The 72089-nt window shown below is 46.4% G+C and overlaps 1 protein-coding gene across 1 annotated transcript; it reads right to left on the bottom strand.

Moving 5' to 3' along the window:
- Positions 1 to 16543: 16543 nt before the first annotated feature.
- On the bottom strand, positions 16544 to 51288 carry DISP3 (dispatched RND transporter family member 3). The gene is made up of 21 exons (XM_042477972.1): positions 51109 to 51288; positions 34232 to 35180; positions 33760 to 33979; positions 31450 to 31586; positions 30880 to 31014; positions 29256 to 29416; positions 28932 to 29071; positions 28042 to 28184; positions 26587 to 26748; positions 25827 to 25988; positions 25343 to 25471; positions 24777 to 24913; positions 23645 to 23826; positions 23046 to 23176; positions 21832 to 22007; positions 21121 to 21247; positions 20328 to 20473; positions 19940 to 20099; positions 19489 to 19602; positions 18707 to 18873; positions 16544 to 18169 (listed from the first exon to the last, which is right to left on the bottom strand). Exons 2-21 carry the CDS (start codon positions 35169 to 35171, stop codon positions 17807 to 17809), a joined length of 4032 nt encoding a protein of 1343 aa, XP_042333906.1. The 5' UTR covers positions 35172 to 35180; positions 51109 to 51288; the 3' UTR covers positions 16544 to 17806.
- Between the last annotated feature and the right edge of the window lie 20801 nt (positions 51289 to 72089).

The raw sequence follows: 72089 nt of genomic DNA, 5'->3' as shown, positions 1-72089 counted from the left end.
AAGGCTGGCTAGGAATAAGAAATCTGATGGTGTTCATGCCAATCGCGGTGCCCAAAAGATTCGTTCAGTCAATCCATCACCCCTCGGCCTCGAACTCCGCCTCCGCTTTGTTCCCAACCCTTGCCCCTTCTGGGGACATGGATGTGAAGAATGGAGACAATAATTGAGGACCAAGGACTGCTCCGCAAGAGACTCCTGCTATTCTCGCTCTTTTGCAGAGAGCCAGAGAGAAACTCTCTCGTTTTAACGGGGAAAAAGCCGAGCGATAACTCAGCCGAGAAAATAGGAGCAATTTGATATCGCCAGGCTGGGCTGAGACAGAACAGAAAATCGATGCCAGGCGTTGGATTTGTGTCAGAGAGGCGGAGAAGAGGAGAAGGAATAAAATTTAACCCGGTGGCACTGGGTTGTTCAAGCTTTTTCCTTTCTTTTTGGCCTGCTCAAGCTATGCATGCAACCCTGGTTTTCCAAGTGTTCTTGGACTGCAACATCCATCATCCCTACCCAGCATTGTCAATAGGGAAAAATAGTCTCGTCCAGGCTGTTTGAAGCACCATATTTCCCAGCCTTGCTTTCCTCCTTTCTCTTTCTCTTTCCTTCCTTCCTTTCTCCCCCTTTTCTTTCTTTCTTTCTTTCTTTCTTTCTTTCTTTCTTTCTCTTTTCCTTCCCTCCCTCCCTCCGTAATTATTCCTCTTCCGTTCTTTCTTGCTGTCCTTCTTTCCTCCCTCCCTCCATCTTTCTTCTTTCTTCTCCTGCTGTACCTCCGGCTATCCGAGTCCAGCATGACGGCTTTCCTCAAGTCCCTCACCCTTTCTTTCGTGGGGTGTTGCATCGTCCCTACCTCACGCCACTCTTCCTGGCGCTTGATGTTCTGTTTCTGCCCATCCTTCTTCGTGCTTGCTTGCTCTTTTCACTACCTCCAAGCCAGACAGCCCATCCCTCCCTCCAGCTTTCTTTCTTCTTTTTCTACTTGCTTCCCTCCTGTCTTTCTCACTCCGTCCTTCCTCCCTTCCCTCACTTTCTGTCTTCTTCTTTTTCTTTTATCTTTTACCACTCCCTCACCGTCTTTCTTTCTTCTTATACTTGCTAACTCTTTATGCGCTCGTCCCTTAAAGACTAAAGTAACTCAACCTTTCTTTCTGTCTGATTGACCTTTTAACGACTCCAGAACTACAGAGGTCTGGATTGCGTTAGTCGTTAGTGATGGAGTTTTGATTGTCCAGGACGTCAAAGATCGTTCTAGAGAATGACTTAATGCTGTAATGAAATTCACTCCCCATTTTCTTTCTTTCTTTCTTTCTTGCTTTCTTTTCTTCTTTCTTTCTTGTTCCTCCTTCTTCCTCCTTTCTTCCTTTCCCTCCTCCTCCCTTCCCTCCCTCCTCCTCCCCTCTTCCTTTCTTTCTTGCTGTCCTTTTCCCCCTCCCCCCTCCTCCCCCCTTCCTCCCCTTTCTTTCTTCCTTTCTTTCTTGCTGTCCTTTCCCTCCCTCCCTCCCTCCCTCTTTCTTCTTCTTTCTCTCCCTGAACTGTGAACCAGCCAAGAGTCTTGGCTGCTTCCCAGCTAGAAACCAGAGGCAGGGTCTGAATCTTAAGAGCCCTTCTTCCTGCGCTGCTCTCTCATTCGGCTCATCTGACCGGCTTTGGCCTCTGGTGGCCTGGCTGCTGGAACAAAACGGCTGCCCCTTCCTTCTTCCTTCCTTCCTTCTTCCATCATCCATTCTTGCTGCCAGCAAAGACTCTCAGATGGAGATCGAAGCAGGCCATTCGAAAGCCCAGAGGGGCCCAGCATCACTGCAGAGAGCAATGGGTGAAAATGGAAAGGAGCTGATTGCTTGTAAAGCACAGGCCTTGGCAGAAAATTGAATTGGAGCCATTCTGGAGCAATTGAGGAGCAGAGAATGGATGGAGCATTGGGCCAAAAGAGGGCATGTCGTCTCCAAAGGGCAATTAGAGCCAGAGGATGATGAACCCAGGAGGGGAATAAAGAAACCCAAAGCGAAAAGCATAATCTGCCGGGAAAATGCATCTAAAAGTACATCTGACTGTGAAATAATATTCTTACTGTTGTTGCTATTATTAATGCCATCGCTATTATTTATATACCCTGCTCTTTTCAGGAATAAAACAGCTTGCATTAAAAACATAGGCTGGAATTCACAACCGCAGTCATTAATCTGTGGCCTAGAGTTATGCATCCATGTGCTTTCAGGTCGTTTCCATCTTATCTCATTATAGATGGAAAGAGGATAACAAGGTGTAGTGGTTTGAGCACTGGCCTATGACTTTGGAGACCAGGGTTCAAATCTTGGCCCTGGAAACCCACTGCATGACCGTGAGCAAGCCATACTCTCTCAGCCTCAGAGGAAGGCAATCGAAAGACCCCTTGGACCAAACCTTGCCAAGAAGACCCCTTGAGAGGAACGCCTAGTCTCACCATAAGCTGGAAATGACTTGAAGGCACACAACGACGACGACAACCACAACCAAATGAATGAATCAAAGCCTGAATTTGCAAGACCTGAGCAGGACTGTTGACAACGAAGGTTCTTGGAGATCTCTCATGCAATGGGTCACCATAAGTCAAAGCCAACTTGTAAGTCAAAGCTACCTTGAGTAATTTCTATTTTCCAGGTCCAAGGGATGTGGAAGAGAGCAAGGGATGCTCCGGATTTGGTGAAGGACTGGGCCTGGCTGGGAGGGAAGGAGACGGCTTCTCATTTGCGACCTGTCAGGATCCGTGCGACAAATTACCGAAGGGAAGCGCCGAAGGCAGAATAATGAGTTGCTCATCTGAAAATGTAAAATAAATAGGTAAATCTCTCTCCCGGTGACCAGGGAGGATAAATGGCGCTCGGTTCGACAGCAAGTGATTAAATTGAACAGTAATGAACTCGTGAGGGATGAGGCTGCCAGGCTGGATTGGGAGAAGCATCGCTCTGTCAGCGTGTCGGACTGTGTGCGTGTCGGGTTATTGCTGGCGCACACCGCCACACAGACCCACGCACTTGTGGGCGCATGGAATGATCTCGGCCCGTTACAACAGCTATGTTTACCCTTTGCTGTCCAGGGGATTCTGAGAGTCGTAGTCCAAAACAGCCAAACCCTCCTCCAAAGGGAGGGGAGGACATGCCACATCTTCCTTGATGGTGGCAATGGAAGCCATTCAACCCATGGGGTCTTCACCACCATTAATGTTGTCAACCTCTTCCATGAGTCTTTCCTTGAAGCCAAGAATATGCCCCTGAACCATAGCATTTTGTATCAAGACCTCTTCTCTACCCATCGACCCTCCATTCCCTTCCACTCCGGGGTTTTCAATAATAACGGGTATTATCCTGGATTTATTAGAGGATTATGCTATTAAGCTCCCAGGATAATGGCAACAACGGCTGTCCTTGCAATCTGCAGGCTGGAGCTCATTCTCGCCTTTATCAACTGGAGGCAAATCCAGCACAGACCACCATCTGCTCCAATGAGATTAGGTCCATTGCTGTCCTGAGATACCCTCTTTGCCAACAGAAGGACCCCATTGAGAAAAGAGGTCTAAAAGTCACTTTATCTTCTGTCTCACTTTGCCATCAACTCATTGCAAAAGATGCCTTTTTAAAATGGCCTCTGATTTTGTTGCCATTTTTTTGCATAATGGAAAACCCCGTTATTACAAAAATGCTGGGAGAAAAGCAGGACGCGCTTCGTCGATGCTCCAAAGTGCGAACGGCGAACCCACCTCCGTGCTTCTGAAGCATTTGGGCCACGATTCCAGCGTGGTCAGGGCCTCGTGTGATAAGGCCCATAGTCTAACCGACAACCTTTTCTATCAGGTCCTTCAAAGTGCAAAGAATCCCTAAGTGGGGAACTGTCCTGTTCAATGGGGTTCACTGGATGTCCTTAAACCCCATCCGTCCTCCGCACCCCTGCCTTCGCTGTCGTTGCGGAAAACACTGCGGCAGCAGAAAACCCTCACCATTACTAAATAAACAGTAAATCAAACTGAGCCACCAGCAACCTTTCTGACGCGGTCGGTAATAGGGAAGAAAAAACCCATGCCAGCTCAGCACAAAATTGTACCGACGGAGGAGGTTGCCATTATTCAAATGTATGCACATCGGTCTATTTGATCCTCCCTGGCCTGACTTGAGATGGCCACGATCCACACCAAAGGGAGACCTTTTGCTGACAGGAGGAAACTCGCAAGGGAACCCATTAAGGAGGGTTAGTGCCAAAGGAAGTGAGATCAGGACATTGCCCTTAGAGAGGAAGAAAAGATAAATAGAGATAGCATGCGCATATATATATATATATATATAGGCTAGAGAGAGTTATTTATAACGTCTCTTCCCAACCCTCCTGACTCATTAGGTGGCTGAAAAACAGAATTAAAATGCAATAAATCATCTTAAAAAGCCACCCGCATTAAAATTCAAGGGAGGAAGGAGACCTAGGAAGGAGAAGAGGAGAGACTCCAATTAGAAGAGGAGGCTGGGGGATAATAAATCCAGATCAAGGGAAGCATTAGTGTCACCGGATTCTGCTTTGGTCAGACCTCACCTGGAATTATATCGCGTCTAGTTTTGGGCACCGCAATTCGAAAAGGGATGTCGAGAAGCTGGAAGGCATCCAGAGAAGGGTGGCCAAGATGGTATGGAAACTGAGGGCGCATTCCCACTATGATTTAAAGCGAATCGCCGATCGGTTTAGATGACTTATGTCACCGATGACGCACAGATTGATATGCATTTTGAAGCGGCGCAAACTAGTGCAATGCAACTGAGAAGTCGCACCTGACCTTCGGAAGACCGCTTTGTGGGATGTGCAGTCCTCCATCTCCAGCTGCCTCCTTGCCATGACAGCTAAACCCACAGCATTACGCACCGCTTGCTTACAGCAATATTTATCTTTAATTCCTTTTTTTTAAAGTGACCATCGACTCCATAAAACAACAATTAGCCGCGCTCCCTAATTTCCGAGCTTCGTTGCCAGCGCTGTTAAAGGCCTGTCATTCGGATGGGACCATTTGTACAAGGGTAATTGTTCGTGCCGCCATAAATAAGTTGGCACAGCGGTTGCCTCTGGCTCTCTTTCGACGCTTTTTCGGAGATGGAAATGTGGGGAAGAGAAGGCTAGATTCTGTCTTGCAGGGAACAAATCCTTGTCAAAAGGGAGAAGGCGGAAACATGGGTCAACAAGACCCAAATGGTGGTTTGAGCTACGATGCACATCACCAGTTTACTGTTTGCACCAAATAGAGTTGAATCAATTGGATTTACCTAAAGAGAATCATAAGGTTGGAAGAGTCCCCAAGGGCCATCCAGTCCAATCGCTTGCCATGCAGGAACTCACAATCAACGCATCCCCAACAGATTTAGCAATCCAACCTCCGTTTAAAATCCCCCAAAGAAGGAGACTCCGCCACTTTTCAATGCAACATGTTCCACTGTCGAACAGCTCTGACTGTCAGGATGTTCTTCATAAGGTTTAGGACAGTGATGGTGAACCTTTTACAGACCGAGTGCCCAAACTGCAACCCAGACCCCACTTATTTATTGCAAAGTGCCACGTCCCTCTGGCTTTCTAGTAAGAAACTCTGGCAAACTCTGTGCTAGGGCAACAGCATGTGTGCCCACAGAGAGGGCTCTGAGTGCCACCTCTGGCACGCGTGCCATAGGTTTGCCATCACTGGTTTAGGAGGAACCTCTTTCCCCGTTTGGTGAAGTCAGTCTGTGCCATTGCGTTCCGGAGCAAAGCAACTTCGGAGACGGAGGTGTCCAGGCGCAAATGCTGAATTACAATGCGGCAACTCATTGTGATTCGCCTACAGCCCCAAGTGAGATAAAACTAAAAGGCGTCCGTTGTTATTTTATTATCACACGACGTGGGCTAATTAGCTTGGCAGGTTTTAGGACGTGTGCCTTAGATCACCAACAACGTTTGGGTGAACGGATGCTGTTAATCACCCAATTGCTGCTGCATTTTATTTCCATCTGAACTCTTGGTTGGGTCCCTTTTCCCTTACTATGTGGGCTCTATAAATAAAGCTTAACAACAACAACAACAACCACAACCACAACCACAACCACAACAATAATAATATGTTATCTCTGAATCTCTAGGTAGTTCTCAATCTTTGGTCCTCTACGTTTTTGAGACTTCAACTCCCAGAGTTCCTGAACAATGAGCACACTGACTGGGAATTCTGGGAATTGAAGTCCAAAACATGGGGAAGCCCAAAGGCTGAGAACCGCTGCAGTCTAGGTCCTCCAGCACAACTCTGCCATAGGTTGAGCACAGAGTTGTGATGGAGAACCTGCGCATTCCTAGAGACAACACTTCTGTAGCAATTTGTAGGTACTCCAACATGATTCTATGATTAACCTCTGGCAAATGTTGACCATAGAATTGCATTGGAGGACCTGGAGATTCCTAGAGAGGTGTTCTCTTAGGTAAAAAGTATTGTGGTTTTTTACTTGTAGTAAAAATGGGGGTCCTTCACCCCAAACCACAGCGAATGTGGAGGGACCACTGTAGTAGCAGCAGGACCAATGACAGTATCCCAGACCAATGGATCCATCCCTCTCCAAAGACCTTCAATGAAACTGTAAGACCAAAGGACCATCCCATCCCTCCTACGCCTTCATTCCCAATGATTTTGCTGACGTTTTTCTATATGGGCTTATCGTTCAAGGACTTGAGTTTCCTCCTCCTGGCCTTTCTTTCCTCGCTCTTTCCATCTCTTGCAACCCAAAAGACATGAATCGTCTGATACGGCCGCTCTACTTTAATGGAGCACCGTATCCGTCGGCCCCTCCAGGCTGAGACGAATAAACTTTTAATGGGGCTATAAATTGCAAGGTTATTTAACAATACCAAATCAATTCTAACACATTAAAGGGCATTTATCGGGAGTTAACAGAAAACTGGGGAGGAGGGCAGAGAAGAGGAAAAGGATGTTATTTAAGAAGAATAAAATGCTGATCCTTGCATTATTAAAAAGCATTTTCTTCCTTTCTCGACGTTTTGCTCCGTGCTGTTCCCCTCCCCTCCCCTCCTCTTTATTAAATATACATCAATATAAATTGGATGCGATCGACGAATAAGTCCAACGGTGGCTTTGGTTGCAAAAGAAAATGGCCCCATGAAAGCGCACCTTTTTGTCGAAAGGACACCTCCTTTCCATCTTCCCCGTTTCGGAAATGACAGCCGGGAGGTGTGGAGAATCATTAATCCACTAATTTGAAATCAATTTAAAGTGCATTTGCTTAATGGCATGAGCCTTGCAAATTATCCAGACATTGTTAATTTAAAAAGAAGGGGGGAAAAACCCTCACCAGATTTCCCTTTCCATGGCTGTTGTTTGTGTCTTCTCCCCCTTTTTTTATTAATCAGCTTTTTCCAGATGTGTGTCGTCGTGTCGTCGGGAAACTTCATTAGCACGCTCCCGCCATCGATGAAAAAGCTCTTTCTTTCTCTCTGTAATGAGTTGTTTTGTTAGCCAAGAATAAAAGGAAGGGAGGGAAAGCGGAGGGAGATTAGGCATAAAGGGATGAGATGCACGTTCTTGGATTAGACATTGCTAGATTCATAATGGACAGAGTCATGGTATACTAGGACATTTCATGGCTGCAATCTATTGCCATATTTGTTCAACTTGTATGCATGAAACCTCACATAAAGAACAAGTTTAGATTCGGAGAAAAAGAGCAATAAAGCTAAGATGGAGGAATATCAACAATTTACTCTATGCAGATGACATTGTACTACTATCAGACAACATCAAGGAAGCGGAACAATTATAGTCGGCTCTCCATAGCCACGGATTTCTTTTATCCACGGATTTAAGTACCCATGGCTTGAAAATACTTTGATAAATATATAAATTCCAATAAAAGCAAGCTTGTATTTTCCCATTTAATATAAGGGACACCGTTTTATTACCCACTGTATTTAACGGGACTTGAACATCCATGGATTTTGGCCTCCGCAGAGGGTCCTGGAAACAAACCTACTAAGGAAGGTCAAAGACAAAAGTGCAAAGGCATGTTTACTGGAAGGAAACAAAAATAATGACTATGGAGGATCTGTATAAATTCAACCCAGACAATGAAGGAATCAAGATAGTTAAAGAGTCCCCATACAGTACCTTGGATCAGACATGGATTGGGATGGAGACTGCGGCCCAGAAACCAGAAGATGAAGAAAAGGATGGGCGGCTATGAAGGACCTAGATTAGAAATGGAGAAGAAGAGGAGGAACGCTATCCACAATCGCCAGCTGAGCTTGCTCCAGTTTTAGAAACAGTCTTAGAAATTCTACTATGAATGTGGTTCAGCTGCCGAAGAAAGTAGGACAGACTTTAGGGGACGGGAAGAAAAACGTAGATCTGGGATTGTTTAGCATGAATGTGATTGTGAGGAATTATGGTCCGCTCCAGAAGGAAAGAGCCAGTGTGGTGTAATGGTTTGAACACTGGACTATCCATAATAGCCACAGAGACACTCAGTTCAGGAAAATCCCATAGCTAAGGATTTGCATCCCTTTCCTTCATCAGTTCTCCCTGAACTTTGGAGACAAGGTCCATTCTCCAGTTAGTGACATTTGGAGGTAAGTTGTGCAAAGTTAAGCCTGTGGATCAGTAGTGCTTTTAATTACAGAGTAGCATGTAAACGCATGATGCCTCTATGCATTTGCACACTGACATATATATATATATATATATATATATATAGCCAGGAACTGATTATTGCATGTCCTATTGAACAGCCAAGTGCCTCAAGTTAGCTCTGACAAAAAGAGACACTTTAAAGTTGTCTAGTGACAAAAAGCAGGTGAAAATATGGGATGACGGAGGATACTGTCCAGGCCAAATGGGGACACTTTGGGGTATTCCAGCCATCAATATTGACCGCTGATCCACATCCATTGCACCACATTGGTATTCAGCAAAGGAGCTGTGCAATGCAACTACACCCACGTATATTTACACAAGGCCGAAGTGATGGAGAAGCTAGACCTCTGCGTAGTTGTTTAGCGTGGAGCAAAACACTCACTGTATCTTCCAAGGAGACGTTTCTGTCGTTAACTTTTTGCTAATCTCACTTGTTCCAGGGTTGAGAGCTGGCAGCAAACACTGATGCGTTGGGCGTCTTGCGGCATAAATTAAAACTCTGCGGTCCTGTCTCCCCATCCGAATGTTGACCGAGTCCAGCTTTCCCCAGTCAGCTGGATCATAACAAATGAGGACTCCGACTCGGATGTTATTTTAAGGTGAGGATGTAATACATCTTGTTACGATCCAGTGAAGCCCAGTGATGGATGGGGACAGGAGTAGCAAAGAAAAGCAGAAACAAATACAGACAGACTGAGCTGTTCCTGGAGACAGAAGGAATAGCCACACAAAGCATTGCAAGGTACCTTTGATAGGCATTTGCTCATGCTGCGCCGCCACATGCACGAGCCCCATTCACTTGAATGGGACTTGAGAGCATGCGCGGTATTTGGGTTATGCTGGACCCAAATACGGGCGTACTGTAATCAAATCTGCAAACATCAAAGCTGCAAATATGGAGGGATGAGTGTAATAATAATAATAGATTCATTCTTTATTCCCAGATTAGATTCATGTTCCAATTCACACACAGAGAAAAGCTCTCTTCTTTCTCATCTGCTTGCAAAATGCACAAGCAGCAGAGAACAAACGCAAGAAAGGACCGCTGACCAAACCTGCAACGGATTTAGAGGACTGGCATGATGGATGATATTGCTCCACGCGCCATCCCTTCCATAAAGAAACAGGGGTTGTTTCTGGGTTTTCTTTCGCTTTTCTGTTGCCGGAACAACGGGGAGAAAAATTGCATTGTTTGCTTGCATTTCCCTCTCTGTAACGCTGGAACCATAATTGAGAGAAAGGGCAGCTGCATGTGCGTTCCTCCTCCCCTGCCATCCTTTACAAAAGGATAAATCATCTTTATAGGAAGCATATGGATCCCTAAGAGGAGACATCGGTCTTGGAAATGGGAAGCGATTTCTTTTTTTTAACGGCTTCCTTTTCTGTCTTCCTGCATCATGGAGATGCTGGAAAGTAAATAATAATGAGGAGGAATATACAAGCTTAAAAAAGGCCGCAGCAGTTTGCTTTTGCCTGAGTCAACTGGGAAGGGCAAGATTATGCCCCTTGGTCTCATATTCCCAAACTGAGTGCAAACTGCTTCTCTATGTTGAACTCAATTTGCAGCAATGGAAGTGATAATCTGAGGACCTTTTGCAGGTCGGAGGTCTTTAAAGTGAAGTTGGATGGGTGCATTCCCACTTACCGGTTAATTTGATTTCCAAATGGAATATACGAACCGGTTCGGCTCTGAGCATAGTTCACACTATGTTTGATCCGAGGGCCGGGGAAGCTGGGGACAAGGCCGGGGAAACCGAGAATGGCAAGGGAGCTGGGAAGGAGGCTGCAGGGAAGCCGGGAAGGGAAGGAGGCAAGTGATGGAAGAAGGCAAGGGGCAGAGAATCCGGTGACGGAGAGGCCAGGGACGGAGAATCCAGGGATGGAGAGGCTGGTGACAGGCGAAGGCCAAGGCCATTGCAGCTGTCCCTCGTCAGGGGGAGTGGATTCGAATCCACATGGTTCCCACTTGGGCTGAATCGATTTATTTCAAAATAAATAGATTCAGCCCAAAAAGAACCAGAAGAAAAACATGGCCCTGGCTTTCTCCTGTCACCAGCCTCTCCATCCCTAGCCTCTCCATCCCTTGCCTCTCCATCCCTTGCCTCTCCATCACCAGCTTCTCTGTTCCTTGCCTTCTTCCATCACTTCTTCTTTTTGACGCGGGTTCAATGTGGCCTCCCTTTTGGAATTGCTTCAATGATTCAGATTAAGTGGGAACCAGGGTCATTTAAACCATTTCGGATCGAATCGCAATTAAAACATAATGAGAATGAGGCCCGGGAGTGTTTTAGCTGTACATTCTTGCATGGAAGGGATTGGATTCGATGACCTTTGAGGCCCCTTCCAACTCTAGGATTGTGTGATTCTTTGTATTTTTCTTAGACACCACAGGTGTAGGACCTTGGCATCGGAGGGTAAAATCACACCGACACCATATTGCAAATATAAAATATAATGACTCAACCCTTTCCCAAAAAATAGCTCTTTTGTGTGCCGTCGATGACACATCGGGGGCACCCAAACAGATTGGGAACAACAACACCTTCCCACACACAAACGCAAAGTGAGAGAACATGACACCAAACAGAGAAAAAAGGAAGGGGGGAAGGAATTTGGAAGGACAGACTTGACAAACCCATAGCAAGGCCCTCTTCCTTAGAGTCCAGAAGAAACAGGTATCAGGAGTATAAGAAATGACTAACCTAGGTTCCATCCGCACTGCAGAATTAATGCAGTTTGACACCGCTTTAGCTGCTGTAGCTCCATGCTGGGATTTGTATTTTGGTGAGATCTTTAGTCTTTTCCATCTTAGAGCTCTGGTGCTACAGCAAACAAATCCCAAGGTCCCATGGAGCCATGGTAGTTAAAGCGGTGTCAAAGTGGATCATCTCTGCAGTGCGGATGCAACCCAGGTGGGAAGGGGCTGGGCATGTCGACCCGCAGCACCCTGCTTTCCAGTCTCCAGACTGGCTTTCAAGGTGGGTTTCTTTCAGGATCATTTGTGGCCATCATTGCAAATGAGAATACAAAGCAATTGTAATATCTTAAATCTCACTCGCAACGTTGTAAGTTAGGCTGCCCAGATCCCATTGGATCTTGGGAGCTGAGCAGAACCAGGCCTGGTTAACACATGGATGGGGTTCTAGCCTACATATTTCAGAGGCAGGATCTTGCAAAACTACCTCTGAGGATTCCCGGCTTAAGAAAACCCAGTGAAATGCATGGAGTCCCCATAAGTCAACAGGTGGCTCAAAGGCATATATACAGTATATACACACACTGCAAAATGAATGCACTTTGACACTGCCTTAAGTGCCATGGCTCCATCCGCCCGGATCCTAGAATTTGTGAGTTGTTGCGGCATTGAATGTTGTAGTATTTCGTAGCATGGGGCCACGGCAGTTAAAGTGGTGTCAAACTGCATTAATTCTGCCATGTAGATAGATGCAGCTCGATTCACCGGATGCCAGGCTTAGGATATTGCAGAACTTTACAAGTACATTCAGAGTCAATGGTCTTTCCTGAGGTTTGGAAACATGGGGATCATTTCACCTTACATTTCCTTCTGCAAGAACCGCGCAGGGCTGCAAAAAGAGTTATTTAAGAGAGACCAAACCTTGCGCCTCTGTAAATAAACAGTTATGTAAAGGTTTTATTCTCATCAAATATATTTGTCCTTGTTTATTTGCAACTCTCTGATCTGAGACATGGAACGGCTGATGTTTTCACTCCTGTTTTGCACCACTGCTTCTGCACAAAGCCATGTGTGAAGATAGGATATTTATGATTTTTATCACACTAATGAGAAGATCATGCGGCTTTCCAAGATTAGCACAGAGTTTTGGATGCATGGGCTCCAAATCCTTGCTTGACCATGAAGCTGACCACAAGTTATCATCTCTCGCATGCCCCCCCTCTCCGAATCGTATCAGCAATTTGGTTCAAGTGGGAACCAGGGCCATTTAAAGCGCTTCAAACCAATTTGTGATCTGGTTTAAAAGGTAGTGGGAATGAGGCCCTTGCCAAGAAAACAGCATGATAGCTTTGCCTTAGGGTTGCCATAACTCAGAAACAACTTGAAGGCACACAACGCACACAATGCAAGAGGTTAGAGAAGCTGCGCAACTGGCGATGATGAACAAAACTGCTCTCCGATTCTCTGCTGAAACTGCCTTCCGAACTCTTGCGTACGGCTTGAAACTTCCAAGTGGGCATTTCAAGGTGAAGTGGTTGCAAGTGTATTGTGTGTGTGTGTGATGTTTGATAGTGAAGTATTAGAGGCATCCGTCAGGTTCCTGGCTGCAGAGCAACGCAATTCGTTGGAAATCGGTCTTCGCTGTTAGATTCCGGGGAGACCGCTGGTGGATACGGAGACACAACTGTATTTATTATGTTGCAAAACCTACACAACTCTGGATGGATTGTGTCCTCTGGGGTTGTCGGAATCGGAAGGAGACTAAGGCAGGAAGGTTTGCCTGATTGTTACAACTCATAAAGGGGAATAAACTGGGTCTCCGAAGAAGTGTGGATGTCTGCGCATCCATTAGAGCATTAAATATGTGCTTCCTCTGACCGCAGTCAGAAGAAATAATCCATTGCTCCACTCACAAGCCACTCTGGCCTATATTTTGCTATGGATTTTATATCGATGATTAATTTAAATGTTCCACCGGATATTTTAAATGGCTGCTACGCATAACTCAGTTAGCAAAACCTCTGTCGGAGAAGCTCCCTGTTGCAAAACCTTTCTCCGCTCACCCAGCTCACCTTTTCATATTCATCCTCTGCGCAGCCAAAGGTTTTTTAGCAGCCTGGACATTGGGAGGACGAAACAGACTGCTACGAAATCCTGGGATTTGTAGTTTTGTTAACTACTTCGGAGCTCCACAACAAACTACAAACCCCAGGATTTTATAGCGCGGAGCCGTGCGCACTTCAAGTGGGCCCAAACCGCATCGTTTCTGCAGTGCGGATGCAGATCCGTGCAGTTTGTCACCCGGAGAGCTGAGAAATCAGTGGGTTGAAACAGAGGCAATATCGCCGAATGTCAAAACCATCTTTATTATTCTTAATCTTATTCTTTTTCTCGTCATTATTTACAATATGGTTTCCAAAAGAACAAATCGACAACTTAAGATCGCAGGGGGAAAAAGAAGGCGACGGCGACGCAGAAGAAGAAAGCAACCGTGGGAAAGAAAGGACCCAACGCAAGTAAAGAAATGGGATATCCTACATAAGAGAAATTGTGCTATTTTTCCTCCTAGAAATAATAAGGTGAAAAACCATCGCTTGCAAGGATAGCCTCACGCCAATCCTTTGCATCTCATCATAGATCCTAACCACTGTTCCTTCCAGTCTGTGGTTCCTTCCTGGCATTACCTTTTCCTAACCTGCAACATTATAGTCGTATATTTGCATAGTTGTATATTTATGTGCATGAGAGCCAGTGTGAGGGTTTGAGCATTGGACGACGACTCTGGGAGACCAGGGTGCGAAGCCTCGCTTGAGCATAAAAGCCCACTGGGTGACTTTGGGCAAGTCACAATCTCTCAGCCTCAGAAGAGGGCAATGGCAAACCCAAGGACCCATAAGGGTCTCATAAGTCAAAAAGGACTTGGAGGCACACAAGTCCCAAGGTACCGAATCCCAAACAGACTCAATACTTGGAATAGTTCATTGAATCCACTCCACTGTTGAATGGCAGTTTGACACATTGGCTCAGTAGATTTTCTCGACTTGGGCCAAAGTTAACCAATCTGCAAGTCCATTTCGGTTCTCCCATTCAATGTGTCTTTCTCAAGCCAACGTTTGCAAAACAGGAGAGCATTCCCCAGCATGAACCCGGCATCCCTTGAGTGTTAGACTGCAACTCCCACCATCCCCAGGAGACCTAGCTTGTGGAAAGTGGGAGATAGTTGCATTCCACATCTGCAAAATACCAGGTTAGGGATGGCTAGAATACCCAGAGATGTATCTGTCCAAGGTAGATTCTGGAACAATCCCTTGGTTTTCCTTTCCTTTAATGTTCTCTGCAGCAAAGGTGATTTACAAAAGCGAGATGCAAGGAGTCCTCTCTACTAGTCCTCCCTCCACACCAGTGTGCCCAGGTGGACTATAAATCACTCCTCAGATGCTCTGCCGCTAGTGAGCGGAGGAGGATTTATGCCAGACAGCGTGGTAAATAACAGGCGGTTTATTGCCTTCCCCGGGAGAAGCAGCTTCTCTCCTTAGGAAAATTCAAGGCGCACAAATTATGCCTCGGCAATGATAAGAAGCCATAACTCCAGAGGAAGGTGGGGAAGGAGCCACCGGAAGACAGCATGCTTCGAATGGAAGTTATACCAAACATTTCGCCAGCTATGGATGGTGACTTCCATGTTTGGAGGACTGTGGATGATGCCCTGAACAGGAATGGGGATGATGGGGTAATGTTTTAAATCAGTTGGAGCCTATACAAAGGGCTACACCTGTTTTTGAAGATGGAGTTCAGCATCTTGGATAGATCTATTCAAGCTCAGCCTCAAACCCAGAATGGGTTGACCACCGACGTCACATGGGGTCATCATAAGTTGACTTGATGGCATTTAACAACAACAAAATGGTGGCTACCATGTGACTTGGGTGGCCAACCCATTCTGGGTTTGAGGTTGAACTTCAATGGATCTATTCAAGATGCTGAACTCCATTTTCAAAAGCCCTTTGTATAGCTCCTTGGACATGCGGATGAAAAACCAAGTCATCCCATCATCCACAGTCCTTCTCAATTCTTGCAGACTCCAACTCTTGATGGAGTCTATCCAACTCTAATGCAACCTTCACTTTTCCTATGGCCTTCTACCCTACTAAGCACCATTGCCTTGTCTAGCGGGTCCTTTCTTCTCCTGATATGTCCAAAGCATGGCAACCTCAGTTGGGTCATCTTGGCTTCTAGGGAGAGTTCATTGGACTCACGCCGCAAGGAACTGAGTACCAGAGCTTTTAAAGAGAGACCTGATTTGTTAACTCTTATTTTTGGAGTGGGAGTCATGGATGGGTTTGTTGGAGAGCCAGCGTGATGCAATGACCTGAGCCTTGCTCTGGATTCGAGTCCTACTGGCTTTTCACAACTATGACACTCCATGGACTTAGCCAGGGACTGGCAAAGGCGGTTCTGCAATTTCAACCTCCACAGATTCTCCCTCCGCTGCAATTTTGGGACCGAACCAGTCGGCGGGCAACCTTCATCTTATGCGACCGTATCCGCGCACCAGTTAACAGTTCCGCTGTTCCCGGTTTTGCATTTATGTAAATAATGTTCAAGATGTGGCCTCCCAACCTTTCTCCCCGCCAAGGGAACAGCTGCTCTGCATACCAATGGCGAGGCTTCCTTATTTCGGCTTTAAGGAATAAAACGAGATCAGCGGAGCTTCAAATGCACTTGTTAATGGAGTTGGTTTGTGGTTTCATTTGCAGCTTAATGGGGACCATCTGCTTCCAACAAGCACCTTCCAAGAGTGGAGGGCAAACCACCACTTGCATGGCAGCCGGGAAGGAAACAGAAGGAGGGCTTCGACTTGTGAATCCCTAAGGAATATCCCTGCTGTATCGGAGCCTCAAATCTTAGCAACATTTTGACTTGCGACATTCAAAAGAAAGGATGTTCTAGGGTTTGAATCAAGGCCTGGAATCCTGTTAGTGATTTATGGGCACATATATATGAGCCAGCATGGCACAGTGGTTTGTGTGTCGGACTACAACTCTGGAGACCAAGGTTCAATTCCCAACTCAGCCATGAAACCTAGGTGACTTTGGGCATGTCACACTCTCTCAGCCTCAACGGAAGGTGATGGCCAACCTCCTCTGAACAAATCTTGCCAAGAAAGCCTCATGATCGATTCACCTTAGAGTCACCATAAGTCAGAAAGGACTTGAAGGCACACAACAACAAACTCCCTTTGGGAGACCATTTCCCTTCCCTTCGCAGCCTAGACCAGTCACTTCTTTTTCGACATCGCTTTCTTCCCTCCCCTATCGGCCTGTCAATCCAATAAACAATAGCTATGGACCAAGAAAGCTGGCATATGGAAAAACCAAACCAAACCTGAGAAGGGTACAAGAAGAAAGTAACTTCTGCACATCTTTTGTGCATTTTCTTTCCCCCTCCCCAATGGCCAATCCTCCTATATAGTAGCCACAGTGTGTATAGATCCTTACACTCCATCCATCCTGGGGAAAAGTAATATATATTAACACAATTGATTCCTTAAGTGTCCAAGCAGAAAAACGAGGGAGGTAGGAAGTAAAGTGCATCTGGAAATTGAGAGGCAAGGGAGAGAAGAGAAGAGATAGAAGGGGAAAGGATAAACCACAAGAACTGATTTCCTTCTGGACTTACCGAAAGAAATAGAAAAGTCCTTCTAAAAAGTGGATGCAGAAATTAAAGGAGCCAACTGAAGTACGGAAGGAACTCGCCAACTCCAAGGGGTTGGGTTTAGGTTCAACACCTGGAGTAACTCCTTTCAAGACTGAGCTAAAACAAAATGGATTCACTGCATCGTTGGCATGGGACCCATCAGCTGCTGCTGGAAAGGACATCTTACTCCTCTATCCTCTGCTTCTCCCCACATCTCCTGTCTTTGGGGAGAAAGATTGTTCCCTTCACCTTTCCATATCTCCCAGGACTGGATAGGAAAGCTCAAGAGAAGTAACAGTGCCAACCTATTCTCCTTTGGTCAGACCTCCCCTGGAATATTGTGTCCAGTTCTGGTCATCACAGTTCAAGATGGATGCTGACCAGCTGGAGCGTTGTCCAGAGGTGTCCGACCAAAATGGTTGAAGATCTGGAAACCACCAACTCCTATGAGGAGCGGCTTAGACACCTGGGTAGGTTTAACCTGGAGAAGAGAAGGTTAAGAAGGGGCATGACAACCATGTTTAAATATTCAAAGGGATGTCATGTTGAGGATGGAGCAAGGAGTAGTCTGGGGAGTAAAGCTATCAAAATCCAGGACTGGATTCACTGCCCAACTAACATGGAGGCAACCACCCACCGCTATAAATTGGTCTAACAGATCCAGCATTCCTACAGTACTCCAGTTGGCTGGGGATAAAATGGGGGAAAGGAAAGGGGGAGAAACAATTGGGGCGGGTTCCTTGGGCTCCATGGAACTATAGGATTGTCCCATTGGGGAGGGGGATCTTGAATCCGCTTCTCAACAACACCAAGCAGACGCAGAGGCCCACCATCATGGCGACCAGCAGCCCAGCGAGAGCTTTGAGGAAGGAAGTCCGGCTCCGTGTGAAGAAAGGGGGTCCCATGATGCTGAGGAGGGCGGTGCTCACAGTCAGGGTATAAAGGATGGAGACCCCCGTGTTAAGGGCCACGATCTTGCCAAACTTGGCAAAGGGGGCGATGATGCAGAAGAAGAGAGGGACAGTGGCTATGACAGTGGTGACTGCGCTGGACACAATGGCCACACCAACGTGCCGGACGGCTTCGATTGTCCTCCATTGCCTGCTGGAACTGGGGTCCTGGAGGGTGGGAAGAAGAAGGTACTGGATATACAGGGTCCTATAGGGTGGGAGGATGAAGGTATTGGATATATAGGGGGTTCATGATCCATGCTCCCTGCCACAGGTCTGTGTTTGCAACCCTACCACTGAGAGTTGTATAGAACCTAGGAATATCAAAAATGGTCCAATATGGAGCCAGGCCATTAGTCCATGCTCACCAAGGGTATGGAAAGTGATATGCACAAGCCATTTGTGGCACATAAACCCCATTTTGTGACCCTTCAAGTCTTCCAGTATATCCCCAAGCCTTTATTTCAGCTGTAAATTGGCCGAAAATGGTAACCAAAAAAGAGATGTGTCCATTGATGGAGGAAACTAGCCCCTTGTGATGGTTGTCTATCTTAAGGCTTGTGTTGGTTTTATTGGTGTTCCAGATCTCAGGGTGGAATACCGTAAGAGAGGATTTAAGAAGCAAGGAAACAATAGAAGAGGTTGTAGAAACTTAATATCTTAGAAAACTAATAACGAAATGTTGGGAAAGACCTGTAGTCTCACCTCCGCCAGGTGAAGAGGCAGGCTCTCTCCGGCCAGAAGGAAGCCTTCTACAAGATGGACGCAGTAGTCCACAGAGGAGCCAACAAGGATGGAGAGGGAAATGGCCTCCACGGCTCCCATCTCCCAGCCAGACCAGTACATGATGGTCACCACCAGACAGACAACTCCTAGGGAAGGAAGAAAGAAAGAGAGAGGGAATAGTTGGATCATGGCACTGGAAGGACCCTCAAGGGTCATCTAGTCCAAATCTCTAGAATACAGGAACAGCATCTGTGGCTGGCATCTTCAGAGAATGCATTCTTCTAGAACATGGCCGCACAGCCCAAAAAACCCACAAAAAACTATGTTCTTCCTAATGTTTAAGTGGACTCTCTTTTCCTGCTATTTGAATCTCATTCTATTTGCTTAATTTATTTCACACCTTTCTCCCCTCAAGTCTCTAATCTTTAGAGCAGCAGAAAAGAAGCTCACTCCCTCTTCTATAGAGCCTCCAGATATTTACAGATGGCTGTTGTGGCATCTGTCAGTCTTCTCCTCTCCAAACTAAACACGCACAACTCCCGAAGTTCAACTCTGGAGACCAGGATTCGATTCCCAGCGTAGCCACAAAACCCACTGGGTGACCTTTGGGCAAGTCACACTCTCTCAAGGGAAGACCATGGCAACCCTCCTCTGAGCAAATCTTGCCAAGAAAACCCCATGATAGGTACCCCTTAGGGTTCCCAAAAGTCAAAAATGCCTTGAATGCATGCAACAACAACAACAACAAATGTTTGTTGTACCTAGGATGGTGAGTAGCACAGGAACCAGCAGAAGGACATGAGTGGTGAAGAGGGCCACAGCAGCCACGCAGATGACAAGGGACAGGATGAGGCCATAGAGGGCACTCTGGACACCTGGAATAATACAAAAGAGAGTTTTAGATTTATTCATTTGTTTATTTTATACAATCATTTTTATGGCTGAAATGTGTTTGGAGAGGACTTGGAGACCAGGGTTGAGATCCTTGGTCAGCCGTGGAAACCCATAGTGTGACGTTGGGCAAGTCACACTCTCTCTGCCTTAACACAATTGCAAACTCCCATCCTTTGAAAGTGGCCAGCAACAAGGAGCGGCACATGGGCATAGAAGCACTGCATGATGCCACATTTTGTCGGAGTCCTAATAGTTTCCCCTTCCTCCCTTGGTATGCCCATCGCAGGATGAAGGCTCAGAGGAACCCAACCCACTCACCAATGATCTCCATGAAGATCTGTTTCCAGTGTTCACAGGTCTGGAAGCCCCGCCGCAACGCCGACCCTTTGGGAAACTGCCGGAGCTGTTCTTGGAGGAAGGTTTCCCATTTGAGATAGTCGGAGTAGGTCTGGAAGGACGACTTCCCCTTGTAGGTGGTCTGAAGCAGGAGACAGCGAGGGAGGATCAGAAAACAAAAAGAAGGACCTGTGAAATGGTCAAGCCCCTTTCTCCATCTCCGGCTTTAAAAACCCAGCAGTAAAACACCGACAAATTTGCTACCTTTTTCATGACACCCAAACATGTCATGAATGCATGTATGGGCAACCCCTGGGAGACACACTGCAAGATCAAGGCAGTTTAGTGGACCTGGATAAGGAGTCCTCACCGACTCAAAAGCCATGGAGATCCACTGGACCTTGCCGTCCTTCAGCCCCACGGCTCCGTGGGAGAGCTGCCCTGGGAGGAGGTTCGGCTCCGGCAGGTTCTTACACTCTGGATGGAGCATCTGAAGGACGGAAGAGATACTATAACCTGGAAAGAGGGAAAGCATCTTTTTCATACAACCCAGAAGGCCTGAGAGTGTTTAGGGGAGCTGGATTTAGGGGGACAAGGCCAGGGGGACACCCGCTCCCCAAAATACTCTTTCCTTAGCAGAAATACTGGCCTTATTCCCACTTATAGATAAATCAGTGTGGGACCCAAATCGATGGATCGATTCGACAGCGGAGCGTGGTTCCCACTACATTTGCCCCGATCGCATTTTCCCCCTCTAAAATAACCCACTTGTGGTTCACATTCATGCATCAATTGATTCAAAATGGACCCGCTCCAGCTTTGGCCGGAGGGCAAATTTAAGTCGATGCCAATCCGCATCTGGTTCACACTTGCGCGGAATGGATTTATCAAACAAGACGTGGGTTAAATGGGTCCAGTGCATGGCTCCCTTCTCGGAATCGCTTCAGCGATTCGGTTTAAGTGGGAATCAGGGTCATTTGAACTGTTTGAAACCGATTTTAAAAGGCAGTGGGAATGAGGCCCTATGGAGAACCAGTGACTTCCACTTAGCACAGCACGGCTCTCAGCCTGCATAAATTCATTTTTAAATGCCTGCATGCCAAGATCACTGACGTCACCCCTTAACATGTAACAGCGGGTTGCGAGAAGATGGTTGAACGAACCTGACGGCAAGCATTGAGCTCCTCCCGGCTTGACCAGCTCGGCGTTGCTGGCGATGGCCTTGCAGATCCGGCACAAGCTGCCAATCTCTTTGAAGAGGTCAAAGCCGTCATCGTAAATGACGCTGCCCTTTCACAAGGAGACACACACGGGAGGAGAGACACGTATGAGACAATGGCATCGCACAAAGAAATATGCTACAGCCGGCCATTCGCTGACCTCTGCGCCTACGATAGAAACGTTACAGCTCCTGCAATGGCTGTTCCAGGTGAAAGCAGTGGGAAATTGGAGAGGCGTCTGGCTATGTTGCCGTAGCCAGTCGCAAAATGAGTACATCCTCCACTGAGATCCACTGGGCTATTCCACAGGCCTCAGAGCACCATGTACTGTATATATGCGTAAGTCTAGAAACTGTAATCAAAAAATTGATTCAAAAAACCTGGGTCGACTTATGCATGGGTCAAAGCAAAATTTTCCTTTACTCTTATCAAAAAAGGAACCATGCCCTGGTGAAAGGTGAGCGCTTAATCTCTTCTCGGACCACCTAAAAGAAGCATTAACCCCCTCCACTATCTCATCCATCCAGCCTTTAGGATGAGCACATTTGGGATATCAGCATGTGCCAGTTTACATCTCTGCTAATTTAGCCCAAGCCGGTGCTTTCCGTCCTTAGCTCTCATCCCTCCGTGATCCACACAAAAAGGCATGTGTACCATGTCTCCGATCACGTGATTGTCCGTGCGCCGGGTGCGATTCACCCCGAGAACGCCAAACACCACAAACACCATGGCTCCTGTGTCAACCAGCGGCCGCACGGCTGGCTTTCCACAGCTGGTATTTCCACAAGGGTTGAATCCAGATGTGATCGACAACTTGGCTTTGGGGTTGGCTGCGGAAGAGAAGAAAAGGAAGAGCGGCTGCTGTTTCTCTTACTGACGCTGCTAAAATGCTTTTGGCTAGACAGAGGATGAGGGGGAAAGGGGCTTGGTTTTTGTTTTTAACGTCGTTCTAAAAAGGAACTTCTTTGTCAGAGGCTTTGTTAACTGAGGCATGCCAGTCTTCCTTTAGCTTTTGGGTTACTGCCTTGCTGCATTAGGAAGGAATGGGATCAAGACAATAACAAAGCTCCGTCTGGATTTAAAATAATAAAGGATTTTCATTTAGGTAATAGCATGGTTTTCTCTTCTGGGTCGATATGACCTGAACTCCGGGGGGAGAGTTATTCAACTCCACTCGACTCAAGGCTGCGCGTATACTACCTATGGATGAAAGCGCCTCCGCAGAAAATGCATTAGAAGGGGGCTTGTTGAATGGCTCCTGATGGCTGACAACCGATTAAGTGCGCTCAACCTGATCAGGGCCAGAGCTGGAGACTGGAGAAAATAAACATTTTCTGCAATTGGGAAGGCAGCCAGCAAAGGAGAAAAGAGGCGTCTTGTTGTCTGAGCAGAAAGTTGGTAAATATGAGCCCCGAGGAAGAAGCCAGGGGCATGCTGTGGCTTTTGGGGGTCCAACTCTTGTAGTTTTTCCATTGCTTTGGGAGGACTGATACCTTTGCTTTTTGGGGACTGATTTGTTGCTTCGGGAGGACTGACTTTGGACTTTATCACACGGATATAAGCATCCCAGGTTTCCTCAACCTTCTGTCGGGGTTTTCAGTTTAAATTTAGATTCTGAACGGGATTTGTCCCTTGTGATAAACTGCTTTGTCGCTTTTGGAAGACTAGCAATGCTGTTTTTGAATGACTGACACTCTTACTTTTGGAGAAGCGACCCCTTTGCTTTTGGGGAAGGCAATGGCAAACCTCCTCTGAACAAATCTTGCTAAGAAACCCCATGATGGGTTTGCCATAAGTCAGAATCGACTTGAAGGCACAAAACAACAGCAACAACAACAACAACAACAGAAAAGTCATCTAGGACTCACGTCTCTCGCTCGGCACATACAAGAAGCCTTTGTTGGGACCATCCGGACTGGAGCTGAGGAGACAACCAGGAGGAGCCATGCAAACCCTGCCATGGTAAGGAGGCTTGTGCGACTGGGCAAAATACAGCTTCCTGGAGAGAGAAAGAGAAATGAATGATGCAGAAAGCTTTGTTCCCTATGCAGACAATGCCGTTTTCCATACAAAACAGTCACGTGTGCCTTTTGTGCGGAATAAGTCCAGGATGGTCAAGATTGCCTTCTGTCCAGGATTCTTTTTGCCAAGGTTTCTCAATGCGAAAAAATGTGGACAAGCCTAGATATCCCCTCCAAATCTTGCAAGAGAAATGTGGACTAGCAGAGATATCCCCTCTAAATGTTGCAGGAAAAACATGTGAAGAAGCATAGATATTGCCTCTAAAACTTGCAGACCCAGCCAAAAGGGCTAACTACTTGCTTTCTATATATAAAATGGAGGTTTTCAATATCTATCTATCTATCTATCTATCTATCTATCTATCTATCTATCTATCTATCATTGCGAGTACTATTTTCAAGGAGTGTACCCCCGTCTGAGCGCGTATCTGACCCTGCTTCCTCACCGCGTGCGTTGCTGCTCCTTTGGAGCCACGTAGAAGCTGAAGTCGAATTTCCATCCTCTCTTGGCATCGCAGGACAAGGTGGTCATCATCCACTTCTTGGGGCCCATCTGCTGGAGATGCCCTACTGTGGACATACAAGCGGTCAGCCTCTTGGTGAAGTTACCGTAAGGAACTCTATACACCTAAGCAATGGATTAATGAAAACAGATCACTTCACTACATGTTGTCCAGCGCCAGGGAAAACGGGGCATAAATAGAGACGTTAGCATTGCCAAACCTGCTCAAAACAGCAGCCGGAAGAGAAAAAGATGCGCAAACCCATCAGGATGTGATGCTGAAATTGCCCAGAAGATGAAAGCTTTCATGGCTGGCATCCATAGTTCTTTGTGGTTTTTTGGGGCTATGTGGCTATGTGGAAGAGTTTATTCCTGATGTTTCTCCAGCATCTGTGGCTGGCATCTTCAGAGCATGCATTCTCTGAAGATGCCAGCCACAGATGCTGGCAAAACGTCAGGAATAAAGTCTTCCAGAACATGGCCACAAAGCCCAAAAAACCCACAAAAAACTTCAGAAGAGTCTCATGAGACTTGAAAACTCTTTCTAACCCATCCCCTTTCAGCCTCAGGTCTATTGGACTGCAAAGCCCCATCATCCCCAGCCACTATCCACTATGGATGAGGAGGATTCTAGTCAAAAACATTGGAGAGGGGGACAGATTGAGAAAGTCCATTGATTCTCAGTCTTGGTCTTTGTTCCTCATTTCTTCCCCCCCCCCCCCCCAAGTCTGTTCAGGATCTGGGATTTGTAATCTGTTCTGGTACCAGAGCTCTCTGAAGGCTAAATACAGTATTTCTCAAAACCATAACCATCAGAAGTCCATAGCATTGAACTATGGTGGGGTGTATTTGGCAGTGCGGATGCAACCAAAGGTGGCAAACCTATGCTAGACCTTTCTCCTCCCAATAGCACTTGACTCTGGAAGCAACAACAACAAGAACAACAGGGGGGTCCTGCAAAAGAACTGACTATCTCTTCCATCCCACACCAATTTAAGAATTACAACAACGGGGACATTATGCGTGGCCTTTTTAAAATCCTCTGACGAGGATTGGGAACCACTCTGGGAACTCACCTGGAAGGAAGGGACTTCTCCATCTCCGGCGGAGACTATCTGCCATGGTGCTGGGACGCTGGCGTTGAGAGAGAACCTGTAGACCACTGGCCTGCTTCTGCCTTTAGACTTGAAGATGTAGACCGTTCCCTGGGGGTCTGGAGAACAGGACACCGTCAGACAAATGGGAAGGATGAGGACCCTCCACTGAAGTAGAGTCCACCACTTTCCAAGGTAGGCCTTTCCATGGTCAACCAGACCTTCCCATCATGAACTTGGACTGGAATTTAATCTGGGGGGAGGTCTATGAATTCATTCAACCCAAAACAATCTGTATCGCCAAATTGGGGTCTAACCAGAACTTTGTGGCTGGTGTACTCCCCAAATCATGTGGGGGGACATCTAACTTCATCCAAGCCCAATCTTTGTAAATTGGGATCCCAGCTAAACCTTGTAATCTGGGAGCATTCCTATCTTATGGAGCGCTAAGTAGAATAAAGTTTCGATTGCATATACCTTGGGGGCCAAAGTAGAGGGGTATATAGCAAATATACAAATATACAACGAGAGCGTGCTCATGAATTCACCTTGAATGGCTCCTCCATCCCCAACAGTGCTCCCTCGACTGCCCCACGCCATTCCAGACCCCCGTTTCCTCTTCTCTAAAGAGGTGCGGATGTTATTCTGCAGATTGCGGGGTTTTTCCTGAAACAAGCCTGTCGCACAAGGTTAGTCAGGGACAAAAGGGTATCCAGGATCAAGAGAAGTACAAGGCTGATGTGTTCTTGCTTACAAAGAAGAATATGTACCAGGAGGACAACACATCTTCGGTCAAAAAACCATTCAGGGGACATATGATTTGGTGTTTTTGTAAACTCCTTAAGACAACAGACTGGTATTGGTTATCTTAGAGTGCATCAACTCTTTACAAAGCCACCTTGAAGTCATTTTATGAAAGCGGCGGCAAAAATTATTCACATATAAACAGGCCAGCTCAGTCTGATCCTGCATTGCTCCATAGAACTGGCACTTTCCTACACTGCCCCCGCTATTGGGTTTGGGCTAACTCACCTGAGCAGGTAATGCAAGAGATGCCCTCCGCGCTCAGGTTGTACTTGAGGTCCAGCAACACTTGGATGTTGGTGTCGGGCCTGAAGAGAAGCGGGGCACGGCTGGCCGGGTGGAGGCGGCTGGCGAAGAAGATGGAGAGGATGAGAACCGACAGAAACAGCCCTGGAACAAGAAAGGGGGCAAGGAGTGAGACCAGGTTATGAGACCAGGTACGGGACAATACAGAGGCCATGCTAAGAAGGGTCTTCCCTCGCTTCTAAATCTGCAGGCATGATAAGGAAGGAAGAAATTGGATATGCAAGTTTGGATCCCAACCGGTAGGAAGGGGAGGCAACTCATAGAGGCAGGTCTAGGCTTGGAGGGAGAAATAAATGAGGATGCACTCCCAGATGCAGTGCATCCATCTTTCCCTTCTGCTTGGAGCCTAGACCAGCCCCATTGTAGGTCCCTTGCAGAGCTTGAAGCTTCTGGTCTAGGCTTGGAGAAGAAAGAAAGGAGGTATGCTCCTAGATGGAGTGCACTGTTCTTTCCTTTCCCCACAGAGCCTCAACAAGCCCCATTAAAAAACCAGAAGCAATGGTGGCCCATCTCAGCTGCTGGGATGAAAGTTTTGGATAGAGAGAGAGAGACAAAGGTCTTGAGAATGATTCCCATTATTCCCTCCAAAAAAAGGAGCTGTGTCTATGCATGTATGCACCACTCTCGGGATCATGGCCTATGCAGCCTTGGTGTGGCAAAGACGTAAATGCCAAAGGCTTACCGACAATCACCCACTTGCTCTTCACGGCTGACCAGAGCACCCAGCCCTGCAGGAGGTCTTGGAGGTGACCGATCAAGTGTCCATGGCTGCCGTCCTTTGCGTGGATCTGGAGGTTGTCTGGCAACACGGAGACCAAGGGGACGTCCCCCATTTCCAAAGCCACTGGCAAGAAAAGAGAGAAGCGTGCTGAGCTGAAGGGCTCTCTCTCACAAAAGCTAAGTGAATAGGCAGCAGAACAAAGGGAGTCCTTCTACGGACAAATAGACCGAGCGGCCACATCTATCGCTGTATCTCCAGGCATCGGTTCACTTAGCGGATGAATGGGAATCATTTGGAACGATTATCCAGCACACAAGGATTGCTGCCTCCTTATTTTCAACAGCTTTCCCCCAGCCTAGCAATTCCCTTCCTGACCTTGCCTTTAAAAAGGAAAAGGAAAAGAATGAGGCCAAGTTTTCAAAAGGCTGGTGCGGGAATTAAAACCCATTGCCTTGTTGTGCAACACACACAATGGCTGTCAATCGGTTCCTCTTATTATAAGGGGCAGGGAATTCAAATGGCCTTGCAACAACCGTGTGTGACGTTTAGCTTTGGATTTCTCGATCCGCGATAAAAGTAGGACGGGACTGTTTTACACAACAACGTCAACAACAAGAAAATGTCGCAGCAGGCCATGGTTCCAGTGACTATGGCGGCATCCACATGGCAGAAATAATGCAGTTCGACACCACTTTAACTGCTGTAGCTCAATACTATGGAATCTGTAAATACTATCTATGCGCTTTAATCTTTCTTTAATGCCGAAAACTAGACCCAGTGTGAGAAACTCCTATGTCTAAAACAGTGAGGTTCCACTTGTGAATAAAAACTTTAAAATGGCCATGATAGGAAGATGATAAGCTGTGGGTCCCTCATTTTCCGTATCTCATGCCCCCCCCCATGCGCTGAAGGGGACCAAGGGATCATCTTCACTGGCCACTTCTTAAACCATAAAGAGACCCTTGACCCTCATTTTACCATTCTGACATTAAAAAACTCTCCCCCTTGACTTCATTAGCATTGCAGACATGCGCTCCCGCGTGCGAATGGTGCTACCTCCCTTGCCCTGTTGACCCACGGGGGTCCCGGAGGAAATTGTCATCCTGTCTCCTATTATTCTAGGCAAGCAGCGAAAGAATCCATTTCCATAAATTACCATGCGCGGCAGGGAAGGCATATCAACGAGGCGAGATGCTTGTGGTGGACGTTTCATGCACCTCAGGCTGTTGAGAGCCATTGACCTCCCAGCGTTAAAAGGAGGCGCATGCTGCAGGAGGAAAAGGGGGATTTGCAAGGTGGTCCCCCAAAAAGTAGTTGGCTATTCTGGGAATTGTAGACCAAAAAGTAACGTTTCCAAAGGTAAGTGAGAAACAAAGTCCTCTGGACAAATAGGAAAGATGAGAGTCTCCAACCAACCTGGTTCCTCTTCCACATTCAATAAGGGGATGTCATCATCCAGATAAGGCAGGGTCCCTCTGTTTTCACCGGCTGCCTCCGTCGAGATCAACAGACCATCGGAGACATGCAAGGTATCCTTCTTGGTGCATTTCTGACTGCAGCTGTGGCAAGAAGAGGAACAGATGCCAAGTGAGTCTCTCCAAGCACCAAGATAGCCGTGCAATCCTCCCCCCCCCAATTTTTGCACAAAACCAACATTTTAGCACGGACGACAGGACTTTTCCTGCAAAACTGGTGCTTGGTTATTTCATTGGATGGGGGGGGGGGGGGAAGGCAAGTGTGCCGCAAATTCTTATTTACGACTAGAACTTCAAAACGCTTCTGGTTCTTCACTGACTCCAAGTGAAATCTAGTTAGCTCAATGTAAGTGACTATAGCCACCTGTTTAGCTGCGGGGTTAAATCCAATCGTTCCCAAATAGAATGAAGCTGTTGAATCAGAGAAGCCTCTTTCATGCACCTACAAATTTCTATGTCCTTGAATGCAACTTTACGGTCAACATCTAGAGGTTGACCACAGAACCACACTGGAGGACTTACAAATGCCTAGAGAAGTGTTTTCACTAGGAATCACTAGGTACTCCAGCACAACTTTATGGTCAATATCTAGAGGTTGACCATAGAATCACACTGGAGGACTTACAAATGCCTAAAGAAGTGTTTTCTCTAGGAATCTCTAGGTCCTCCAGTGTGGCTCTATGGCCAACTTCCAGCAGAGTTATGCTGGAGGACTAGAGATTTCTAGAGGTAATATTTTAATCAAAGACGCAAATAATAAAATCCATAAACATCAAAGCTGCAAATGTGGAAAGAAGACTATATATATGAAGTCAACTGCATAGGCCTCACCTAGCCTGGCAAGCGTTCTCCATAGGGGAAAGGTAGAGAGACCAGATCCCAAGAGCCGCAGGCATTGTGAAAAGGACGGCAACCCAACAACAAGAAACAATCAGCGACATGAAGAGTCCAAAGTCGTGGACAGCTGGTATCTGTGGATAAAATAGGAAAGAGGATTTTGGGAAAGCCATCATGCGATGGAGGCTGGCCACTCCAACATCAGCAGGGTAGCAAATCTGCTTCCGTGTTTAGTCTGAACTAAAATGCCAACTATTTGAGCATCTTAACTCAGGGGCCTGAGTGTGTTTCGACACTGGCAAAAGGGAAAAGGCTCACTTGTGAGAAAATGTTGGCCGCGTAAGCTGCAGCGGTGGTCAAGGAAGTAAAGAAGGTGGCTTTCCCAGCGGTTTGGATGGTGTGGATCATCCGAAGGTTCAGATCTTTCAAGTGGGTGGCCTGCCGGTAGGTGTTGATGAAGACAAAGACGTCATCCACACCTGAAATGGCACAGAAAAGGGGACACCATTGGGAAACATATAAGATTTAAGTGCACTGGAAGAGAAGGTTAAGCAGGTCCTAGTCTCTGGAGCAGCAGAAAACAAGTTTCCTCAATATGACATTCCTTCAAATACTTAAACAGGGCTATCATATCACCTCTTAACCTTCTCTTCTCCAGGCTAAACATCCCCAGCTTCCTAAGTCGTTCCTCATAGGGCTCCATGGTTTCCAGACCCTTCACCATTTTAGTCACTCTCCTTTGGATGCTGGCCACTATCGATGCTGGCCATGAAAGCCTTTGACTTCACATTAGGAAGAACCTCCTGAAGGTAAGAGATGCTCAACAGTAGAAGATTCTCACTTGGAGAGTGATGGAGTCTCCTTCTTTGGAGGTTTTCAAACAGAGTCTGGATGGCCATCGATCAGGAATGCTTTGGTTGTGTCTTCCCGCATGGCAGGGGGTTGAACTGGATGGCTTCTGGGGTCTCTTCCAACTCTATGAATCTATCCTTCTTTGTAGGTTTTCAAACAGAGGCTATAAGGCCATCTATCAAGGGTGCTTTGATCCATGGCAGAAGGGGATTGGACTGCATGTTCCTTGGGGTTTCTTCCAACTCTAGGATTCTCTGACTCTATCAAAGCGGCTTTATTCCAGGTCAGACCCTTCTTCCCTTGATCTACCGCAGAGTCCTGCATCTCTCCCCAGGAGATTTTTGAAAAACTGACATGAGAAGAAGGTATATCCTGCGAGGACAGCTTTGTGAGAGATGGCGGCATTATAACTTAATTAACTAAAGGTAGTTTATACACATTCTCCCCTCCTCTGATATATAACCCAGCACGGCTCTCAGTAAAAAATTCATCTGCAACGAAATTACCAGAAAACAATTACAGAGAGCCGTAAAAGCACTTAATGAAAGGCATGTAATGAGTTACGGAGTAATACCAGCGACGTTTCTAATGCTGGCAGAAGTAATTAAAAAGCACGGGGCAATTAAAGTCAAAAAAGTTCTTGCTTGTCGATCGCAGGTTCTGATATATCGCAACGTATCGCGGTGCGGAAATCCTGTCTTAATAGTAAGCCCAATGAGTTAGGTCTGCTAGAATTTTGTAAGTTCTTCAATGTTGTTTTGTGTCGCCTCGTCCTTTAGCTCCTTTGCTATATGCGCTTAAATTTTACCCTTGATTTATCCATGGGCCATAGCAAAATCCATCATTTTGGCCCCAAAACTTTGTTCCAAGACTTATACATGAGGTTGAGTATATATTCTACTCCAAAGTAGAGGGAATTTGAAGCCTGGTCTCTGGAGTCATACTAATTCAATGCTCAAACCACTATACTACAGTGGCAATACTGGCATTTTCCACCCAAGGAATAAGCCCCACTGGACTCAGTGAGACTTATTTCTGAACATACAAGCCTAGGGTGATATGGAAAACTGGATAAGTTAAAGCAACTTACCAATCCCGACAATGACAAAAGCCGCTACTCCATTCAGGATCCCTAGGTATTGGATCCCGAACACCACGTGGTACAAGAAGAGGGCCACAAGGCAGCTGAGGCCGATGCTAGCGATCCCAAAGAAAGACAGGAACACTGGAGGAAAAAGAGGGAGAGAAAGTGTGGCCAAGAAAATTACTCTATTGTGCAGAAGTCCCAAACTTTTCATTGGCCCAGGACTATTCTTGAAAGGGTTTCTCAACACCGGGGAGGAAAAGAATTGGACCATTTTTTGACTTAAAAACGTTATACCAAATGCCTGAGAGGTCTAATTCAGGATAGGACTTGGTGCTATATTTTTAGAGCATTTAAGCGCATGCCTCTGCTTCCACGCAGTTGGCGTCTTTGCAAATGGATGCAGACGCTACGAAATGTCAATAAGCCATGGGCATGCGTCAAAAGGAACCAACCCCCTAGCAAACGCCGCACCCTTGGAACTACCTGCAGCTTTAAAGAAGAGGAGGTTAAGCCCAATATGGTTGTATTATATTATTATTATTATTAGTAGTAGTAGTATTAACATCAACTCACCTGAGCAAGAAGCAAGGATGTAGACCAGCACCGCGATGCAGCTGCTGCTAATGAAAGCCAGCAACATGTCGTTGTTGAAGGTCTTCCGGACTTCGTAGTCAAACAAATCCGTCCCGCCGTAAAGCACTTGGACTTTGCTAGCAGGGAACGTGGGATGAAAAGTTAGGATGGCAATAATGGTTATATTTATTTACACCCCCCAGTTTGGGACGCAAGATTACAACAGAGTTTTCAGAAGCATAGGGTGCATCTAAACCAGTGATTCCCAAACTCTGGCCTTCCAGGGGGTTTTGGACTTCAGCCACCAGAAACCCTGACTATTGGCCAACATGGTTGAGGCTCCTAGAGCTGAAGTCCAAAACACTTGGAGGACCAGAGTTTGGGAATCACTGATCTACACAGTAGAAGTAATGTCTGCTCATATTCATTGGGATCCATTGGGATCAATCAGGTCTACAAACTTGAGTCCCAGTATCTATCTTGTCTTCCTAACCTCCGACGGATGGAATTGACAGACTTCTGTCCTTTTCCTTCATTGAAAATCATTTGTGTCATCTGCAGTAGCCAAAATCCAATTGCTGGCGCCAGTTAGAGTAAACCTATTGACTCAATGGCATTTACATTAATGCTGACTTACCATTCAGCCATCGATTCAAAGGGTTGACACTACTTGGGGTGCATCTACCTTGTAGAAATGATACAGTTTGACACTGCTTTAACTGCCATGGCTCCATCCTGGGAATCCTGGGGTGCATTGCATGGTGAGGCACCAGCTCTCTTTGGCAGAGAAGGCTAAAGACCAGTAAAACTACAGATCCCATTCCATAGGATGGCGCTACAAAGCAGCATCAATTGGCCTTACTTCTGCATTCCTCCAGATGCCCACAATCCCTTCATTGTTTGGTGGTTTCCTATCTTTTCTGTGGGCTTTTCCCATCTAGAAGCTTAAGAGGTCTCTCCCTAGTCTTTGTTACTGGCTACGCAAGATACAGCTGGTATTTTTGGTCCGACTCTTTTGCCTTCCACCACTGGAATGTGGCCCTTGGGTTGGAAAAGGCCCCCCACGTTTGGATTGGAGGAAACTACAGAGCCCAGTTTCCTTCTTGCTCTCGATAGATGGGTCAACGCTAGGAAATCTCTTTAAGCGTCAGCAAATTCTGAAGGCTCTTCTCTCAAGAGCCACAGGATTAGATTCTCTGCAAGAGAAAAGAGTGACTGCAGAGAGAAAGGAAGAGACTCCCTCCCCGAAAACTTTCCTCTAGAGCTTAAGTTTGCTCCCTCCTAAAGACAGCAATTCCGCCCGGAATCCTAATCGGCCTTTTATTATATTAAAAGCAGCACAAAAGTGGGTTATAAAAGCAAGCAGATTCGGAGGGCTCAGCAGCCTACGTCGAGAGCTGAGAGAGATGCCCAGGCTCTTTTGCAAGGAGCGAAAAAAGCAAGGCTCCAAGCAAAGCTAATCCAAGATAATTAAAAGTAGAAAGACAATAAAGCTGGCACAGGAAAAGAATAGTCCCCGGCGAGACTCGCGAGTTCTGCCAATCTTCGTTGGCACACACTGCAAGACGTTTGAAACACAAGGCTCAGAATTTGGTTGCAATATCAGTCTGTCTCCTGGAGTGGACCCTTTCCTGAGCTTCCAAGTCAGAGGGGTGCAAATCTGCCCCAGGTTTTCCATTGCTTTAAAGGGATTTCCCAAAATGTAGGGACTTCAAAGTACTGAACAACACCATGCTTTAAATGAGTTCTCTATGGTGCTGAAATTCAGCATCTTGGATAGCTCTTTTAAAGCCCAAAGAAGCAGAAAAGACAGGTTGATCCTCCTGCATCCAAAACACTCCAAAATTGTATCTGGCACTTAGTCTGTACAAACCACACACTTTTGGGCACAAAAAAGTGGCATTTTCTATGCCAGAAACAGCACAGAGAGACACAAATATTCGGTTCCCATCTTGAATTTTGACACAGTGGGGAATGGGAAATTGGTGGGTAAGATAAATCTCCTTTCCCCCCTTTTGTTGTTATGTGCCGTCAAGTCATTCCCAACTTATGGCGGCCGTAAGGTGACCATGCCATGGGGTTTTCTTGGCAAGATTTGTTCAGAAGAGCTTTGTCATGGCCTTCCCCTGAGGCTGAGAGTGTGTGACTTGCCCAAAGTCGCTCAATGGGTTTCTCAGCTGAGCCAGGAATCGACTATGGCCCCCAGAGTCATAGTCCAACACTCAAACCTAGAGGGACTCTACCTAGAAATGCACAAAAGTGAGGTCTAGACATGGTTCTGCAAAGAAGGGGAATCCTGCTCCTACTCACCTGGTAGACTGCTTGGCCAGGAGGGTCACGTAAGTCACCACGAAATTTTGGAACTTCTGACGCTGTTCTTCCCAGCGGTCTTCGACGGAGTAGTAGCTGGGCAAAGGGGCCCCAAAGAGAATCTCGCTGCGCAAGAGGGAGCTGCGCATGTTTTCCGCCGACAAGGCTTCGTCGACGTACCAGTAGAACTCAGGGTGTGTCATGGCCAGCTCTAGGGAACCTAGAGGCAGGTAGACAACCCAGTGGTTTGGGAACGGCCTGCAGCTCATTGGATGGCACCTTCATTCCTTCCCTTCCACCCACACATAACACAACATCCATCACAGCAAGTCATGAGAAGAACCCCATTAATTTCAGAGCAATGCTTTACATACATATATTTATATTATCGGTATTCTGCATTTGGTGTCAGTCTCACCCTGAGAGTCCTCTCCTTGGAATGGAGAAGTGGGAACCTAGGCATCCTACTCACCTCGAATGTCAGCCAGATCTTGCCCCAGGCCGTCGTAGTAAATTTTCCCCCCTCTTTCGGTGGGGAAGAAGTAAGTCATGAGGGAACTGGGAGGGGAGCAATATGAGTAAGAACCCAACGGAAGGTCTTTGAGGACCTCATGAGGCTTCCAACAAAATTCCCGGAAATGAGGGTGGTCCATGATCCTGCGCTCGATCTCATGGATTGTGACCAGGCGCTCGGAGGTGAAGATGTTGTTGTCCGTATCGCCCCGAGCGAGGAAAATGAGCTCAATGCGCCAATGCGCATGAGTCTGAGTGTTGGCGCTCACAACGGCGTTGGCGTATTCCCAATGGGACGGAGTGCTCCGAGGCTGGCGGGAGGTTTGGTTGGTTGAACCCGGCTGGACTTGAGGAGAGGAACTAGTCCTGTTTTGATCCAGGCTACGTTTCCGCCTCGCCTCCCGAGCGCCGCCCAACCAGGAGGCGTTGTGGTGGAGATGCTGGAGATGCTCGAAAATCAATCTCTGCAAGGTCTCCGAATTGAAGTCCGCCAAGTCCCGCCGGCTACGGCCCCACGAGCCAAACTGAGCCTTCAGGGCCAAGGCGAGGGAGTCGAAACGCCGGGAGGACTCGTGGTTGCGGATCTCGAAGGCGTTGTAGGAGATATCGATGTCCAAAGCTGGATAATGCAGGAACATCACAATGGCCAGGGCGGCTGGAATGGTGCAACCCAAGAAGAGGATGAGGCTGGCAGAGTAGGGGTTGGTGAAAACCCAGCCCACCACGTTCCAAAAACTAGAGGTTTGCACGGTCGTGGTTGGCGCGGTCCGTGGACGGGAATTCCACTGGCATTTGCCACACAACTGGGTCCCTTTGGTTCTCTTGCAGGGGCCAAAGGCGGCCTCTTCCTCCTCATTGAGCCAAATGTCCTGCAACAAGGGATCATCCTCAGCGTCCATCCTGAACACCTGTATGGACAGGAAAGAGAAAAGAGCACAGGCTGAAAAGCTAGAACCATCATCGTCACCACCACCACCACCACCACCATCATCATTGTGTTTACATTTGGCCCTCCAAATTTGTGGCTGTGACATTTGCTGATAGCCTTTAGGGCTGAAGAGAGTGGTATAAATACCATAATAAATAATAAATAAAATTTGCAGATATGATTATTCACAGATTTTTATTAATATAGCCTCTCTAGGATACGTTCCCAGACTGAGCGAAAATCGTGGACAATGGTGAATGCTATATGCTTCCGCCACTGTGACTCTACTATGGTCAACCTCTAGCATCCTGCAAATGGTAAGAAAGGGGTCAAAGTCTTCCAATAGATTTTAATTTTGTGGATTTGGGATGTTATTTGTCATGTTTGTAGTGGGTTTTTTTCCATCACAGGCTTGCATTCGCCCATTCTCAGCATCCTGTGTGTGCGTTTTGCTCTTACAAAAAGGCTTGAACGGAAACATCCTACAGAGAGCAAGCACAGATTAGATGGCTAATAGCCTCATCAAGAATAATCTTCTCCCCCAAAGCTAATGATCTTTATTAATAACAGGGGAGATAGAGAAACAGCAGACAGGGGCCGTGTCAAAAGTGACACGCGATATACATAAATAACCTTCCCAAAGCTTTCAACGTTTTTCCCCCCTCCCGCAAATTAAGAAGTGTTTTCGAATCACGATTGGCACGTCTCCCAGGACCAAAGTGGATGTGACATTTGCAGTTGGATATCTTGCAATTTCTAAGACGTCAAATAGCAGGGTCTGGAGAAGTCGTTTTTAAAAAGAAGAATGAACGGCCATGGTACCAACTCCGGCCTCCAAAGTAATTGTCTCATTGTGTTTTAGCTTTGGTATTTTGTGGGTATGTCAACAATGTTTTCTTTAATTGTTGTAACCATAAGTGGTTCAAGCTGTGTGCAGAGAACATATGAAGACTAAGAAGGAGGAGGAGTGAAGATAGGAGGAAGGAATATCAATTCTAAGGTATGCAGATGATACCTTATTACTAGCGGAAAACATCATAGGCTTGGAACAATTACTAGAGAAGGTCAAAGGCGAAAATGGAAAGGCAGGGGGTTTGCCATGGCCATCTTCTGAGGCTGAGAGAATGAGACTTGACCAAAGTCACCCAAAGGGTTTACACGCCCAAGCTGGGATTCGAACCCTGGTCTCCGGAGGCCTGGTCCAACATTCAACACCATTACACCACGCCGGCTCCTACGAGCCGTATACAATCATTAAAAAGCACACACAAGTTAAAAAGAAAGCATGAGTGTGTGCATACACAGACACTCAACTATGGCTTTCTCCTTTGGAAAGGGAGCCGTGCCACTCCCGGCTCTTCCTTTTCCAGCTTGTTTTTGGAAGGAGAGAACGCCTTGCACCACTCCTCCAAATCTTAAGAATCCTTCCTCCAGAAGCATCTCTGGGACGGATCTTCATGCCGGTGAGGTTATTTTTTAAATTTACGGCCCTTCCTTCCAGCCTGTCTGGCTTGGAGCGCTTTCACGAGATGAAATACGCCAAGGCTCTTCCTCCCCTTTCTCATTAAGGCTAGATCTTTCCCTTCCCAGGCTCTCCGTATTTTATAACCTCATTATTTATTTTCCTACCCGAGAAGTACAAGGATCACGGCTAGCTCCCTTTCTTCCCCGGCTGCCTTGGAGCCATCATCCCACAAGGCAGAAGGCGTTGTGCTTCAGAAATGGCGAAGAACCCATTTGGCACAAAGGAACAACTGGTTCCCATGTCAGTGGGGCAGCAGATCCATGCCAGGTATTGGGTAGCTCTAAAGGAATGCACTGAGGGATCAGATTGAGCACCTTGGGGGTGTTGTGTTGTGCACCTTCGAGTCGTTTCCGACTTACGACAACCCTAAGGTGACTCTATAGTAGAGTCTTCTTGGCACGTTTCTTCAGAGGAGGTTTGGCCTTGCCTTCCCCTACGGCTGAGAGAGCGTGACTTGCCCAAGGTCACCCAATGGGTTTCACGGCTGAACTGGGAATCGAACCCTGGTCTCCAGGGTCATAGTCCAACACTCAGACCACTACGCCATGCACCTTGGGGAACTCTGTTGAAAGCTAGGCTCAAACCTAGCATGCATTGACTCTCCCACTATACAACCTGGTATGGGGGCATCACTGGAAGGGTACAGGGGACATGGACCACACTGGATGACACCTCAGAAGGGGTGTCAACCAGTAGAAACTTCCTTCTGGGTCTGGCGACTTTGCTAGCCGGATGTAAAAGCAAGTTGTCTCCCCTTTTCACCCAGCTAGAAGCTCCTCCAGACCCAAGAATGTGACGGAGTGGGCTTCTGCTTCCTCCATCCTCAATATGACATCCCTTCCAAATATTTAAACATGGCTATCATGTCACCTCTTAACTTTCTCTTCTCCAGGCTAAACAGACCCAGCTCCCTAAGTCTCTCAGCATATGGCTTTATGGTTTCCAAACCTTCCACCATTTTGGTCGCCCATCTTTGGACACGGTTCCAGTTTCTCAACATCTCTCTTGAGCTGTGGACCCAATATTCCAGGTGAGGTCCGACCAAAGCAGAATAGAGTGGCACTATTATTTCCCTTGATCTGGACACTATGCTCCTATTGATGCAGCCTAGAATCGCATTGGCTTTCTTAGCTGCCGCATCACACTGTTGACTCATGCTTGGCTTGGGGTTTAGTAGGACTCCCAGATCCCTTTCGCATGTACTTCATTGCAGGAAAGCCTTGGAAGTTTTCTCAAATGAAGAGTCTTCTCTTTGTCAAACATACAGGATCCTGGCGGTCATCTATTAAGAAGAAGTAGCACACCCATTGCATTTGTGCGTCCTATTTTGCAAAATGGGTTCATATAATCACCTGCATATCTGGAGCCAAGAGGGATGTACAGCTCAGTGTTTAAATCCTGGCAGCTCAGTAGTTAGTTAGCTTTGCATGCAGAAAGTTGGCTTTGCATGCAGAAAGTACCAGAAAGTACCATTCGGTCCACTGTATCTCTCTGTAGGGATGGGAATAGGAAAGGTACCCAAGTAACAATTCTTTAACATCCCTAATGACGGTGCATTTGTCTCCAACGGCAAACATCCGCCCAGCTCTAACCAGTACACCAAACCATCTTTCCATGCCTACTGTGAGAACCCAGTCCTGTGGCAACCTCCAGACTGGAAAACTGGAAGCGAATCTCCAACAACCATCCCAAGCCTTCCTTCCCCGCAAAGCAAAATCCTGCTATCTTTCCCCATAGCAATTTCCGCCCCGACGAAGCTCTCTTTTGTAGCTTGACCCTGAGAGTCACAAGCAATTTCCAAACGCAGCCAAGCACCAATTTGAAACTTCACCTTTCGCAAGGGCTCCACTTTCCACAGAACTACAAATACGAGGCGAGGCCGGAGCCTCCGCCGCGAATGCCGGCGAAGAACGCAGGGCTCCTAAACGGGCCAGATTAGCAAATACATATCGTAGAGCTTCCAAATACATATATTTATTTGTATACGGTATTTTTAGAAAACACCCAAGCAGTGCTGTTTTCAGGCAGAACATGGATCCCAGAAATATGCCATAAAACTGACACTGATGTAATAAAATTGGTATTTATAGGACTAGCGCACCAGATGTTGCAGCTATATGAGATCTTTAAGTCTCTCGCGCTCTCAGAAAATTTCTTTACTCAGCTCTTAATGGACCATCTCTGCTTATTACTGGTTGTGGTTGTGGTTGTTGTATGCCTCCAAATCGTTTCCGATTTATGACGAACCTAAGGAGAATGTCTATCTCATCCAATCCATCCATCCCATCATCTTAGCATCTGACCCAATCCATCCATCCATCATCCATCTCACACAATCCTCCATCCATCTATCCATCCCTCCATCCATCTGATCATCTCACCCAACGCATCCGTCCATCTGTCTTGGGTCCGGTACTGTAAAATCGCGATCTTGTCCTCTCTGCGCAGGCGCAAACGTGTTAATCTGCAATAAAAAACCGATCGGTATGTATTCGTGTGCTGAATTCATTTGTATTTGCACTGCTTTCTCTTTTGGATGCAGACTGTTTTCGCCTTTGCATGTGATGAGCTAGTGCATTATTTCATGCATTTTCGAATTGGCCTCAGTTTCTTTTCTTTCGGGACGGTGATGCTTTCCTCCCGCGTGAAAAAGTCCATGGTTAGTTTGAACGAGGAGAGGAGAGTTTGCATGCAGGAAATCCCTTTCTATCTACAGAAGGGGAAAGAGAATGCAAAAAAACCCCCCGTCCAACAACAGCCAATTCGTCCATGCCAAAAGGGAAAACGGATTGCAATGGCTCCTCCAGGTCGAAGTGTGGTCTATCTCCTTGGCGGACGTGGGAAAGGAAGCAAGAGACCAAGCTAATATGGATCACAGGTTATTTTATTTCTGTTTGCATCTGCTCCTACACCCTTTTGAGCTTGCAAAAGTCGCACCCTGAGTTGCTTGAACGCCTCTCCTGCGCCAGCCTTGCAGGCTCCTAGGAGGCTTTAAATAAACCCCCTCGTTTTCTCCTCTCTCTGGCAAAAATTGACTAAGTCATCATCCCCACAGCCTTGTTGAAATCTCCAAGGCTGATTGGAATAATTGCTTCATTAGTTGTTTTTAAGGCTCAGCGCGGAGCCAGGGAAAAGCAACTCACCCCCCTCTGTCACTTGCAGATACACCGACAAACACAGAGCCAAACCCATTTCTTTCTCACAGCCCTGGAAAGCAGCTGAAGTCAACCAACATAGTCTCCTTGTGCAAAGAACCAGTGACACACAGCAGTGGTGGCAAACACACAAAGTAGATGCTTTTGCAATGACTTTTCCCCTCCGCACATCCTTGCACACTCTCCATGGTTCATCTAACCTACATCCCTGCAATTTAATTCTGAATGCAAGCACAGCCACACACAAAAATGGTTTAAATTTAAATTCCTGGTGCAAAATGGTGGAAGGTTTGGAAAACCACCAAACCCTCTGAAGAGTGGCTTAGGGAGCTGGGTTTGTTCAGTCTGGGGAAGAGGAGGTTAAGAAGTGACATGATGGCCGTGATTAAATATTGGAAGGGATGTCACATTGAGGATGGAGCAAGCTTGTTTTCTGTTGCTCCAGAGCACAGGACCCGGAACAACGGATGCAACCTACAGGAAAAGTGATTCCACCTAAACTTTAGGAAGGACTTCTTGATGCTAAGAGATGTTTGACGGTGCTTTGATTGTGTCTTCCTGCATGGCAGTATGGGGTTGGACTGCATGGCCCTTGAGGATCCCTTCCAGCTCTAAGATTCAATGATCTTGTGACAGCTTCTGCAACAGAAGTAAGAAATCGCCATGAAGGTTTCGTCGGGCGCAACGTCAGCACAGAGGGAGAAAAAGAGAGCGAAAAGGGGGCCGATGCGAAGATGCAAACACGTCCTCTGATCTCACCAACGCTTACCGCTGGCGGCCAATGGGGCAAGCCATGCGGAAAAAAAGGAAGGCATTAAAACATTAGCATGGCTCAGCAAGCAACAGCAGCCAAACTGCAAAGCCTGGCAGGGGATGGAATTGGACAAGGGGCCCGGGTGTTTCTGACACGTGACTCCATCATGGCAAAAGGGTTTCACACGAGGGCTAGGCGACTCTGGGGCGTTTTTATTTGGGCCAGGATTTATTTAAATATGCACCTGTCCCTCCATATCCACTGGGGTTAGGGGCACAAGACCCCCATGAATCTGGGAAAACCCCAAATAACAAAAACACCATGTTTTGACCTGAGAGGACACCTCTCTAGGAATCTCTAGGTCCTCCGGCGCAACTCTGTGGCTGACGTCCGACAAACATTGGCCATAGATCCAGAGAAGGGCCCTAAGTCGATGTCTATCGATCTTCCAAAATGTGATGGTATTGATTGGCAGTTGTATTAAAGTCCTGCATTTGGCTACAAAACTCCACAGCGACGAATACTGTATGGCTCAGGAGCAAGGTTCTTTTCTGCAGCTCTGGAAGGCAGAACTTGAACCCACCACCCAGATCCCACCTCTTCCTTAGATGCCTTCGCTGGGTTTCTTCAAAGAGATTTAGTCTACATGTGCACTGCAGAAATAATCCAGTTTGACACCGCTTCGATGCTATGGAATTCCAGGAATGACTTGAAGGCACACAACAACACTCTTAACATTGTGTATTTAAAACCAAAACAATGCGAGTTGGGCTTTTTAAAATGCTATTTGTTGTTGTTGTACACCTTCAAGTCCTTTCCGACTTATAAGGCGCTCCGCACCTATCCAAATTCTTGGCAAGGTTTGCCATGGCCTTCCCCTGAAGCCGAGAGAGTGTGACTTGCCCAAAGTCACTAATGGTGAATTTTGTTACCTCTTATTGCTTAATCCCACAATACCATCTCCACTGATCCATGAGTCTAACACCGTCACCATTTTTCTCCTCTTAAACATCGAAGCCAGCGAAGCTTCGAAAGCTTGCCTTGTGCACTTCATGCTTTGGAGTCGACCCAATAAAGTTATCGCTCCTTGTGGGTTTTGTTATACCTTGCTGCACAGCTACCCTCGAAAACATATTTTCTCCTTGGTATTTTTATATAGAGTCTTTCCTTTCATGCTCCCCTGGGCCTGTCCATCTTTCCCTTTCAATTCAGCCACAAAAACCTTCTGCGAGAGTTGCTTTGACATCCGTGGAGCCAGGAGGAACGGGAATATAATTCCAACCAGAGCCAAAATTTACGGTCAAGATGCAAGAGCAGCTGGCGGCTCTTGTGTCAGTCAGGTGATGCGTCCGTTCTGGGGTTTTGCTTTAATTGGTGCGCAGCTTCCACGCAAGCTGGAAGATACTATAGTGCGCCTGCGTATGGTGCGGGAACACTGTATATATATTTTAGCATTCTGGAGACTTTGGAGGACTTCATGGGCGCTTTGGGAGGCCACACTTTGGGTTCCCAAGGGCCACATGTGGCCCATGGACCACTCTTTCCCCACCTTGGCTTCAGACAAGGATTCAGCGCGTCTTCCTCTCCTCTGTTGCAGAGCATTGGGAGTTCTGATCAAATAAAACTCCACCATCCAGAAGAATAGGAATGTCTTCTGCATCCTAGGAGCTGGCGACGCACGCAGGAAACAGCACTCCAAAAGATGGAGAAGAAGAAGAAAATTGCTTTTGGATCAGAGAAGGTGGAAAACAGGCAAAACAATGGGGTAAGAGAAACGTGGTCCCCCTCGGTCAATAGACCATTCCGGCTGATAGCATCTACCTCGGCACAAAAGCCCTTAATCCCGCTCCTGGTATATCCAATTACATGTTAGTTACTGTTCTTTGGCCTCTCGAAAAGGAAAGGACGGATCCGCTGCTCAACGGGACACACACAAAAAGCACCCCTAATAACCTCAGAGCAGCCTTGCAGATTGAGAGACTTAAGAGTTGAGCTGGTCTCCTGTTTCCAAGCCAGTGTTTCTGGTTTCAAAGCAATCAAGGTGTTGTCATTGCTGTTGCGTCGTTTCCAACTTACAGCGACCCGAAGGTGGACCTCTCCTGCAGCACACCGTGCAGAGTCCTTAATAATGTTTTTATACTAATGTTGCCAATAAATCATAGCACAGAATATGGAGATGGTTACCTCCCTTGCCTTGCAAACTATGGTTCTATTAATGCAGGCTGAAGTAGCATTCGCTTTCTTTGCTGCAGCATCACACTCTTGAGTCATGTTCAATTTGTGATCAACAATAATCCCAAGGCCTTTCTTGCACATGCTGCTGCTAAACCAAGCGTCCTCACATGCCATTACAGTACCATGTTTTTTCACCATGTTCTGCATAGAAGTTGCATAGTCCTGGCATACAATATTCATGCAAATCCGGAGAGGGATGTTGGACTGCAGCCGCTGTATTCTTGAACATGCCGAGGGCCAGCAGCTGCTCCTGGATGATTCAGATGGTCTGAGAGAATGCTTTTTGTGCCCAGGCCTCCGACATGCCAGCCATGTTTTCGGACTTTCAAATGGTCCACCCCTTTGGCTGTGAAAAACGGTCTCTCTCCGCAAGATCTGGCAAAGCTCAGGAGTTGGCTTTGGCGTCTTTGGCACAGAACGGCAGGGCTTCCAGGCAGATGGCAAGAGGTGCTCTGGGAAAAGCAATTGGGACATTGGCAGCCAAACAATAAGCATCCATTCAAAAAGAAGAAAGGGGAAAGCCAACCCAGAGATGACCAAGGCAGAAACCATACAAAAGCCATGGAAGATAAGCCCGCTAAACTTAAAGCCCAGGGCCCTTGGGCCCTACTTAGGCCCAAGTAGAATAGACTGGTTGAATCTAGATTTACTGACATTTTGACTAATCACTCAATAGTTGCTTCAATGGGGCTGCATCTGCACTACCAAATTAATGCAGTTTGGCACTGCTGTAACTGCCATGGCTCCATCCTACAGAATCCTGGACTTTTAGTTTGTTGAAGCACCAGGGCTCTCTGACAGAGAAGGCTAAATAGCTCCCAAAACTATATATCTCAAGGTTTCATAACATTGAGCCATGGCAGTTAAAGTGGGGTCAAATGGCACTATTTCTGCAGATGCAACCAGAGGTGGCAAACCTATGCCAAACCTTTCTCTTCTTGATAGCACTTGACTCTGGAAACAACAACAACAGAGGAGAGGGGGGTCTTGCACAAGATCTGACCATCTCTTCCATCCCATGTGGGATTTGGGAGGGCTGGTGGGGGGATTCAGAAGCTACAAGAGTGGGTTCTGGGATCACATGCAGCGCACAGACTCATTATGACTGGGCACTATGACTATATGTTGCATTTAGATGGGTGGATAGATAGATGGACAGGCAGAAGGACGGATGCATTGGGTAAGATGATCAGATGGATGGATGGAAGATTTGGTGAGATGGATGACAGATGGATGGATGGATTGGGTGAGATGGTGAGATGATGGGATGGACAGATGAATGGTGGATGGGTAGATTGGATCAGATGGATGGGTTGGGTGAGATGGATGGATGGATCAATAGGTTGGGTGAGATTTGGCAAGATGGATGACAGATGTACAGATGGATAGATGGATGGAAAGGTTGGATGAGATGGACAGATGGATGGGTTGGGTAAGATGGTGAGATGGCTGGCTGGCTGGCTGGCTGGCTGGATAGATTGGGTGAGATGGATGGATGGATGGATTGGGTGAGATAAATGGATGGATAGGTTGGGTCAGATGGATGGATGGGTTGGGTGAGATAGACAGATGGATAGGTTGGGTGAGATGGATGGATGGATGGATGGATGGATGGATGGATTGGGTGAGATATGGTGGCTGGATAGACAGATAATTTTAAAGCAATTTTATAATGTATATACACAACTGTACTTAATATATTGTTCTAACTGTTGGACCAGTTTTGCAAGGCTGGGTGGCTGGGATTGATTTGTCACTGCTGAAGTCTGAGAAAGATTTTAAACGATGATGATGATGATGATGATGATGATGATGATGATGATGATGATTGAATGAAGCAATAACACACAAACCGCCAGACTTGGAATTTTCCATCATGTCCACCAACAGCCTCATTTCTGAAGAACTGGAATGGGGGCGGCGAGACGAACAAAGCGATCCCAACCCACTTCCCCTTCCTAGGCAACCAGCGCATTACATGTTGCTTGGATGTTGTGACAGATCTCTCCTATTGTTTTCACTATCCGGCAAAGCAATGCAGAGACATGTTTTTCCTAAGCGACTGTTTGTCCAATACTCAAAGAAGCCAGAAGCTTCTTTTTAAAAATATAAATAAATAGATGAATAAACCTGCAAATACTCCTTGCAGCCTTGTGCGCCGTGCAAAATGGGACACGCTTGTTATCACACGGCTGATATACCAAATTGGAGAGCATGGTTATGTAGCTTGTGTTCCTTTGAAATAAAATGGATGCCCTTTGTTTGGTTCACTCCGAACTACGTTAAACCCGACTGTGAATCTTGACTAGAGTCAACCCATTGAGTCAATGGAATTTACCTAAAGGGAGCTTAGGTATTGACGTTTAAGCCTACCTACAAACACAGCAACAAGATAGAGACAGAGACAATGTGACGTAGTGGTTGGAGTTTTGTGCCCAGAATGGGGAGATCTTGGTCCAAGACCCCCCCATAGATGCAAAAATCCATGGATGCTCAAGTCCCATTATATACAATTGATGATGATGATGATGATGATGATGATGATGATGATGATGATGATGATGATGTGTCCTTGGTATCTGCTGGGGTTTGTTTCCAGGACCCCAAATCCTTGGATGCTCAAGTCCCATTAAATACAGTGGCTTAGTAAAATGGCGTCAAGGTTTGCTATTTGGAATCCATACTTATTTTTTGGGAACATTTGCAAGCCGTGGATGCTTGAATCTATGGATACGGAGGAACAACAGTATAAAATAACCTTATTGCTGGGAAGAATGGATTCACCAAACCAACACTGGTCTCATGCTTAATCTATGGCATTCTTGCATCTTTCATGGTGCCAATCTGAAGCAGAGCATCTTGCAAAGGCATTTTAGCACAACACAAAGCTAATACTGAGCCTGGCCATCCATCCATCGAACCCAGAAACACCAACTCCCACTGGCCACAGATTTATAGGATCTAAGGCAAGACTTTTTTCCCCTATAGACCCCGGGGGCCGCAGGGAGGACCTCTTTCTCTCTGTGTTGTCTGTGTGTGTGTCTAGGGGACCATTGTTCACCATGGAAAGGATGGATCCGGGTGTCTCTGTCGATGGAGCCGAGCATCCGCTGCAATCCTCCTTCAAGGATTAATATTTAATTTTTCATTAAGCAGATGGGAAAGTCTGTGGGATGGTTAATTTCCCAGCTGCTTTTGGGGCTGCCGAGCGGACAGAGAATTAATGGAAACGGGAGGCATCTCGTGGGGCTTCCAAACTTTTGCAAAGGGAGGACAGACCCTCCAACGTTTGACAGATGAAAAGGAGGAGATGTGTGGCCAAGTCGCATCAGATGGCAACAAACTATTAATAAGGAGGAACCGAAAAGTCAGGAGAGGCCTCCAACTTGACAACAGCCTTCTTATAAAATGGGACACCCAGAACTGAACATAGGACTCCAAGGGAGGCCTGGCTAGTGCAGAATATAGTGCAACAACGACTTCGCTCGACTTGGAAATGATGGCCCTATTAAGGCAGACTAAGATAGTATTTGACTTCTTTGCCATAGCATCCCAGTGCTGGGTTACGTTCAACTGATGATCAACAATGATCCCAAAATCCTTTCTAGAGGGACTATTTCTAAGTGAGCGCAGTATAGTGGTTTCAGCATTGGACTACGACTCTGGAAAGTTGGGTTCGAATCCCCGCTCGGCCATGGAACCCAGTGAGTCAAACTCTCTCAGCCTCAGAGGATGGCTATGGCAAACCCCTTCAGAAGAAACTTGCCATGACAGAGTCGCCATAAGGTTGGAAATAAATGACTTGAAGGCCCACAAGTACAACTGCTAAGCCAAGTTTTCCTTTCCTGTGTCTGTGTATTGTACCTATATCTCATCTGATCAGGAGCCAGGGATTCCCTGTCCCTATTTAAAAGCTATATTGGGATTTTTATTTCCTCCTTCCACCCAAATTACTCCGAAGGAGAGCACACTCATGCATCAAACAGCCCAGTGAGCTGGATCCATCAAAACCTCCTCCTTTGGCCTACAGATCTCTAGTTGTTTTCCTTCCCCTCCCTTTGCTTTGCGACCGATTCATCTGTCTGCTGACACTTGAAGAAATAAAGCCAGATCTGATGAGGAAGGCTCCCGGTATGATAAAAGAGATAGAGAGAGAGAGAAATCAATCGCTTCTTCTCTTTTGCTCTCCCTCTCCATTTTTTTCCAGGCAAGACTTAGTCTAGTTGCTAGGTTTCCATCCACAGCTGCAGAAAGGGACGCTTCTTAGGATAACTAGTCTCTCTCAAACACATATATACACACATCATTTGGCACAGAAGGAGGGTGGTTCAGGTGGAAAATAATGTTTGGCTTCAGCAAGTCAAAGGATTGGTCCATTTATGGTCAGCTCTGACTAGTAGGAGATACTTTCTTCCCAGCCCTGTCTGGAGACGCTGGGGATTGAATGCAGAACCTCCTGCAGAGGAACATAAGAAGCTGCCCTTATGTTGGTCAGGTCCTTGGTCCATCTAACTCAGTGTTGCCAGATATGACTGGCAGCCATGGCTCCGCAGGCGTTCAGGTGTGATTTTTGTCCAGATGTATCTGGAGAGCCTGAGGACTAAGCCTGGGACCTTCTGTGGAGCAATGTAAGGAGTTGCCTTTGCACTGGAGACAGGTCCTTGATCCATCTAGCTTGGTGTTGGCAGCCATAACTTTGCAGGAGTTCATGCAGCTGTTCCTGGAGAGGCTGAAAACTAATCCTGGGACCTTCTGCACAGCTACATACGAAGCTCCCTTTGCACTGGTCTCCAGTTTGGGTTCCTTCACAGCCCTACCTGGAGATGCTGAGAACTGGACCTAGGACCTTTGGGAAAGGAGCATGAGAAGTTGACTTTGCATTGGAGACAGACCCTTGGTCCACCTAGCTCTGATGGCTAGCCATGGTTGTCCACGTTTCCAGGTTGGGTTCCTTCACAGCCCTACCTGGAGATGCTGAGACATGGATCTAGGTTCTTTGGGAAAGGAAGACGAGAAGTTGCTTTTGCACTGAAGTCAGAAACCTAGCTTGGTGTTTCCAACTCTGACTGGGAGCCATGGTTGTCCAAGGTTTTCAGGTTGGGTTCCTTCACAGCCCTATCTGAAGATGCTGAGAACAGGACCCAGGACCTTTTGGAAAGGAACATGCGAAGTTGCTTTTGCACTGGAGCCAGGCTCTTGGTCTACATGGCTCAGTCTTGCCAGTTCTGGCTGGTGGGCATGACTTTGTAGGAGCTCAGACATGATTCTTGGTCAGCTGTACCTGAAGGGGCTGAGGACGAAACCTGGGACCTTCTGCATAGGAACATAGGAGATTGCCTTATACTGAGCCAGATTAAGGAGACCTCCCTTCTCCTTCTGTGTCATGTCTTTTTAGATTGTAAGCCCGAGGGCAGGGAACCGTCTAACTAAAAAGATTGTATGTACAGCGCTGTGTAAATTTACAGCGCTTCATAAATAAAGGTTAATAATAATAATAGTAATAATAATAATAATAATAAATGTTCCAGCTATCAGGCAGCCTAGGTACATAATAAAGAAATGGAAAGGGGGGACTTTATTTTTAATACACAGCCCAAGGATCATCGCTGGCAAGAACCTGAAGCTCCTTTGAACTGACTCGTCCCAATTAGATGTGCTGGACTATAACTCCCATCTCCATCATGCTGTCCAGGGTGATGGGAATTATAGTGAACACATCTGGATGGAAAGGGACGGGATAGATTTTTTAACATGGGAACTCGTGTTCAAATTCTGTGAATCCTTCAGGTAGAGATTTGAACTCAAGACTGCTCTTGGATTATCTTCTGGATTATCTCCATCCATCTTTTTCAATGGAGAAGGTCCCACTCAACCTGGGACTTCCAGCGTCTTCCGCATACATTGCTACGTTTCCTACCTAAGGGATGGGCAAAGCGAGACCTTCTATTGGACTACAACTCCCAGGATCCCCTGGCCATGTTGATTGGGGCTGCTGGGAGTTGTAGTGCCAACACAGATGGAGGGCCTCCTTTTTCCCATCTCCTACCTTAAAATGTGGACCCAACTGGTTGGCTATCTAAGCAGTAGTTCTTCAGCTTTGGCCACCGGACATTGTAGACCTTCAACGCCCAACTGTCCAGTCAAAATGGTCAGTGGATTTTGGCCATGGAAACCCATTGAGGAACCTTGGGCAAAGTCACACTGTCTCAGCTTCAGCGGAAGTCAATGGCAACCCTCCTCTGAACAAAGCTGGCCAAGGAAACCCTGTAATAGGGTTCCCATAAGTCAGAAACGACTTGAAGGCGTACAATGACACATGATTCAGGACACAACAGATTGACATGCTTTCAAAACTCCATTAGAAGGCTTTAACCCCTTCCTTACTCTTTGCAGGACAATTCTCCCACAATGTTACAACGCAGAAGCATCAAAGCCGGACGTGAAAAACGCTGTATGCGACGGAGCGAATCTGAGGTCATTTTTTTTGGGGGGGGGGGATTTGGCAGGCCAAATTCCTATCGAACCAGCATACATTTTTAAACAGTTCTTTATGACCCTTGGTTTTGCAAGTCGGTGAATTTTTAATGCCGGGATTCCTTTAGTCTTAGAAACCATTTCCAGGGTTAAAAGGTTGAAAAAGACTGGATAAATAACAAACAACCCTGTTCCAATCTAAAGACGGAGGTTGCCTTGAGTCTCTATATTGGGAGAAAGGTAGGATATAAGTAAATAAAACAACGATGATGATGATGATGATAGATGGGCAAACAGGGTTCAAATCCCAGCTTGGCCACAGAAGCCTCAGAGAAAGGAATGGCAAACCTCTGAACAACTCTCGCCAAGAAAACCCTATGATAGGTTCGCTTTACAATCTCCATAAGTCTACAACGACTTGAAGGCACACAACAACTACCACTACAACAAGACATATTAAAGACTGAGCTTTCTCAGACTATGGACCAGTCGTCCAAAGCAAGAAGACTTCACACATGCAATGCTCAAGTCCATTAAACCTTGTACCTTTCCAAAATGGGTTCGTCTTTAGGGTGCTCCTTAACTATGTGTCCTGAATCATGTTCAAATGAGTTTATCACACTGGGGGCTAATTTCAGCCTTAAAGCACATTTAAAGCATCCTGTAAATAAAGCGATAAAGGCGAGCGGTTGCGCGAATGATTATCTCATGCAATTGCATGGTTAAAGTGATATCGGAAATGCATTATGATAAAATTTAAAGAAGTTACTATCCTCTAGAAACATTACAAAATTGTATATAAAATATAACAGAAGTTACAAGACACAAAAACCACCCTACTATAATTTATACTCAAACAAGGATATCTCTGTTTGACGTCAAAATGCAACCAGGAGAGGTCTTCTTCTCTGGAAACTGTCCAAAAAGAGACACAAAAACCGGTCCCATCCTTTGAACAACACCTTGTAAACCTACATAAACCTCCTCCATCCCCACAAGAAATGTTGAGATCCCAAGAACTTTACAAATCATGCAACTCCAAAATCAACACCACAACCTCCAAACAACCCCTTTGAGATATTCCACCTTGGGCACAGGTCCCAAAAGCGAAGCCCAAACCCATCTGGTCTGGTCCTCCTTTAAAAAAGTCCCAACCTGATAAGCTCTTTAAGGGGTTCAAGAACTCAGGCACCGATTCCTCCTCTGACAATGGTTCCAAGAAAGGGGAAAAGCCATATTATCTCCCTCTTTGGCAAGACTGAGTCCCCATAGAATCAGAGAGTTGGAAGAGACTGCAAGTTTGGACCAGCTTCCAAACTGGTACCCAAGATAAGAAAGTGGATACGAGGGCACCCAAGAATGGTTCCAAGAATGGTTCCCTCTTTGGCAAAATGTCACCAGCTTCCAAAGCAGTATGAACAAAGTGGATCCAAGGAAAGGTACCCAAGAATGGTTCCAGCAAAAGCTAAAGCTCAAATCCATTTTCTCTCCCTCTTTGGCACAACTGAGCCAAACCAGCACCTGAGAGAAGAAAGTAGCTCCAAGAAAGAATAAAGCTAGAGCCCATTTTCTCTCCCTTTTTGGCAAAACTGAGCCAGTGGCATCTGAGAGAAGAAAAACCAGAGTCACCTCCTGGGCACAGATCCAGCAAGGAAGCCCAATTGCAAACCAGGCGGGCACCTGGCTCTATGCGTAAAAGGGCACCTCTTTCTTCCCTTTTCATCCCCCCTCAAAAGATAATAATAAAGATGATGCTCAATCTTACTTTGGATGATGCCCCCAGAAGAATCCAAGGGGGGAGTGTTGTCTGCCAAGGCAAAAAGGGTAGAGGGGTATGTGTCGAAAGTGGTATTCTCTGGCAAGGATGGAGAAAGGGATCCCCCGAGGTTGGCAAGCAGTTTGCAATCCCCCGACGCAGAGAGAAGGCTCCTTCCGCTGGCAAAGAAAGCGCTGCGCTCTGGAGCATCCACCAGCGGCTGCAGCAGTATTTATACAGGAGAAATTTAGGGCTCTACCATCCTTTCTTCCATGGAAGGAGGAGAGGCAGAAGCATCTCTTTTTTGCATCCTGAGCCCAGAGCATCATCTCCACCGGGTTTTAGGGAGCTTTGGCCAGAAAGAGGCTGGATCTGGTGAGGCTGCGGCTCCTGCATTTTTACGCACCAATCTTCTTTGTTTTGCAAGGAATGGATCAAATGGTACAGTCCAGTTCTCTCTATAAAAGTCAGGGATCTGTTACAGAGAACAGATAGCTTTGTGGTCCAGGCAAAGAAGGGCCTCGTTCCCACTTACAGATGAATCGGTGTGCAATCCAAATCAATGGATCGATTCGACAGCGGAGCGGGGTTCCAAATACATTTGCCCTGATAACATTTTTTCCCTATAAAACAACCCACTTGTGGTTCATATTCATGAATGAATCGATTGAAGATGGACCCGCTCCAGCTGGCTGAATGGCAAATATAAACCGATTCCGATCTGCATCTGGTGCACACTTGCGCAGAATCGATTTATCGAAAAAGGCATGGAAGACATCAGAGTCAAAAAGACATGGGTTAAATGGGTCTAGCGCATTGCCCCCCCCTTGCCAAATCGCTTAAGGGGGGACCAGGGTCATTTGAACCGGTTCAAACCAATTTGAAATCCGGCTTAAAAGATAATGGGAATCAGGCCAAAGTTGTTATTAGGGGGTGAATTAAGGAAAGGGAGAGTTCAGATGTTCAGCTGGTGAGGTCTTCTGGAGTGTGCCCAAAATGCCAATATTGAAATCCTGTAGCACCTTTGAGACTAAAAGGTCCAAAACACACTGCAGAAACCATTCGGTTTGAGACCGCTTTCATTGCCCAGGCTCAATGCTAGGGAATCCTGGGAAATGTAGCATGTTGTGGCACCGGAGCTCTCTGACAGGGAAGGCAAAATGTCTCACAAAACGACAGTTCGTGAATTTCCCTAGCATTGAGCCAGGGCAGTGAAAGCGGTCTCAAAGTGGATTATTGCTGCAGTGTGTGTTTTGACACTAAGTGAAAGGAAGAAGGAGGTAGCCCTAAGCTTTGGTAGGCTTCAGCCTATTGCATCAGTTCAATTTGGTAGAGGGGAAAGACCAGGGACAGACCTAGATAAGGCATTGATATATATATGTATATATGTGTATGGAAAGAGAGAGCAAGAGCAAGCATTTTCCAAATCCAAGAGCCTAACGCTATAGTTGTGTGTAAATCTGGTCTCAGCTTGCCAACTCCCTTTGTCTAATATGAGAGCTGGTGCCGGATGGAGCAAATTCACTTCCCCAAATATTGGTGGCGGTTATGGTGGAAACGATGCAACAAGCCAGGAGCAGTTCTCCAGCAGCGCTACTAGCCTGAGGAACTGCTGTGTAGCCAACCTTAGTAGCCCTAGCTACTAAAAAAATACCCCCAAACCCCCTCTGCCTCCTCTTTCTTTCCAAGGAATGGATTCTGCCCGAGAAAGTGGCAGAGGAGAAGTCTGCAGTCTATAATCGGCTGATGTATCGGGGCTGCAGAGTGTCAAATGCTGAGTAATGAGAAATTTAATGAAGAGAGATGAGCCGAGGATGGGTTTTAAGCGGCGGAGGAGAGAGCGAGAGAGAAAGAAAGAGAGCCACCCCCCTCCATCCCTGCAACGTGTCGCTCCGAGGGAACCATCTTGCACACCGTCTGCATGGTGACTCAGTCAGAAGTCACTCACTTTGCTGCTGAAATCATGTGGATCTTGAGTCATGGATCTGGTTAAACATATTGGCTAGGGAGGGGAGGCGTGAAAGGAAGCGCGGTCTGCAAACAGCGGGGCTGTGTAACGTAGGAGGACTTGGAAACAAGGGGTCGATATGCCCCAGCAGAACAACTGAATTCAACTTTCCTTGAAGCCAAAGTCATGCAAATTTTTGGCTTCATGGATTTGATCAAATATAAACACATGGTAGTGTCACCACATCTGATAGCCCTGATGAGGAATCTGTACTTAGTAGAAGTGGCTAATGTTAGACATGGAGAAACAGAATGGTTCCCAGTTGGCAAAGGCTGCAACCTTTCGCCCTATCTTTCCAACTTTAATGGAGAAAAGATTATAAGAAAAGCAGGCTTGGACACAGAAGAAGGAAGAATGAAAAAGAGGAGGAAGGACTACCAACCATCTGGGATATGCAGATGACACCAAACTACTAGCAGACAACATCAAAGACCTGGGACCACTACCAACAAAAATCAAAGAAGAAGGTGCAAAGGTGGGTTTGCCGCTCAGCATAAAGAAAAGAAAAATAATGACCATGGAGGATCTACACACACAAATGCAACCAAGACAATGAGCACATTGAAATAGTAAAAGAGTTCACATACCTTGGATCAAGGGGAACAATACTAGGAAAGGCGGAGGGATGTAGAACGAGAGGAAGACCGCATGCTGGATGGAGGGACTCTATAAAGGAAGTTGTGGGTATGAATTTGCAGGACCTGAGCAGACAGGGAGTCTTGGAGATGTCTCATCGACAGGGTCGCCATGAGTCGAAATTGACCTGAAGGTGGATAACAACAACAACAACAAATGGGTTTGAAGGGTGGGACTGACAATGGGGCAGAAGACAACACACAGGGCCTAGGAGTAGTTCTCTGTAGTTATTACAGACGTGAGGAGATGGGAGCGTTGATGCTATTCTTTTACTCCAAATTTTAAAAAGAGTGATCCAAGTCACTACTTGGATCCCATAAACAGGGAGGACTTGCCGGGATCCTTCAAATCTGGACTAAACCCCAGAACGGACTCATCATCCCATAAACAAGCCACCGTCTAGAAGCTGAAGTCTAAAATCTCAAAGTTGGAAATGCTACTTTTTGGACTGCAACTCTCAGCGCCCCAAAGCGATCGGGATTCTAGGAGTAATATTTTGAAGCTCATCCCACTTGTCATAGAAGCATCCTTAATGCTTTAGAGAGCATTGGCCTCTCTCCTGACCTCAAGAACGCTTACCTCCATCTCCCTGTTCACAAACTGCTTTGCTTGTCAAATTCACATGAATCTCAAGAGCCCCGCACCTGATTATGTATAAGGAACCTTGCCAAGAAAACCTCGTAATAGGCTTGCCTTAGGATGGCCATAAGTTGGAAATGACTTGGAGGCACACAACGACAAACGCCTTCCTTTGGCTCCAGCTTCTCAACATCCTTTTTGAACCCAGAACTGGACACAATATTCCAGCTGAGTCCTGACCAAAGCAGAAGAGAATGGTCCTATTACTTCCCTTGATCTAGACACTATAACTCTATCGATGAATCCTTGAATCGCATTGGCTTTTTTAGCTGTTGCGTTACGCCGCTGAGTGACTCTTGTTCAACTCGGCGTCTACTAAAACTCTCCCATCCTTTTCACTTTCACTATTCGGTGTGGATTTAATACACCACTGACAAGGAAGTTGCTGGACTTCCCTGGAAGAAGGTGTAGGACAGTCTTCTGAATATTGTCGGACTATATCTTCCAGCACTTTTCACTATCAGCCATGCTGCCCATTGTAAATGCATGGCCGCATGTGGAGGAAAGATTTAGGGTTGTTTTAAGCAATGGAAGAAAGCACGTTTTCTGCCCAGCATGCTGAGCCCACGCTGTCGTGAGAGACAACGAACAATCAATCAATCAATCCATCAGAAAGGGCAGTAAACAACACAAATTAGCATGCGCTCCTAGGAGGCAATGCGCTTATTGTGATGCAGCACTTTGGTAACAAATCCATTGGATCTATCGGCGGCGTGCCACGGTCCCATCTCACCTGGGATGGAAAGAAGCATTGCAAATACAATATGACCCCCATATCTGGAAGGGTTGCATTCCAAGACCCCACATGGATACCTGAAAACATAGAAAATAGGAAACCCTATTATTTTCAATGAGATGAATGATTTCCAGCCCAAGCATATCATAGAATCACACTGGAGGATGTAGGTGGCCTATGTTTGGCATTTCTCTCTAGGCATTTCTAGGTCCTCCAGTGTGATTCTATAGTATTTCTCTGTAGGAATGCCTGGTGCCCCAGCTAGCTATACCTACAGTCAATGATTCTGGGGACTGAAGTCCATCTGAAGGACAGGAGAACCACTGACAGGATAAAGGGTTTTCTAAATTGGTCTTGTCCTATCCAAAATTGTACTCTTTGTGGTGTTCTACTCCTCGGGAAACCTCTGGATTCCTTTATCTCACTACCCAGAAAGCAGTTTTCCAGATGCTACCATTATGCTTGCACCAAAATGATGTCCGCACTGAGGGAGACCAATGAGCAAGGAGCCTTGCAGAAACAAAAACCCATCCTCTCTTGTCCTGTCCATTCCGAGTTTTAATCCAGACTTTAGAAGAGTGATCCAAGTGGGGGGACTTGGTGGGATCCTGCCAGGCCGGACTATGACTTCTCCCTTCATCTTCCTCCCCAGGCCAGACGAAGGCCGCTTGGCTGTTGGACGGAGTGGGCTTTATTTACGGCTCCATTTGGGCTTTGTCCGTGGGCCCAGCGACACCGCCTGAGCGATCGTCTCCATTCAGGTGCTCATTACCGAAGCGTTAAATAACGCCAAGCGGATCCTCGCAGGGCCTGTAAATTTGGTCTGGGGGACAGCCAGCCTCCGCGAGCGCCATTACCGCCTGATTGCCTGAAAGCCTTTGCCGTTCCTCTTGGCCCTTTCCATCACCGGCTGGCGATGCGGAACAGGGAAGCCAGGCGGAGGATATATTAAATTATGTCCGCTCCAACTTGAGCGATGCTTTTGTACAAACAGGGCAGGTATCCCCTGAGAACAAGTAGTCAAACTAGGAGAACCGTTCTGACAGGTGTCTTTAGAGGAGGTTTGCCATGGCCATCCTCAGAGGCTGAGAGAGTATGACTTGCCCAAAGTCACTCAGCGGCTTGACAGGGCCGACCTGGGATCCGAACCCTGTTCTCCACAACCCGCTAGCCAAAGACCCGAACTCTGGTCTCCACCTTGAAATGTCCCTTTAAAATCCAATATAAAAACAGCAGGAATTATACATCCCTGTCCTCTTTTCCTAAAAGATAACAACAAGCTTTATCATGCCAGGAAGCCTGGCGAGCGGCAGAAGTTCCTTTTTGGAGACATGTGATTACGGACGTAGCTACCGCTGTATAATTTATATGCAAATGCAATCCACCCCTAAAAGAAATCCTTCCCCAAGTCATTGTAGGAAGATGAGAGCTGCGCCATAAAGCAACGGGGGAAAAGGGAGAGGCAAACGACGCACTGAGCATCCCAACCGAGGAACGTGGGCTTTCCCCTGCAATTAAACCAGCTTAATGGGTTTTTCTGAAAGTCGTTTGCTTTAAAAGGTTGTGGCTGCTCTCTCTGCGATGGAGTGCCTCCAAAGTTTTCCCCAAGGCACCTTGCCTCCATTAGTGTCTTTGCACAGCGAGGGGTCTTAAACAAGATAGGCCCAAATAGATGCCAGGGACACTTAAACCCATCTCTAAGCACCACAGAGACAGTATAATGTAGTACTTTGAGCATTGGACTGCAGCTCTGGAGACCAGGGTTCGAATCCCCGTTTGGCCACGGAAACCCAAGGGGTGACCTAGGGCAAGTCACATTCTCTCATCCTCCGAAGCAGGCAAAACCAACCCTCCTCTGAACAAATCTTGCCAAGAGAACACTATGGAGCTTATTGCATGCATCTTAATCCAGTTTACCTCTATCCGGTTTAAAATTTAATTTGGGCAGCATCCTAATGTTATCAGATGGTTTTTACCACCGAATCTGTCATCTGAATACAGCCAGGGCCCATCCTTGCTTTCGCTCCTCCTGGCTCTTTTCGGATCTGAAATCTTGTTAGTGAATTGCAAAGATGTGTAATGGGACGCTATCCGGATGCACACTGGCACTCCCTATCCCGTATCCTAATACACAACCGGACCAACGCATAACATTCCCAATTCTCATTGGTCACTTTGCTGGTTCCCTTACACAGTCACATAACTTTACTGGATACAGCCTTTACAGACCTGCCCAAGTCTAATTCCCGCAGATGTAAGTCTCCTTACAAAGACGCAAGTACTCAGTAGGGTCCTGGCCAACGTTATTAATTTATATCCCACTTTCTCCCCCCAGTTTGGGACTCCAGGCGGGTCTCAGCCCTTAAAACAAACAGGGTTAAAAAATCACACAAGCAATGAAACCGTCTTAAAAATTTGATACTGGTTGAAATAAATTAAAATAACAACATCAGCATCAAATGCCCAACACATTATGCAAGGCCTGATTCCCCTTTGCAGGAACCGTGAATCATCCGTTTGGCAACATTTCTTGCGCCAGTTAAGCAAAGAAGGCCTGGCAGTTGACTTTGAAGATGAATGGATATACTGATCGTGCTGAAGAGAGCATCATGCCACCACTGTGCCTTTATGGAAGGCTTCAGCATGGCATTGCATTCATCCGGCCTTCGGAAGTCACCTTCCAGGCTCTTGAGAGAAGCAAGTGCAAGGAGGCGAACCCAGGTACGACCGATAGGAGACTGAGGCAAGACGCAAGACACGACAGTCGGGCATCTCCCTTCCCACTCCTGCACTGCTCTGCAATATTCAAACCCTAGCTGTGGGTTTTCTTTAAGTCAGCAAAACAAATTGAATGTTTGTCAAAAGGCAAGAGATGTTTCTTTCATGTACTTCCATGTATAAATAATGCCGCTGTCATTCATTGTTAATAGCAGTCCACGTTCGCACTGTGCAAATCTTCCCTGCCTCCCTCCCTCTTTCTATCGCCTTCCCCTCTCCCTCCCTCCTTCCCTATCTTTCGTCTTTCTTCTCTCTTTCTCTTTCCCTCCCTCCCTTTTGTTCTTCTTTTCTTCCTTCCTTCCTTTCTCCCTCCCTTCTATTCTCCCTCCCTCCCTCCTATTCTTCCTCCCTCCCTTCCTTCCTTCCTTCCCTCCTCCCCTCCTCTCTTTCTTTCTTTCTTTCTTTCTTTCTTTCTTTCTTTCTTTCTCTCTCTTCTCTATTCCCACTTGCCCCCTCTTTTCCCCTCCCTCTACCTCTTTCTTTCTCTACTTTCTCTCTTTTCCCTCTCTCCGTTTCCTTCTCTCTCTGTCGAACTTGCATTTATCCAGGTCCTTCGTGGTCATTCTTTTTTGCTTTCTTTGTGCGCAGCAGCAAGCCTGCCTTTGCACTTTCTTCCTGAGGAATTGCCTAAGGAATTACCCTCCTTACTAATTGTTTCAAGACCTTGATGTTTTCTGCTAGTATTACCGTGTCATCTGCATATCTTAGGTTAGGGATGGTCCTTCCTCCTGTCTTCACTCCTTTTTCTTCTGAGCCTAGCCCTGCTCTTTGTGTGATATTTTCTATGTACAAGTTGCATACAGGTGACACTTTCTTCCTTATTGTTTCTAGTCCTTGATGTTTTCCACTCAGAGTGCAGTGTTGTTCACATATCTTATACAGTTGGTATTCAACAGCCTCCTATATGTTGATATCTTCCTATCTTCACTTCTCCATCTTCTAAGTCTAGCCCTGCTCTTTGTGTGATATTTTTTATGTACAAGTTGCATTCCGGTGTCGGTTTAGCCTAAATTAAGTCTCCATTCCAAGAAAACTCCTCTTGACTTTGGAAGACATTGCGTCTCTGGTATGTTCAGGGCGGGATGGTTGAGTCCTCTTGCCCATGATGCTGAAGAGCTCTTTGGCAAAGCAGGGAGGCAGATGATAAGCCTCCCAGTTGATTGAAGATGGAGAAAACAGGCCCCCTGATGCTGTTCAAAGTACTTAATAAAAAAGTGGAGCTTCGGGAAGGTAAGGGGACCTCCTGCCGTTCCTCACCTGTGGAGATCTGCCACTCTCAAGCGCAACCTGCGCCTTGCCTCTGAAGGCAATTTGGCAGGTTCCCCGCCAAGGACTACTGGGAGGGCAGAGGGTCAGGAGATTTTAACTAAAAGGTCCCCTCTCTGAACATGTTTCCCATCAGATCCTCATCAAACAGGGAGAAAGAGACACCCCGCCTTGCAAGCAATTCATCATTTCCTTTTCGTCTCCTTGGCTGAAACGTAGAAGGATAACTCTTGCCATCCAAACGCACCCGAGGAAGTGGACTTAAGCCTTACGAAAAGCTTACGCTGCCAACTTCTTTCTTTCAACGAGTCTCAAAGGTGTTGTAACATCTCTTTACACACCGTTTCTACAGACTGACATAGATATATCTTTGGATCTTGATGTCTTGCGCCTCTCTTCTGATGCAGCTGGCAGTGGTGGTCAGTAGTGAGTCTGAGCTGGGGTTTTAGTCTGAACTATAAAGTTGATACCCAAGGTCCTGAACACTTGTTGTTGTTGTTTGTTGTATGTCTTCAAGTCGTTTTATGGTGACCCTAAGGTGAACCTATCATTGGGTTTTCTGGGACTGAGAGTGTATGACTTGCCCAAGTTAACCATGGCCAACCATGAGTCAAAGTCAAAAGCTGCTCCCCTCCATGCTCTCCTTATGGTCATGAATAAAAATCTTTGTATTGGTATGTGCACTTGGTTAATACATGAAAAAGGCATCCAGGAGTGGTTTACCATTGCCTTCTTCTGCACACTACTAAATAACTCCTTTTGAGTTAGCTATGGAGCCACTTCTGATGACCCTGAGAGATCCTCCACCAGTTCATCGAATCCTAGAGTTGGAAGGGACCCCAAGAACCACACAGTCTAGTCTCTGCCATGCAGGAATACACAACCATGGCACTCCCAACAGCCTCTGTTTAAAAACCTCAAAAGAAGGAGACTCCATCCTATGAGGCAGTATCTCCCACTGTCTCTTACCATCAGGAACTTCTTCCTAATGTTGAGGTGGAATCTCATGTTTGCATCTGTTGCTCCATGCCCTAGTTTCTGGAGCATCAGAAAACAAGCTTGCTCCCTCCTCAATATGACATCCCTTCAGCTATTTAAACAGGGCTATAATATCACCTCTCAACCTCTTCTTCCCCAGATTGAACATACCCAGCTCCCTAAGACATTTGGTGGTTTCCAGACCCTTCACCATTTTGGTCACTCTCTTTTGTACATGCTCCAGCTTCTCAACATCTCTCTTGAATTATGGTGACCAGAACTGGACACAGGATTCCAGGTGAGGTCTAACCAAATACGATTATTTACTATAACTCTAACCATTACGCCACATTGACCCTCTGGTAGTGGCATCTGGATTTGTTTCATTTTCCTACCTATGAACCATCACAATTCCATTGCTTTTGTGACTGTGTGTGTTTTGTCTTTCATGCTCCAGTCCTCTTAACTCTATCCAAACTAGCCAATGGCGAGACCGTCCACTACTCCTGTTTTATTCATTCGTGGTGAAGATTTATTAATCACCTGGCATCTAATAGCTCTGGGGGCAACGTACAACGAAAACACACAGAGATAAAATCCATATCAATCAAATCAAAACAACCCAATAAAACAATCAGTTCGGGGCAACTCATTTAAAAAGGCAATCAATTAAAAGCAGCAGAGGGAAAAAGGGGGGGGGGGAGCCATAGCTGGAAAAATACCTTAAAATATTATGGAAATAAAGCTACTTAACAAGAGAAGGTGGCTTCAGAAACGTTGCTGCGTCGTCAGTGCCATCAAGTTGACTTTGATGTCAAAGAAAGGTTGGAGGGACATATTTCACTGTGTATTCCTGCATGGCAGGGGGGTCGGATAGATGGCCCTTGGGGGTCCCTTCCTACCTTAAGATCCTATGATCTTACCCACCAAATACCACCCTTTTGGGGAGAATGCAAGGATGTTGAGAAGCTGGAGGAGGAGGGTGACCAAAATGGCGAAGGGTCTGGAAACCATCTATGGAGAGAGACTTAGGGAGATGCTGGGTATGTTTAGCCTGGAGAAGAGACGTTTGAGAGGTGATATGATAGCCCTGTTTAAGTATCTGAATTGATATCATTTTGAGGAGGGAGCAAGCTTGTTTTCTGCTGCTCCAGAGATTACGACGTGGAGCAATGGATGCAAGCTACAGGAAAAGAGATTCTGCCTAAACAATAGTAAGAAGGTCCTGATGGTAAGAGATGTTCAACAGTCTTGGAGAGCAGTGGAGTCTCCTTCTTTGGAGGTTTTTCAACAGAGGCTGGGTGGCCATCTGTCACAGGGAGCAATCTGATGCTGTGTTCCTGCATGGCAGAAGGGCGTTGGATGGCCCTTGGGGTCTCTTCCAACTGTATGATCCTATGACTAGTCTAAGTGCTTCTGGTCGTAGGGCATTGATCTCTAGCCAAGTCTGAGCTCAGGCGCCAACCATCTGAGTGCTTCCAAGGCTTGAGATGTTTCCCGGGACTCCAGATCGTGACCTTTGAGTCCAACTAGCTTTCCAGAAATGAAAGCCGGACGGAAAAGACGGGTCTCTGTGGCAGACGGAACCTCTCTCTCGGAAGGGCCTTCCCGCCTTGCTTTTCTAATGAGCTGCAGAGTGCAATATGGAATTAAGACGATCCAAGTTATTAATTGTCTACCACAATTAAGCCTGGATGCCTAGGCCCTCGGGCACCTTTGGCTCCATGCAGGAGCCAATTAGAGCCTCATGCATATTCATGAGGCTGAAATCCGCACGTTGCGAACATCCCGAACATGTCTCTCCGATTCTTACTCATTCTGCTATTCTTCTATGATGTCTTGCGGCCCATAGAAAGGGGAATTTTCCTCCCATTTCCCTTGAAGCTGACTTAAAAGCAAATATTTGATGTGCCTACGATCATGGGGGCATTAACTAGATGATCGCTAGCTGCTTCCCTATCGATAGGGCTCTGAATCCGTTCTGGGGTTTCATCCGAACTGGAAGGGCACTGTCCAAGAGATAGAAACTACTTGAGAGAGAGTAGCTCCTTTACTGCTTTATTATGGGCTCCATTCCCACTTACAGATAAACTGGTGTGCGATCCCAATCAATGCATTGAGCATGGCCTTTTCTTAACTTTCCCATCCAAGTTCAACCAAGTGGGTCGCCTTTTGCATTCGCTTCCCATCAGCAGTGGAGGGCTTTCTTTTTTGGTTGCAAAGATCTGCAAGTGCAGCCGGTTGTTTACCCAAAGGTTTAATTCCACTTCCTTAGAGATCTGGGGGAGAAAATGCTATTCTGGGGGAGACAGCACTCTCACTGTGCTGTCAAAATGCTATTTCCCCCCTTCTCCTCCCCTTCTCCTTCTTTCCATCACCATCCTTTGCATTGTGCCAAGATTTTGCAATTAGATGAGCGAGGGAAGGAAGGGAAGGAAGCAAAAGAAAACTTTAATTGGAGTTAAGTGGGGAGATCATTGCGGAAACCTCGCCAGCGATTCATATTTCACGATGAACAAAAGCTGCCAAATGGTGGGGATTCGACCTCGTGCGTGGTTTCCATTATCCCCGGGATCGGTTTGAATGTTTTTCCAGCTATTTGAAAGAATAAAAGGATAACTTACGGATGTAGCATCGTCGACTATTTCCAGACTCTGGTGCTTTAGTGTTGCCAATGCACTCAACAAGAAATGGCACTCTCCGGAAGGTAGAAAAGTTAGGTTTCTTTGGGTTGCAGGTCCCAGAATCCCTAAAGAACAGAAGTACATGAGTAGAGCATCTCAGAAACATAGTCTCTAGAAAGTCCTGTTGTTGTTGTTGTTGTTGTTGTTGTGTGCCTTCAAGTCATTTCTAACACTCAGCCTCAGAGGAAAGCAATGGCAAACCCCCTCTGAACCAATCTTGCCAAGAAAATCCCATGATAGGTTCACTTTAGAGTCTCTATATCTTGGAAAGGTTGTTTCAGAGGTGATTTGCTATTACCTTCCTCTGAGGCTGAGAGAGTGTGATGCCTTAGGGTCACCATAAATTGTGAATGACACCAAAGCACACAACAACAACAACAACAACAACAACAACCTTCTCTTACTTGGCATAGGCAGAAGATGGAGAATTCTCATCTATCTCCACTAGAAAAAAAAGAAGCCAGCACCTGATGTGTCTCTGAAAGTTATAGGATCCCAGAATCACAAAGTTGGAAGAGACCACAAAGGCCATCCGGATCCAACCTTTTGCCACTATTCTACTATTTGTTCTGGAAAATGGGTCTAGGGGGATCCATATTCAAGTCTGTGCCATACAACTCCCTTGTTGTATATCCTTGCACCGCTCAATCTCACAGGGTTGCTTGAGTATATATGTATGACAATGCAGGACGATGGCCTATGCCATCCCATTGGGGCTGCTGGGAAGGAAAGGTTGCGCATTACTCGCAGTGATAGCAATAGTGAGCAGAAGCATGGGGAGGCATGAAGCACCACGAGTTGCCAAATTTGTTCTTGTGGGAAGAAGGAGGGGGAGATGCTGGGAAGACTGAATGTTTTGATTTGCTGACAAATGAGACGAAGGCTTGAGTAATGGGGAATGGCTTGAACTTTTAAGAGAGTGGCGCAACTGGAAAACCCATCAGTCCTGACAACAGTTGTGTGTATTGTGATTAACCCTGCATGCTGAGTTCAGCCTTTTCAAAAATCTGCCGAGGGCTTGTGTTCCTGGAGTTAACTTGCACATTGCGCCTGAACTGCAAAGACCTTTGGAAAGACCGGGTTCATACCTTGCATGGGGTAAATCCAGAACTGTGCTGTATCTAAAATACCCTAAAGGCACCAGATTTGATCTGATCTTGGAAGCTAAGCAGGGTCTGGTTAGTTCTTGGATGGGAGACCAGCAATGAATACTAGGTGCTCCAGGCTTCATTTCAGAGGAAGGATCTGGCAAACCCACTTTTGGGGATCCTTTGCCTAAGAAACCCTCTGAAATCCATAGGGACCTCATAGGTCAGCAAGCAACTTGGAGGCACACAAGGGACCAGATCCCATCAAACCTTGGAAGCTAAGCAGGGTCAGTCCTGGTTAGTGTTTGGATGTGAGACTGCCAAGATCACTCAGACACAGGTTCTTAATGGGATGAAGTTGATGGACGACAATTGGGCGAGAAGCATAGCCCAACACAGCTGAGTTTTTTTGGGGGGAGAAGGTTCACTTTCCTTCTTTCGCTGGTGAAGTTGATGCTGGATGGATTTAGGGTGTTCCTTGGCTGCTTTCTCTTGAAATTTGGGGGATTTCTTCTTAACAGAATAAATAATGCAGAACATAGAGAGAAACAAATTCTTTCTCCGCTGCCTTCCAAACCATTTCTCAATGTGCCTTCTCAGTTTGTTCCTCCCAGTCGCTAGGACATCAATTTCGATGCGTTGACTGGTAAGCAAAGGAGGTATCTCAGCCTGCATTCTTCCTGGGTTTAGCTTTTTTCCCCAACCAGGGACTTTCAGAATTATAGTTCCCAAGGCAACTGTACATCAGTCCCTTCTTCTTGCACAATGTGATAAAAGTGGGGAGGGAATGACACCCGAAGCCATGCATTGAATAGACATATAGACAAGGGATGCAAGAGGGGAAGAAGGAACGAAGATGACTTTTCTGAGCTGAAAGTGCGGCATAACCTTGAAATCCCCGGTGGCTTCGAGAATGGAAATCCTGAAGTGTAATTCTTCATAAGAATGGTGTGATGCGTCAGAGAGAAAACACTACCAGGTTTGGAAAGATGCTGGAACAAGTCTGGGAGGTCCTGAGTTCGGCTGGAAGTATTTGTTAAGGGCAACCAGAGATGCCTTCTGGAGACGTTACGGAGCCATGCTCAGAAGAGAGCATGAAGTATGTCCGAAAACATCTTTCTGGAGAATGAAATGCACTGATATTGGATGGGTGACATCTGGATTGACAAAGAAAGGTATCTAGGAGCCTTAGTAGACCACAAGCTGAACATGAGACAAACAAGCCAATATGATACTAGGCATTTGTTCTTCTTATCTGCCATCAAGTTGACTTCGACTCATGGCGACCATGTGGATGAGACATCTCCAAGCCCACCTGTCCTCCATTGGTCTGCTCAGGTCCTACAAATTCACTCCCATGACCTCTCTGGTTGAGTCTATCCATCTGGCTTGCAGTCTTCCACTCTTTCTACTACTTTCTACCTTCACAAGCATTATTGTCTTTTCTAGTGTGTCATGCCTTCTCATGATGTGGCCAAAGTACAACAGCCTCAGTTTTGCCATCTTGGCGTCTAAGAGTTCGTAGAGTTTGGAATCAATCTCTTTTAGGACCCGTTTGTTCATCTTTTTGGCCGTCCGTGGGATCCTTCCACTCTTCTCCAGCACCGCATCTCAAATGGGTCGATTTTCTTCTTATCCCCTTTCTTCACTGTCCAGCTCTCGCATCCGTAAATGAGGATGATGGGGAATACAATGGCTTGGATGATTCTAAATGTAGTGCTGGGTTGTATATCTTTACACTTTAGGGTTGTGCCTAGTTCTTTCCTGGCTGCCCTTTCCGTTCCTAGTCTTGTTCTCATGTCTTGACTGCGGTCACACTTTTTATCAATGTTTGATCCATGGTACAAGAACTCTTCATCTTGATTTCTTCATTGTTTAGCTTGAACTTCTGTAAATCCTCCATGGTTTCTTTATGTTCAGCAGCCAGCTTGCCCTGGCACTTTCTTCTCTGACCTTCCTTAGTAATTGTTCCAAGCCTGTGATGTCTTCTGATAGTAGTATGGTGTCATTCGCATACATAAGATTGTTGATCTTCCTATCTCCTATCTTCACTCCTCTTTCTTCTGAGTCTAGACCTGCTCTTCATATGATATTTTCTACATACAAATTGAATGTCTAGGGTCCTTCATCTGGCCATCTGAAGGAGATCGCAACATAGCTACAGACTTGTAAACTTATGAATAGTAAACCCCAGAAAGTGTCAAAACGCAATAGCAGAATTGCAAAAAGTGGCACTGCCCGGCGTGTGCCGCATTATCTGGCGATACCTGGCTGTTGCCTATATTCTTGGCTAGGCTTTTAACAACCGATGGCCCAAAAGGTGAGTCAATAACACATCTGGTCAACTCTGAAAGCTGAGATCATATACTATAGATCACAGAAGCGTAGAATCAAAGGGTTGATTCACAAGAGCCATCCAATCCCAACCCCTGCCACGCAGGATGTAAAAGACATGAAATCCAGAGGAACGCTTCTGTGCAAAAATTCAAAAGCCACACACACATATACACACACATATTAAAAATGGACAATCCCAAATGCCCGGTGTTGAAAAGAAGCCAAGAAAAGTTGGTTTGGAGCTCTAAAAATTCAAGGCGGAATGGGGAGACGAAGCAGCTGGAGCCCTCTTTGTGATGGAGGCTGGGCATCTTTCTCTTGCAAAGGCTTTTCTCTGCAAAGCCTGATGCCTCCCTTTTCCAGCGAGGCCTAATTACATTTCCATTTGCTAATATCTCCCAGCCACCTTGTCCTTGTCGGAGCCCATTTTTTCCCTCTGATGTACAAGCAAACAGCCCTGGGTGAAACCCTTCATGGTGGCGCAAGGTGGTGTTTATCACAAACAAGAGACAAAGAAGCAAGCGAAAACAAAGGAAGGAGGGGAAGGATAGGAAAGAACGAGGGAGAGAGAGAAATAACCCAGGAAAGCAGAAATCAAATAGAAAAGGCTAGGAAAAAAGGGGGGAGCATATGGAGGGAGCCATTAATTTTCCCTGTGTTTGCTCTGGGATTTTAACAACAAGCCGCCCTGTCGAGGGTTTTATCTGAGCTCCTCAGCTGTGAAACTCCCTTGCTCCTTTGCTTTCTGAGCTTTAGAGATTTGCCAGGGAGCCAGGGATGAAGCCGGAGGCTCGGCAAACAGAGATAGCGGCCGAGGCATCATACATCACCCGCCGGGGAAATGCATCCCTTTCAGGCTTGCCCATGGGTGAAATTACATTATATTCCGTGTGGATAATTGGATGTCATCTAACCCTCCGATTTCTTCGGAGAGGTTGCCGTGCCTTGGCTCCCAGCTGCTTCATGGCAGCCCAGGGCCTACAGGATGGGAGGCAAGGAAAGGGACCCAGAAAGACTCAGGAGGTCCAGAAATACCTTTGCTGGCAGGTTTAGAAGCAAAGCAAGTGGGCAGAGGTGATGCCAAGTTCTCCCCAGATACGAATTCAAGAAGACCTGAATAGATTAGAAAGCTGGGCCAAAGCTAACACAATGAATTTCAACACAGAGAAATGGAAGGTACTGCACTTCGGGCAGAAAGAAATTGAATGCATAGATATAGGATGAGGGATACCTGGCTTGACAAGATGACATGTGAAAGGGATCTAGGAGACCACAAGTTGAACATGAATCCACAGTGGAATGTGGCAGCTAAAAAGGGCAACGTGATTCTAGGCTGCATCAATAGAAGTATAGTGTCTAGATCAAGGGAAGTAATAATGCCACTCTATTATGCTTTGGTCACCCAGAATAACACTGTGTCCAGTTCTGGGTACCACGATTCAGAAAGGTGGACCGTGTCCAAAATGGTGAAGGGTCTGGAAACCATAAAGCCCTATGAGGAATGACTTAGGAAATAGGGTATGTTTAGCCTGGTGAAGAGAAGGTTAAGAGGTGATATGATAGCCCTGTTTAAGTATTTGAATTGATATCATACTGAGGATGGAGCAAGCTTGTTTTCTGCTGCCCCAGAGAATAGGACAAGGAACAATGGATGGAAGCTACAGGGAAAGAGATCCCACCTCAGCATTGGAAAGAACCTCCTGACAGTCAGGGCTGTTCAACAGTGGAACAGAATCCCTTGGAGAGAGGTGGACTCTCCTTCTTTGGAGGTCTTTAAGCAGAGGCTGATGCTTTGATTGTGAGTTTCTGCATGGCAGAATGGGGTTGGATTGGATGGCCCTTGGGGTCTCTTCCAACTCTGTAATTCTATGATTTTATGATTTTAAGCCTTATCCCATGCAACAACAGACAGTGACATCCATGCCAGGGGTATGGTGAGTTTGTTATGGGCATTATTATATGCTCCGAGGTGTTGAACCTACCTGGGAAGGGGATAGAGTTCAGCCCCTTGGGGTACCTGCATGGCCGTGGAAACCACTGCAGGGACCTTGGACAAGTCGCACTCTCTGGGCCTCAGAGGAAGTCAGTGGTGAACATCATGCAAAGAAATATTGAGAGCCAGCATCTATCGTGGTTTGTGTGTCGGATTAGGATCTATGAGGCCAGGTTTCAAATCCATGTTCAGCTTTGTTAACCCAGTTAACCTTATAGGAAGTCCATGAGAAGCCTCCTCTGAAGACGTCTGGCCAAGAATATCCTCGGATAGGATTGCCAGAAGTCAGAGTCAACTCAAAAGCACCACTGCACTACACAACAGAGTCAACTTGAAGGCAACAACAACAACAACAACAACAACAAGAACACTACCATAAACTGGTCTTCAGATAGTACCATCAGTGTGGCCTTACATATATGGTTCTCCCTATTTAGCCAAAGCGGAAGTATTTGTCTCCATTGCAATAATCTTCGTTCAGCCCGGCTGCTTATTGAGCCGTCTTAGTTCAGTGGCTTTGTTCAATACCAGCTTTTCGCTTCAAACAAGCTGAGATGGAAAAGGGAGCTTTCGTTGAACAAGGATTTAACGTCACACAAAATGAGAGGGTCATGGAGACCATTGGGAGATAAATTCCGAATGAGGACCTTGGAGATAAAATCATCTCTCTTTGGGTACTCTGCTGCAAATTGATCCATTGATTCGGATCACACACCGATTTATCTGCAAGTGGAGATTGGGCCTGAGAAGCCTTCTTTGCCTCTTCCTCCCCAGAACTTGGTTCCCCTCGAAATCCAGAGGGATCCTCCCAGCCGAAAGCAGACTGGTTGCCATCAATCGCTTTGGGAGGGAGACAGGAAGGAATTTGCAGGGCGCCTTCTGGAAAAATCCATTTATCCATTTATTCTTCTCCAAGTTTCTTTTACTCAGCCTAGGAAATTGCCGGTTGGCGGGTGGACAGAGCAACCCGCCTCACGGAGGAGATGGTTAATGAAGGCAGGACTGGACAATCGATCGGTTCTGACAGCATGGTGACAGATTGGAGAGAGGGACAGATTTAATATCCTCGCGTTATCTTTTCCTGGCCAGGGGCTCCAGAATTGATTGCATAAAATTACCTTTTTTTGCTGTTCACTGCACTATTTTGTAAGGGCCTCTCGACGCTTCGGCTTCCACTCTCTTTTCCTTCCACATCCATGCTTTCTTTTATCTGTTTTCTCATCCCGAAACCCACCATCCTTCCATCAAGAGCTTCCCAAAAACTGGCAAAGATGGAGTCACATACTCCCAGCTGCAGAAAACCCTATGATAAGGTTACCTTAGGGTTACCATAAGTTGGAAACGAAGGCACACATGTCCCTCCCAAAAGTAACTTTTCCAGACCGTGAGGTTGGGGAGGATCCTCCATTTATGTCGACAGTGTTATTCTGATGCACATAGTTCGGATCGAACCCGAGCGTTCCTGAAAATATTGTTGCCGGACTTCTCTCCCAATGATGGATCGATGGGAAAGAGCCAGAGAAGAGTGCATTTTGAAAAAGGAAAGTGGCCAGTTACAAAGCCTTGAGAGGATTGAGATGAGAAAGGCCAAGATTAGAAGAGGTTATACTTTATTAGTTGTCGTTTTGGAATTAAATCCCATCCTATCTGCAAAGCTCAGAGGGGATTACAGCTTTCCTTTATGTCAGCCATCTGCATGGAGCAACATCCCGGGAGTGAAATATATATATATATATATCTTCGACGGTTTGACCCACCGAGGTTTTAATAAGAGTAAGGACAGGATTTCATGTTGGTTTCCATGTCAGTGGGGTAACCTTTAGTTAAAGTTGACCATAGAGTAGCACTGGAGGAGCTACAAAGCCCTAGTATCCTCTCTAGGAAACTCTAGGTCCTTCAGTGCAACTTTTAGTTCAAGTTGTCTATAGAGTTGCGCTGGAGGACCTAGATATTCCTAGAGAGAACCTATGAATCAAATCCGTGAATAATCAAATCCGCAAATATGGAAGGATGGTGGGTGTACATGTCTGATGTTCCACCCTTTGGTGAAAAGGGCACTATAGATGATGATGATGATAATGATGATGATGATGATGATGATGTTCCCCCAGACAAGGGAATGGTGAGGAAGATTTTGCTACGGCGACTTTGTACTTTGAGCGGTTTGCCTTGCCGCAAAGGCAAGGCTTGGGGCACCATCTCATTAGGTTAATCCTCCTGGCCTTTCAGGATCCATTGCTGACAATAATTAAGTCTCGGACGGCTGCGACCCACACCGAGTGTGTCCTGGGCTCCTGGGGAACGGTATTAGAGCATATCGGGGTTGTGTTTGTGGTTTAAATATTAATGGCGGAAGGTAATTATCCACCGCCACCTCTTCAATCTTTGGACTTGGCTGCAGGGAGACGGATTTAGCCGGAGAAGAAAAGCTGGAGAGAGGACACTGTCAAAAGGATCAAAGCTCCAAAGGTCTTGGCTGACATCAAGAGGGAGACCCATCACTTAGCTACCAAATGTGGCTTTGTCTTTTCTGAGCGCATACATGGCATGGTTTCACACACATGCATTGAAACACCGGATGGGACGATCTGCATCACTGGTTATGATCTGGAGACTAAGTATTCTTTAGACGGCATACGGCACCAACGAAACTGGACGAAATAAAGCGGAGAAATAATTAAAGTTGCTGGAAATGTGAAGAAAAACCATATGATGATGATGATGATGATTTTCTTATATCCCTATAGTCCCAATATAGGGACTCAAGGCGTTGATTTAGATAGTATGTAAGGGAAGGCAGAAAAAGAAGCTCTTTTGGCTTTGCGAAATTCAGCCACGGAGCAAGTAGGTGCAGTTTGCACAATGGACAATCCATTGCCCTCCAAACCGAAGTCGCCAACATCTGATGTGAAAACGTCTTTGGGTCCCTATCGGAGCAACGGCAGCCAAAATTGGTTTCCTTATCAGTTTTATTGTGGAATAAGCTGTCACGGAATTGACCTAATGTCCTCCTTTGGCACTTCATGAGTTCTAACCAGAGGAGAGATCAGCGCGACTTATCTTCCAGAAGAACATGGATAAGCATCAAGTGGAGGAAGACGCACATGAGAGAGCGGCTATAGCGACAGTCATCCTTTTTCCTCCGCTGGCTGTTGGGAATGAACAAAAATTTAAAGAACGGAAGAAGAAAACTGTAATTCATTTCGGTTTAATCTCCGCACATCCCAGGCAAGCGGAGCGGAAAAGTCAAGCAAGAGAAAAGTAGGAGCGGGAGATAAAAATCGGAGCTGTTTGAGATGGATGGCATTCATATGGATTCGGCGCCGGCGTGATAGGGAAGCAAATGCTGGTTTAGGTAACTTAAAGGGATGGGATTAGAGGATTTGTGTGAAGATTGGCCGATCCGTAAGAATTAGGCACTGGAGCTGAATGGAATAGATGGGTTAAGCATGTTAGACCAAAAACCGAGGGCTGGCCACCATCAGAGAGCCAGCATGGTTTGAGGATTGGACTGGGACAAGTCAGAGTTAACTTGCATTAGTGACTTTGTTGGTTCTTGCATTTGCGTTCATTTTTGAGGCTGAGAAAAGCTATGAAGGCTGGGAACAAACATTTACATCTGCTGCGCACCTGCTTGCACACTTTTTGTGGCTATTATGGCCACCCTGCACCCCATTTTGGGAAAAGGTGAGATATAGATCCCGTAAATCAAACAAATAAATAAATTAGGAGGGGATGGTTGATGCATTTTATTTTCATTGCATGCTTCTGCAGCATACAATCCTTGAGAACCCACCTTCTGAGTGTCCAACTAGTGTTTTGAGCGACTGACTATGGCTCTGAAGAT

Source organism: Sceloporus undulatus, chromosome 7, assembly GCF_019175285.1.
Source record: "Sceloporus undulatus isolate JIND9_A2432 ecotype Alabama chromosome 7, SceUnd_v1.1, whole genome shotgun sequence".
Classification (NCBI taxonomy): Eukaryota; Metazoa; Chordata; class Lepidosauria; order Squamata; family Phrynosomatidae; genus Sceloporus; species Sceloporus undulatus.
The sequence above is the reverse complement of the archived record's forward strand: the minus strand, read 5'-3'. Positions and strand labels throughout refer to the sequence as shown.

Coding starts and splice junctions, on each gene's coding strand:
- DISP3 (XM_042477972.1), bottom strand. CDS start 35,171: ATGGACGCTGAGGATGATCCCTTGTTGCAGGACATTTGGCTCAATGAG. Junction 31,015..31,449: donor CATCCTTGCTTCTTGCTCAG/GTGAGTTGATGT, acceptor TTTTTCCTCCAG/TGTTCCTGTCTTTCTTTGGG. Junction 25,989..26,586: donor GAGCAAGTGGGTGATTGTCG/GTAAGCCTTTGG, acceptor TTCTTGTTCCAG/GGCTGTTTCTGTCGGTTCTC.